Source organism: Anolis sagrei, chromosome 1 (assembly GCF_037176765.1).
Source record: "Anolis sagrei isolate rAnoSag1 chromosome 1, rAnoSag1.mat, whole genome shotgun sequence".
In the NCBI taxonomy this organism is placed as follows: domain Eukaryota; kingdom Metazoa; phylum Chordata; class Lepidosauria; order Squamata; family Dactyloidae; genus Anolis; species Anolis sagrei.
Window position 1 is genome coordinate 130,380,690 of NC_090021.1, and position 60,948 is coordinate 130,441,637.

Here is a 60,948-nt window from a genome sequence, read left to right on the forward strand (position 1 = left end):
ATTCCACCTTAATATTAGGAAGAACTTCCCAACTGTAAGAGTTGTTCAGCGGTGGAACTCTCTGCCTTGAAGTGTGGTGGAAGCTCTTCCCTTGTAACAGTGCTTCTCAACTTGTGGGTCACCAGATGTTTTGGCTTTCAACTCTCAGAAATCCTAACACCTGGTAAACTGGCTGGGATTTCTGGGAGTTGTAGATAAAACACCTGGGGATCCACGGGTTGAGAAGCACTTCCTGAGAGGCTGGATGGCCATCTGTCAAGGGTGGTCTTGATTGAGCTTTTCCTGCAGAGCAGTGGGTTGGACTAGATGGCCCATGCGGTCTCTTCCAACTCTGTTATTCTATGATTCTATGACTCTAGGTTCAAAATTATCTCCTCACCATTCACTACTATCAGTCAACCATTTGGGTTACTGACTAGCAGATCAGCTAGTAAAAGAATCAGCAGACAGCTGGATTCAAACTGCAGGAAAAGAGATTCTAACTGAATATTAGGAAGAACTTCTTGTTCAACAATGGGATACAGTGTTCCCTCACTTATCGCGGGAGTTACGTTCCAGGACCACCTGTGATAAGTGAAAATCCGCGAAGTAGGGATGCTATATTTATTTTAATATTATTTTAATATTTATATATTATTTTAGTAGTTATACACTTTTTAAAGTCTATATAAACTTAAAATAAACCTCCCCACACACTTATACACTATACAACCCTTTTTCTTAGTAACCTTTCCCACACTCTACTGTACAGTACATGTACTGTACCTGTTTCTTTTAAAACACTCCTGTATCTTCGGCATAGAAGAAAGGAGAGGGGTAGCTGTGCACGAGGTTTCTGTTTTACCGAGTAGTCCTCTTCCTCCTCCTCTTCCTCCTCCTCTCCCCCCCCCCCCCCATCTCCTCCCACCTGCCTTCCTGTCAGTGTGGTGGCTGTGAAGGACGGAAGGAAAAGATGCAAGCCCTCCTCGCCTTTCCCTTCGCCAGGTGAAGAGGGAGAGAGCAAAGGAAAGGAAGGAAAGGAGGCCCTTCAATGTTGTAGGGAGGGAGGACTGAGGAGGGAAAGTGCCTTGGAGAGCAGTGGTGGCAAAAACCCGCAAAACAGCAAAAATACCGCAATATATATTTTAAATTAATATTTATTGAAAAAACGCAAAATAGTGAGTCCGCTAAAAGTGAACCGCGAAGTAGCGAGGGAACACTGTATGCTGTTTTGGTGGAGTTGCCTTATTTAGAGGTTTGTAAACAGAGGCTGGATGGCCATCTGTCAGGAGTGCCTTGATTGTGTGTTCCTGTATAGCAGAATGGGATGCAACTGGGTGGTCCTTGAGGTCTCTTCATTCTATGACTGTTTACAATTATATGTTTGGTAATTTGTTTTAAAAAGAGATGAGGGAAAATACTTTTTTGGACTACCTCTGCATGGTCGGTGTCTGATAGTGGTGGTACAAAAAGAAACTTTTCCAAGTTTTATTAAAACTGATGAACATTCAAAATGCACTGCAGAGCATCTGAAAGCGATAGCTTTATTTTACTGTAAACACCCAGAAGAAACTTTCTCAACAGTAAATCAATACAGTATGAACTGAAGAATAAATCTATCTGGCTTATGAGCCTATTTCTTTGCAATGGCCAAGCAAGTATTGAATGGGGAGTCATTACAAAGGAAACCATTCCTTGCCGGTCTCTAGTCATAGTCAGAGATTTATTATTTATAATAACAGGAGTTAGACTTTAAACTTAGCTCAGTAACTATTGCTGGTCCTTTAATCCTTGTGTGATTATGCATAAAGATATGCTCACGCACATTCACAAGCAGATGTCATCACAATGAGTAGCTTGCATTTATTATGTACTTTGTCCTTTTTTCTCTTTTTGTCTGTCTTGAAGCGATTTAACATTTTTAGTGGATCACTCTGTATTTGTACATTTTTGAGTGAGAATGAATTATCATCATCATCGCTCTGCACACTACCCCCATACATATGAAGAAGTCTTAGATAGGGGTGTGGGGTAACCTTTGCTAACTTTTTAGAAATTGACATTGTTGTTATTTGTCATCAAATCAACTTTGGCTTATGACAACACTCTGAAGGGGAGAACTCCAAATGCCCCATCTATCAACTCCCCAGGCCTTCTAATGGTGTGCTGTTCTGCTGATTTTTATTTTTGTGTTTTAATCAAATTGTTTTAAGGGGGGCTATATTTTATGTCTTATTCAGTTGTATTGAACAGTAACATTTTATGGCTGGCATCCTATTTGTGAATTGTGATGTACAATTGGAACTTGCGCCTATATGGGGTATTGTTTTGAGCACCGAACTATGATCAGGGATCAAATACCCACTCAGCTATGGAAGCCCACTGGATGACCTTGAGCAAATCATAATTTCCCAACCTCAGAATAAGACTATGGCAATTCTGAACAAGTATTGTCAAGAAAACTATGCGATCAATTCACCAGAGAGTCATCATATGTTGGAAAAGACACACAGCACTCTGGAAAGACGCCATTATTGTTGTTGTTATTGTTATTCTGACACAAAAACACAGTATGACAGTGAACGAGATATATATGCTGGATTTCGTATCCCAAAATCACAAGTCGAACACTTCCCAAGCGTTTAGGACTGTGTGATGTATTTTGGAATGATGCGCGCAGATCCAAGTAAGGTGGCCTTTTGCAGTTGACAGATCACAATTTTGCCAATGTTTATTGTTTTCAAATACCAACAGAGATCTTTTGGCATGGCGCCCAGTGTGTCGATTACCACTGGAGAGAGGGAGGCTAACCTAACCTCTCTAGAGAGGGCATTCCAAAGTCCAGAGGCCTCCACCAAGAAGGGCCTCTCTCTCTCGTCCCTACCAATGGTGGTAGGACCAAGAGAAGGGCCTCCCCAGCAAATCTCAGAGCCTGTATCGACTCATATGATATGCGGTCTCAAAAATAGTTTGGACCCGAAGCGTATCATCACCATTCTCTCTCACTTTTGTTTGTTTGTCTTTGCAGATGTTCTTTTCCAATAACAGCACAACTTAAGTCCACCCCCATACCTACCATGCATATATGTGGCAGTACAGCCACATATATCCAATGTGGCCTTTTTGTTGTTGTTGGAGAGCAGGGGGATAAACAGGGATGTCTTCAGCTGTTTCCTTGAAGCTGGATGAACTGTGTGAACATTGTCTGCAGAGGGCTTGTAAGAATCCATAGAGATCTCTGTTGACGCCCAGCTACAAAAAAACAATTCGACACATCCCCAGTTGTCCACCACCCCATCCCGCTTCCTAACAATTACCTGGCTATGTTTTAGGAAGAAACACTGGCCAAAAGGGGTGCAGGACCCCCATGGAAATTGAACAATTATGGATTGCATCTCTGTAGTTCCCCATATTATATTCAATGTATAATCAAATTGAACAATTACAGATTTTTAAAATGTTATTTTTATTTATTTATTTACCATATTTGTATACCGCCTTTTTCAGCCCAAAGGCGATTCAAGGTGGTTTACAGTTGGAAACAATTTGATGCCCCCAATACCATAAAATACAATTAAAAACATATAATATAAAAACCATACAAAACCAAATATATATATATATCAACAATGTCTCCTTATTAAAATCATGTACTCACGAAAACACTTTTCTGGGAATCTCTAGGTCCACCAGCATGGCACTATTATAATGTGGAGGGCTGACTGCAAGTTTTTTGGGGGGGAGGGGGGGTTGCATCTCTGTGGTTCCCCATATTATATTCAATGTATAATCAGAACTCTTCGGAGTCTTGACAAGAACACACAAAAGTGACCCTGCATATAACACTATTCAAGTTCTTGATTTTTTTTATTATTATTATTTTCGGAACAGCCTGACTGACACATAGCTATTGAGACTCATTACTTTGAGAACCCTGCACTGAAATTGCCTGAAAGCTTATCATTCTTGCTGGCAGTTCTTTTCAAGGCTGGGAAGTCTTGCTCCTGTTTTCCTGCTGACATGAAAGCAGTCAGCTGTGATGCAAAGAAGGGTACGGTCACATCGAAGCCATTCCTTTGAAGCTTAAGAAGAGAGTCCTTCTCACATCGCCTCCGATATAGGAGTATATGGAGACCCAGGAAAGGGCAACAACTACCCTCACACTGACACACCCTTTCTCCTGTAGACAGGAGATAGACAGAAGTTTCGAAGAGAAATGGTTTGAGAGACATTGCTTCTCTGCATGTTTTGTTTCTTTTATCCCAGCTCTTGCCTCTGGTAAACCCAATTTTGTTAGTTTTGAAACAAAAAAAAATGTGAAGTCTACTCAAAAAGAAATGATGAGTATAAACATGCATCATGGCAGCACCATCTCTTCAAAAGTGCTTCCTCTCCAAAGAAAAGTTATCTTTTGTCCACAACCTAATTTGTCCTTCACGCAGCTCATGCTTCAGTGAAGGAATTCATGAGCACAAGACGCTACCAGCTTGGATGACAAACTCATGAAATATAAGGCTCCCAATAGCCACTAGTTATAATGGCTCCTGTCTCATAAGCAAAATGGGAAACATGATCCGGAAAGCATCCATAGGCATCTGGCTGGCCACCAGCCCAAATTAATCATTTACTTGAATGCGGAAGAGGAAGAAGTGGGTAGAAAGTGGGTAGAAAGTGGAGCTGCTCACATTCCCTTGAACATTATTAGAATGTCCCACATGATTAGGGATTCTGGTATGTGTTGCTACTAGGGGTTTACCACAGGCTTTTCCTAAGTAACAAGGAGGATCAGAACCTTTTCTGTTACAGCTGCCACAAGTTAATAGGGTGTGTTATTTGTTTTAGCATATAACAAGACTCTAGGTTTGCAAGCTTTGAGCTCTGCATTTTGGCTTAGCTTGAAGGCTCGTTTTGAGTTGAAGAAACCTTTGGCTGTTGCTGGGAGCGGTTACGCAGCATTCTGAAGCTGAGGACTGAAGCAGTTTGGGGTGCCAAGGAAAACTGCTAGTTTGTGGCAAGACAAGGACATTCTACTGATAACTAAGTAGAGAGACTGTATTATTTTGCTATATGTTTGCATATCATCGTGTAAAGAAGAAGACTCACTGGAGATATTGTTTGTTGTATATTGTGAGCACAATTCTGTTTTGCTTTGTGTTTTTGCTCTACAGTGAATAGAACTATATTTTATCTACTTAAAGCAACAGATTCATGTGTATTTTTTTAGTTTTTTATCACACTGAGAGTAAAAGGGGCTGAGACTGCTAATGCTCCTCTGACAATATGGAGCTCCCAATTTACATACTTTTAAGTGCACATGAATAGACCATCCTTTCAGACCTTCCTGTTAATGTGGGAAAGCTGTCAGAGACTGCAGTGAGTGGGATGTAAGGATATGGTGGTCCCTGAAATAGACTAACTCAATAATGGTTCTTTTGCTATGCTCTTATCATCTCCTGTGAAAATGGATGGTTTTCTAAGCAGAGTCCTGACAATCCCATAAAAGTACTCTCTCTCTCTTACATACACACATACACCGATAATGAAAGAAACATAAGACCATGGCTTGAGTCTTACTAGGTAATCCTAACTAAAGTAGTGTCATAACTCATATCGAGGATTCATTCCTGGAGACATTCCTGGGCTAGTACAGGCAGAAATATCTGATGCAGATACATTGCAGCTAGAAGAAATGGGCACGGGGAGAAACCAAAAAGATTGCAAGACAATCCAAATTGCAAAAAGAGCCAACATCTCTTGAAAATGCCCAGCAGTTAGCTACCTGGTGTATCAAGGTCAGGCAGCTATATGGAGGGCTACATGTTGCAAACCAAACCAGTATGTGTTTTTATGCATTTTATCCAATTACTTGGATTCCTGACCCCTGGACTGAGTTTACGTTCCACACCTCTTTATTTTCTCCCTTTAGTTTTGTATATTATGACTGCTGGTCACTTGTGGTAAATTTTGCAACAATTCAGACTTTGCTGCCACATCTCCACTCATATTTGGAGGACTTTCCAGATTGCATGTGTATGACTTTGACTGGCTTCATTTACCTGCTTTTCTGTCTTACACTTTGAATATTCCAGCACTTACCACAGGACAAGAAGATCCATTGAATCAATTCTTTGAATGCTGAGCCAATATGGAATGTAAAATCCCATTGATTCAATGGGTTTACTCTAGTTTAGACCAACAACAGGGTTTAGGAAAGGGACATTCTTTTTACAATTCCACTTGTAGAAGGAAAAAACAGTAATTTGCCCAAATAAGTGAGCTGCTATCCATCTTGTCCTTGGTCAGCCCCTCTTCCTTTTTCCTTCCTTTTTCCCCAGCATCATTGTCTTCTCTAAGCTTTCTTTCTTCTCATGATGTGACCAAAGTACTTCATCCTTGCCTTTAATATCCTTCCCTCCAATGAGCGGTCGGGCTTTATTTCCTGGAGTATGGACTGGTTGGATCTTCTCACAGTCCAAGGCACTTCCAGAATTTTCCTCCAACATCACAGTTCAAAAGCATCTATCTTCCTTCACTCAGTCTTCCTTATGTTCTAGCTCTCACATCCATAGGTGACTATGGGGAATACCATTGCTTTAACTATGCGGATCTTCGTTGCCAGTGTGATGTCTCTACTCTTCAATATTTTATCAAGACTGGCCTTTGATCTCCTCCCAAGAAGTAAGCATCTCCTGATTTCCTGGCTGCAGTCTGCATCTGCAGTAATCTTTGCACCTAGAAATACAAAGTCTGTCACTGCATCCAAGTTTTCTCCCTCTGTTTGCCAGTTATCAATCAGTCTTGTTGCCATAAAATTTATACTCTTGTGACTCCTTTGAAGTCATGATACCATTCCCAAAATATACTTTCATGTAAGGAATACAGAGGAACCACGAAAGTCCCCAAAACCTTACACATCAGCCAGCAACCACTGCAATTGCCATGAGTCTGGTCCCCTGTCATCCAGGAAGGGGGGGACTTCATCAAGAATATCCCTCTGGGCAGCAAAATCAGGCAATTCTAACTGGATGGCCTCCCACGAAGGTCTTCCTCCAGGAGCAAAGCAAGAATGGGCAACTTGGAAGTCCCTGAACAGACTAGGAAGTGGAGTGGGCAGATCAAAAGGCAACCTGGCAAAATGGCATTACTTAAAAGAATCCCACACCTTGTGTGACTGTGAAGCAGAACAAACAACTCTGCATCTGTATGCTTGCCCACAGTACCCTGCCTCATGCACAGAGGAAGGACTGTTTAAAGCTACAGATAATGCGGTCACTCCTGCCCATTTTTGGTCTAAAATTATTTAGCTGCTTGTGCTCCCCTTATTTTATCAGTTTTATTTCTATTTATTTATGCAATGCTTTTGACACAAAATAAATAAATAAATCAAGGGCCCTGTTTCTACCTCTTGCAGTTTAGATCACTCGTCTGAGACAGTGGGAACATTAGTCAGCCACTTCTTGGTGAGGAGAGCAGACTGCCATTAATAGTAGAGGCAGCTGACCAGTTAGCAGACATTTGGGAGGTTCAGACCATGATTCAGTACATAATTACATAACTACCCCAATTATGCATAGTGCATAGAGGTTCCAAGCCATTATCACTTGATATGGAACTAACATGGAATTGTAATAAGCAAATCTTGGGGTATACATTTATTCCTGTCATAGATATAGCTAATACTTGCATATGTGTGGCTGCCTATTTGATTCAATGATTCTTTACTTCTTGCCCCCCCCCCCCACTCCATTGTCACCTTCTCCTCCCCATGGCTTTCCAATAGAGCACTCTATTTAACTTTGTGAGAGGTTTACAACTACAGTCCTCTCTTTCCTGGTGTACACTTAATTGGTGTGCTTGTTACGATAAAATACATACTTTGAGGAACATAGGTTAAAAGGTGACTCTTTCAGACAGCTGAAAAGGTCTTCTATTCTGCAATGTCAAACCAGCACATCCCTGAAAGTTTGGGATCTACTTTCATGAGGAGCTGCTATGATACATTCAGGGCCAAACCAGTTAATATACTTAACATGTTTATAGAAGTGTTCTCCTAAGCCAGCGCTTCTCAACCTGGGGGTCTGGACCCCTGGGAAGGGGTAGCAAGGGGATTTCAGAGGGGTCTCCAAAAACCATAAAAAGGCATATATCTCTGATGGTCTTAGGAACCCCTTTGACAGAGAAGGCTGAAGATCTCTCCTCCTGTCATCTTCCTTTTTGGAAACACATGGCAAATCCTTCCACCAAAAGCCCTCCTCCACTGTGATTGGCCGGCCTCTCAGCCAAGGGGAGGGCTGTTTCTGAGATTCCAAGCGGGGGATGGGAAAGCAGGCGTGCTCACTGCATGGCAGTATGGTGCACATGTGCAGGCAAAGAAGAGTGTGTGAGGCTGGGGGGAGGCTCGTGCCAGCCTTTGGGGAGATGGAAACAGGGTACAAAAATAAAGTTGTTGTTATTATTATTATTATTATTATTATTATTAATTTCCAGCCTGTATAACTATGTTCCAGAAGCATTCTTTTCTGGCATTTCGCCCACATCTAAGGCAGGCATCCTCAGAGATAATGAGGTCTGTTGGAAACTAGGCGAGTGTGGTTAATATATCTGAACACAGAAAAGCCATTGAAATCCACAAGCATGTGAACAATCTCAACAGAAAGGTGAAAACCATGAACATAAACAAAATGTGGCTAACAGTATTTTTTTAAAAACCTGTAAAATCAGGACAGTAAATAAAGAAGAACACACAAACAGCAGGGAAATGAAACAATCAAGACCAGCTAACACTTCCCAACAAAGGATTCCCCAGGCAGCAACCAGCCAGGTTTTGAAGCTGCAAGGCCATTCAATGCTAATCAAGGTGGCCAATTGCAACAATCACACTTGCCTCAAACAGACAAGAGTTCTTTCTTCCACCCTGGACATTCCACAGATATATAAACTCCACTTGCCTAGTTTCCAACAGACCTCACAACATCTGAGGATGCCTACCATAGATGTGGGCAAAACGTCAGGAGTTGTCTGTACTACCCAGACAACTCACAGCAACCCAATTCAAACAACAGCCCAGCTGCCTCCTTTGCAAGGAATAGGAAGGGCCATCATCGTCCTTGCCTCAGTTAGTGAAATATTGTGAGGCTTCCCATGTCATCAGAAGCAATGAAATAGTGAGGCCACACTAAGGACTGATTTGCATACATTGATTTATATGCAGGCATAACTATATACTTCATCTCTCAGTGACTGAGTCATTCGCATTTAATGACTTGCATGAAAGGGCTGTTTCTGCTGCAAAGGATTCTATTCTATTTCAGCTTACATTGTGCAGTCATATAATAGTTCTGCTGAGAGTGGAGCATAATGGGAACTTCAATGAACCAGGTCTTCGTCTTTGTATTTCAAATTCGATTTCACCCACCTCAAGCGCTTGGGCTAAGGAGCAGGTCAATATGATTAAACCAATTACCTAATCGATGCATATAAAAAGATGGACTCTTTATATGGTCATCCACTTCAGCTTAAATCCAGGTTGTATAATAAAACCCAAGGTTTTCCTAAACTAACAAAGAAAAAAGTCATGGACTCACCCCATCTCCAATACTCGTGTCTCCACGACACACAGGGATTTCCAGTAAGTATCCCAGGTTTTCTGTTCTTAACCTAACATTACCAACTTCAGGCAAAGTCGGGGGATATTCTGAAATCTAAAGGATACTCTTGGGGCTTCTCAGAAAGCTGAACAACTGAATTGGGTCCAGCTTAGCCTGATCAACTATCCAGAAAGACACTGGCTAGACTTCCTTCTTCTTGTTGATCATGCAGGTGCTCCATTCTAATATCAGGCATAGATGCGATGGGCAGTTATTTTTGGAAAAAGCAAAACCTTTTGGAAAAGCATGACCTATTTAGAGACCATAACCTTTTGAAAAACCAAGAATTTCCATAGGAAGCTTGATCTTTTTGGAGCTTAATTGGCATTCACACTATTTGGAATAATCATAACCTTTTTGTTAAGTATGATCTTCCTGAGAAGATTGCTTGATTCAACTTCCTCCTTAGTGGTAAATATCCACTAGTATTCATGCAACAGGTTTCTCAACTGTTAGGCTGACATACCTAGTTATCTCTTTGAACTGTTACGAACAAAGATGTGCCAGTGTACAAAAACAACAGAGTTTCAGAAGTGTTCTTTTCAGTGCCCAAATATATCTACTCTTCCATAAAATATAGAATCAAAGAATTGGAAGAGACCTCATGGGCCATCCAGTCCAGAATGCAATATTCCTGCCAAGAAGCAGGAATATTGCATTCAAATCACCCCTGACAGATGGCCATCCAGCCTCTGTTTAAAAGCTTCCAAAGAAGGAGCCTCCACCACACCTCCACTACATATATTTGGTTTTAAATCGTGCTCTCAAGAGACAAAAATAAGCAGACTTCATTAAAAAAGAATATGGCTGGTTTACTTAGGAACTTCATGTATTCAGCATACAGGTACACTGCATATCAGTTGAAAGTTTAAACAGTAAATTTTCTAAGGATTATGTTGGAGTCTCTTCTCTGTATAATATCGAATGCATCTCTCTATTCTAGAATGGAGTCTGAGATCTAAATAGTCCCAGATCTGGTCACATGATCTTTAGTCCCTCCCACAACATAGAGTTAAGGAAAACTGCATACCAATATACACATATACACTAAAGTAAGCAATCTGAATTATAGACATGACAAATAACTAGTATAGGTGGTTTGTAGAAGGTTGCTATTTCCAATGAGCATGGAGCTCAATGGCCAGTGGGAAGAAGTGGTGACAACACAGACAATAAGGTGGTGACCCAACAAAGCCAATGGAGTCTCAGTCTAGCTGAACCAATTGGATGCTGATGCAGCGCCATCGTGGATTTGACTGGGCACATCTCGCTGCCATCATGGTCATTCCAGGACCAATCCAGAGCATAATGCTGAGGACTGGCCCTGGCTTAGGTGACCAATGTAGATGTGGCCCCAGAAAAGTCTTTTGTAAGGTATCTCAAAATTTTGAATTCTGGGTATTAATTAATCTCTTTCTAAAGGAAAAATATGAGAAGAGTCCTTCTGAATCAGAGTAAAGGACTATCAGTTTGAGCATCCTATTTTCCACAGTGGCCAGATAAATGCCTTTTGGAAAGATCACATGGCAAGAGTACTCTCCAGCCATAATTCCCCAGTGACTATCATCTGGAGACATGCTATTTATGAAGAAACATACAGTCATCTTGACAAGCAGCCTCTGATATTTCTTCTGACCAAATTCTTGTGAATGTAGTCTTGGCACTACATTGCCAGTTGTGTCACACCTAAGCACACAACTTTGTGTGTTGTTTTCCTCAGACCTTAGCCTCGTGCTTCTTCAGTATCCACAGTTACTCTGCCCTCCATCCATCCTGTCTTTTCCTTAAATATCCCCTCATACTGACTTCTCTCTCTCTTCCCTCATTGGCTCATAGCTCAACCTACAGGGCCTTCGTTCCTCCTCTCATGTTGTTTGCTTCTTGGACCCACTTCCAGGTGACTCTTCACCCCACTGTCCACACCTCACCGTCTTTGGAGGAGATTGCAGGTTCATAGTATGGTTTGGACATCTGCGTAGCCCTTGAGATGCTGGCATGACACTCAAAGTCAATGATTCCAAACAAGAAGGCCTTTGAGGACGTTGAGAGAGACTTTTAATTAAGTGCTTCACAGAGCTGTCCTTTTCACTCACTCGTTCCCTCTCTCACATAGACACATGTGTGCTGAGTTAAATCTGATATTGCAATGCCACAATTTCTTGCACGGCAGGCAAGCAATCATTTGCCTTGTTTAATTGTATTTATTGAATGACACCAGCCGATCCTCCCCGCTGTTTAGAAACTGATGTACACCATTTTGCTCAGCACAGCAGCATCGGCAATTTTTATAAATGGATGGTGCATCGCTCATTAGCATTTCCGGAAGCATTAGCACCAGTATAAACATATCCAAAACCTCTTATTATCCTCCTTTTACACTTGTAATAACACAAAGGTTGAAATTGACTTCCACCTTGTCATTGAGCTTTTACTTCAATACTTCATTTTTACAAAAGCGACATTAACAAATAAACAAAACTAGAAAGTCAGCCTGTAGGATAAGAACACAGACATGCACAGGCAAAGCTTTGAAAATGAAAAAAAAGTGTCCTTTGGCTCAATGACTTTATAGAAGTCCTTGCAAGGATACAGTTTGAACTACTAAACCCAATTAGATGCTGATGTGTGTTTCCTTCCCTTCCACATCCAATCATGGAAAGTATTTGCAGGAGTTTTCCTGCAGTTCTCCATTTTTTTTCTAAGGTGCCTGAGGTTGGTATCCAGTGATGAATACAACCTTCTATAGTCTATAGTCTATATATGGACCACCAGACGCAGCATTGCCCAAACATGAATCAAGGAACATGAAAGGCACTGCAGACTACTTCAACCAGAGGACTACAAACTACAAGAACTTCAAACTACAAGAGAGAAGAGAGGAGATTCCATTTGAACACGAGGAAGAACTTCCTGTGAGAGCCGTTCAGCAGTGGAACTCTCTGCCCTGGAGCGTGGTGGAGGCTCTTTCTTTGGAAGCTTTTAAACAGAGGCAGGATGGCCATCTGTCAGGGGTGATTTGAATGCAATATTCCTGCTTCTTGGCAGGGGGTTGGACTGGATGGCCCATGAGGTCTCTTCCAACTCTATGATTCTATGATTCTATATTTTATGGAAGAGTAGATATTTTGGGGCACTGAAAAGAACACTTCTGAAACTCTGTTGTTTTTGTACATTGGCATATCTTTGTTCGTAACAGTTCAAAGAGATAACCAGGTATGTCAGTCTAACAGCCATAAGAAGTCAGCCATAGCAGAGCACCTGATGAACCAACCTGGACACAACATACTATTTGAGAACATAGAAATCCTGGACCAGTCTAACAACTACATAGATAAACCACTGAAATCCACAAGCATGTAGACAATTTCAACAGAAAGGAGGAAACCATGAAAATGAACAAAATCTGGCTACCAGTATTTTTTTAAAAAAACTCTGAAATCAGAACAATAAAGAAATAACAACACTCAAAAAGGGCATTCCAGACAAGAAACAATCAGGGCCAGCTAATCAGCTTCCAACAAAAGATTCCCCCTGGCAGGAAGCAGCCAAACCTTGAAGCTACAAGGCTTTTCAATGCTAATCAAGCTGATCAATTGCAGCATTCACACTTGCCTCAAAAAGACAAGAATTCTTTCTCCCACGCAGGACCTTCCACAGATATATAAACGTCACTTGCCTAGTTTCCAACAAACCTCACAACCTCCGAGAATACCTGCCATAGATGTGGGTGAAACGTCAGGAGAGAATGCTTCTGGAATATGGCCATACAGCCCAAAGAAGCCACCCAATCTACCATATCTTTAAAACACAATGACCTAAATTATATAGTTATTCCTAACTAAGGAGACCCGTTGAACCAAATGACATTGATCTGTGTGGTGGCTCACTATTCTAATCATTCATTCAACAGATCTGTTGGAGGTGAAAGTAACCAGGACAATTCTGGCTAGTAAAATCTTCAGGATAAGAGAGGCAATTAAGAATACTTGAATGCCTTCTTCCCCTATATAACTACCAACGTGTTAAGAGGATTGGTACAGATCTTTCTCCGAGTTCACCTTCTCTTTAGCATCTACTTGAAAAAAAGAAGTCTGTCATCTTTATACTGACCATCAAGATCACCATGAAGCTAACAATCGTGTCCTCTCTACTTCACATTTTGTAATATCTTGCTTGATGAGCAAATACACTCAGCCTTCCATATCCAAGGCTCTACATCCATAAATTCAACCATTCTCTATTACGTTTTTTAAAGTCCAAAAAGCAAAACTTAATTTAGTCATTATTTCTAAGGAATGTCATTTTACTATGCCATTATATATAATGGGATTTGAGTATACATTGATTTCCATATCCATGGTTGTGGGTCGTGGAACCAAACCCAAGCAGATACAAAGGTGCAGAGATATTAAAATCTTTTAAAATCTATTTTTTATCAAATCAGAAGCAAATTGAGAACATACTGCAAGTCGCTTCTGGTATGAGAGAATTGGCCACCTACAGAGATGTTGCCCAGGGACATCCAGATTTGTTACCATCCTGTGAGAGGCTTCTCTCATGTCCCCACATGGGAAGCTGGGGCTGACAGAAGGGAGCTCACCCTGTCTCACGGATTCGAACCTCCGACCTTCAGGTCAGCAGTTCACCCAATATAAGAATTTAACCTATTGCACTGCCGCAGCTCCTTTTAAATAAAAGTATTACACTAATATGGACATAGGGCTTTTACAGTTAATATTGTGTCACACAATCAGAGCTATGCTTGAAGAAACATAAAATATATTTATTTCAGTGTCAAACCCTGGGAATATTTAGATAGATGAGAAATATTGGTTCTGCTCCAGTAGAATTAATAGCCATACCACTGCAGCGATTTGCTGTCATTCCTTCTCTCTGTACAGCAACAAACAACAGATCTCACAAAAAAAATGAAAATTAAGTATGATTATTTTTTGTAGTTGCACAGAATATGGAAATCCGATGTCACAGAAGTTCTCACACTGATGATTTAAGGGGAGTCATTTTAATTCTAAGCAATGTGGAAGCCCATTCTAGTTTACACCACAGTTAATAAGGCACTTGGAAAGAAGCCGCAAAGTTCAACCACAGCCTTTATTTAATAAGTTTCATTTTGAATAGTATTCTATAAAGATATTTTTCCATCCTATTTTGGAAGCTTCGCCTTCTGGTGCTAAGAAGGGTGAAAGCAACGCACATCTCTGATTAATTTAAAATATTATAATGTCTTTCTCCTAAGCACAATCAGATTTGTCTACTCAATATTAAGCCCTGCTGAAACCAATGAGACTCACTCCAAGAATTAAAACAGTTGTTTGTAAAGAAGAAATAAATTAAAAATACAATTCATTGAGTTGTCTAACCAATTAAGTCTTACACCTAATGTTGGCATATTATTATTGTAGGATATATTTCATTGAAGCACTTGTAAGAGGTTGTCTGTATGCAAAAAAAAAAAAAAAAAAAAAAAAGAGGTTGTCTGTATGCAACTGAAAGACAGCATGCACTACATACAGCATAGGATGAGTCTGGGCTCGTAAATTACTAAGGATGTGATGAATGAGCTCTTGAGATATTGGAATCTCCAGTTTTTTGTGTGGCTACTGGTCTAGCTACACCAGCATGTTGTAGTAGTTTGAGCACTGGACTACAGAAGTTTGTCACATAATGCTGCCATCCTACAGATCAGGGATAGTGGCATGGTGCCCCTTGGTATCACAAAGCTTGCAGTGTCACACAACTGCATTGCTTCTGTAATGTGACATCCTGCAACTGCCCTGATAACTCCACCGTCCTGCTCTTCCGCTTCTCTCTCTCTCTTTTTGTTGAAGAAACTTCACAATTCCCACAAAGTGAAAGTTTAAAAAAAGTATGAATAAATCTTTTTTTTATTGTGGGAGGAAAGTGGGACGAGGATAATCCTACTGCCCGTTGTCAGAAATCTTAAAAATTAACTAGGTATTTTTAATTACAAAAATGTGAGTCAAGCACTGAAAAGGTTAAATGGGTGAAATGACTCAGCAAAAGCTGTAATTCAATAGAAGCAGCTGTGCCTGTAGCTTAGTAGGCCTCAGTGTTAAATTGCCTCCGTCTGAGAGAATTCTCAGTCTGAGAAAGTCCTCAGTGTGAGGTAGGCCTCAGTTTTAGTAGGCCTCAATATGAGGGAAGCCTCAGTGTGAGAGAAGCCCCACATTGAAGGCCTCATGTGTGAAGCTTCAGTGTGAAGAATGCTGTGTAGGTTTGGTGTGTGAAGAGGCTTTTTATCTGCATAATAAAGAAGCCCAGAGTGGAAGCAGAGAAGGAAGTATAAAGAACTTTATTTCTGTTATGGAAATCTTGTTCATGTAAATAGTGCAACCATATTATTTTACTACAAAGAAAAGCCTCCTATGGAAAAGATAACATTGGTCTGTGTGTTTCTGTTCTTTTTATCACTTTTGGCTCCTGGTGCTGGGTCATGCTGCTGCTAATAAGTTCCTCTGCTATACATTTATGGGGAGGGTCTTTTGTTAATTAGCCCACTCACCCAACACCCGTCACCACAAGTATGCCAGCACAGAAGCAGCTGGAATCCTTGCACCAGATAGATTGAGGCACTGTGGCATGATCAGGGTTCAATAGGAGGCAACAGGTTCGTCATAGCTGTAAGTGGTACATGGCAACCCATTGGTGACATTCTTGCTTCTGTGCCAGTTTGTGTGTTCCTCCTCCTTAATAGTGTTTGCCATCTTGACCACAATAGCTTGTATGACAACCACAACTGTCCCAGTTGTCATCTGTGAAATGTTGGAGGGTATGGGGTGCAGCAGGACAGGCTCAGAAAAATATGAGTGCTTATCCTCCAATTACTGCTCGTTACTTACTATGTATTTATTACTGTGGCTGGTGACGAATTATCTCTGCAAAACAGGTGCCAGTACTTTAATATTATTTTCAATTGCAAGCATTCAGAAAAAGTGAGTGTCTGAACATAGACCAAGCGTATCAGTCTACATGTATATTTGTTGACCCCCCACCCCCCACCCCATGGAGCTATGGTTGCCCTACCACAATTTTATTCACCAAAATCTAGGACTCTTTTGTCCCAAAGGAAAAAATAATGTATCTCAAATAAACCATGTCAGTATAAGTAAGGGTTATTTTGTTCAAATCAATTTCTTTAAAAACTATAGACAGTTGGGGAATCAACGGTGTTACAACAAACAAAGGCAGTACTGGTCCTGAGGCAAAAATCAATGACCCAAAGTCCAGAAAGCTCAAAAAACATTCAAGTTGTGTATGCCAAAGCCTCTCTATGTTCCAGGCTTCAACAGAAACAGTTTGAGCTATCCCCTATATTCCCAGGGTTAGTACAATACGTTGAGATGCTATTCAGACTTGTGTTTTTTTATAAAACGAATAAGTGGTCAACGGGGATCTCATTAACTGCCAGGTATGCCACTACATTGGAAATTGCACAATGAAGCTGTTCCATGTGCCTGCTGGCAACACTTTGGCATTGTGCACATTTATGCAAATTTGATATAAACCATTATGAATGCGGCAATTGTGGTGTGCAGAAAATACCAAAGAAGTGTAACCTTCCATTCTCATTGCATAGGTTTGGTGGTGGACAGGCTGCCTAGAGATTTTTAATCTTCTGGAGTAGCTATGTATGAAGAATGAGGGAAAGGAGGACAAACTTTATTTTTTCTCAAAGCAGTTCAGCAGCCAATGCATTCACAAGTCAGACAACATTACAGTGACCCTGAAAAAATCAGCCTGGAACATATTATGGTTGCTTAGGCAAAGAAGAGGATAATGCTTCCCTCAATCCATCCCAACAGTCCGGCAGCTGGCAATTGAAACCTGTTTGCATCCTGCTGATAGAGAGCCTCCTCCAACTCCTGAGGGCAGCCAGATAGCTGAGATGGCAGAGGACAAAATACATGATGTATACAACTCTATTTGTTTATTTGATTGGTGAAAACCCAACACATTTTTTGGAAAATGGAAATCTCCATAACCTTTTGGAGATTTTATGATCTTAGGAAAGGCATGACCTTGTTAGAAGTCATAACCTTTCGAAAAATGATGCCATGAGTAAAGGTAAAGGTTTCCCCTGACATTGTCCAGTCGTGTCCAACTCAAGGGAGTGGTGCTCATCTCCATTTCTAAGTCGAAGAGCTGGTGTTGTCTGTAGGCACCTCCTAGGCCATGCCAAAAGATCTCAGCCAGCATTTAGAAACAATAAACATTGACAAAATCACAATCTGTCAACTGCAAAAGGCCACCTTACTGCTCACATCATTTCAAAATACATCACACAATCCTAAATACTTGGGAAGTGTTCAACTTGTTATTTTTTGATACGAAATCCAGCATATATATATCTCGTTTGCTGTGCCATATTGTGTTTTTGTGTCAGATAATAATAATAATAAGAAGAAGACAAAGGAGGAGGAGGAGGAGGAGGAGGAGGAGGAGAATTGGCCTGCACTTAAACACAATCAGCGCTACAAGATTACCAGCTGCAAAAGGCCACCTTACTGGGATCTGCACGCATTATTCGCCGATACATCACACAGTCCTAGATGCTTGGGAAGTGTCCGACGTGTGATCCAATACAACAGCCAGTAGAGTGTCTGTTGTGGACTCATCTTGTTGTGTTTCAAATAATAATAACTTTATTTTTGTATCTCACCACCATCTCCCCGAAGGCACTTGGGGCAGCTTACACGGGGTCTAGCCCAATCAAACAGAATTAAAATATAAAAAATAAGATACATATACAGACATCATAACACATAATTAAAAACATAATTCATCATACAACAACTACTAACCGAGCATAATGGATGTTCCCAAGATGAGGGACAAGGGAAGGATCGTGCAATACAACTGTGCCAACAAGAGCTGATGGTAAAGTGAGAGAGGTAGGTGATAAATTAAGGGAAAATAGGCCCAGTTAGATTAATACAGTACAACTCTAGGGCAGGGATAATAGTAAAGTGCAAGAATCGAGAATGGGTTATGGCTAGGAGAATGGGCCAATTTCTAAACTGAAGTTTTCTAAAGAGAACACTTTGCTAGGAATCTCTAAGCTCTTCAATGTGATTCTGTGGTTAACTTCCAGTATGAATTGACCAAAGAGTTGGTCTGGAAAACCAAGAAATTCCACGAGCAGGTTAAACACATTAGCAATGCCTTTATTTGTGGTTTTTCACTTTCTAGGGGTTCCTGTGCCTTTAATGATAGTGAACATGATGGATTGGCTGAAGATCCATTTGGTTGCCTTGGAGGCCAATTCAAAAATGACTTGAAGGTACACAACAACGACAAATTCTCCCATATTTTTTTTCTTTTCAATGTGCCTTGAGGAATTTTTAATTCAGTATAGAACAGTAGGAAGCAGGAATGCAGATATTACCTATAGCCAGTGAAATGCCAATGTGTTAGGAATCAATATGCAGATAAGTTTGCAGCTTCATTTTCCAAATGTTCATTTCTCCCTCATTAAATCATTCGAGATAGAGCAATGCTTTGAATGCCCACATTTGTTATCCAGTGAATTCCTGACCTCCTGGCCAGAGAACAAATGTGGATAGAAAGATTAACTGCATTAAACACATACACAGTATTACTGTGTGACATTTAGACACCTTTACTGAGGAAGCGCATAATTACTGCCCTCATATGCAGCAGATATTTCAATAAATTGGAATTGGGGGGGGGGGGACCACATTTGGCATATATTGTCACAATTTAGCTCATGTGCAGTTTTTTCCAAAGAGACCAGCATCTCATACATCCAAATTACAACCAGGAGACTGGCCTTGTTTTTATTAACAGAGTCTGTCTGGAGATGATACGAGAGCAGGATTCTAGAAATGCTTCATGAATTTAGATTCTCTAGTCTCTCTTTAAGTCATGGTATTAAGGATGAGTCGATGATCAATAAAGATCAGGCTGTTGCTTCTAAGTTCAAATCCAATTTTATTTTCACTTGCTAGTGATTATTATTTTTTTCATTCCTGGTGTTGTTTTGGCTTACTCTAAACCACCTGATTTGTGCAGATTGCAAAACCTTAGCGGCACACATTATTTCCAAGTCTGTGCAATTGGGGTCGTGGCTCCTCTCTGGATTGCGGTAATGTATATTGACAGATGATGACCTACATCTCGAAATCTCTCCATCTGAGCTGGTCATATCTTGCTAATCTGGTAGAGTTTAATTGATGCAAGACATTGCTTAATTGTTTTAATGGTCTTCTGGCAAGAAGATGATGGTTTGAGGGAGAAATGATGCTGCACCCAGGGCGACAAAGTCTCAGCAATTAAGCAAAGCGTTTAATCAACGGACTCCCCAACTTGGTACTGCAAGGGAAACTACTCATGTATGCATTTACATGGATAAGTTGAAGGCAGGTTTTGGGACCAAAAGTATGCATTTTGACATGACCTGTGGATAAGTTGATGGTCATTCTGCAAGGAGAAGAAACCATCCATACTGCCTCAAGGGGACAGCCACAACCATTTCCCTGCCAAGGCATTTAAAACGGCCAAAAGTGGTACCACGCAAAGAGACTAGACAAGGCTGGTACTTTTTTTCAGCTTCTCCCAAGATGTTACTGTGTTATATTTTAAACTATGTTTGACCGGGCTTGTCCCCATGTAAGCCACCCCAAAAATAAAGTAGTAGTAGTAGTAGTTGTTATTATTATTATTATTATTATTATTATTATTATTATTTGAAACACAACAAGATGAGTCCACAGCAAACAAGATCACTCTACTGGCTGTTGTATTGGATCACACGTCACACACTTCCCAAGTGTCTAGGACTGTGTGATGTATCAGCGAATAATACGTGCAGATCCCAGTAGGGTGGCCTTTTGCAGCCGGCTGATATAATTTTGTCAGTGCCAATTGTGTTTAGGTGCAGGCCAAGGTCTTTAGGCACTAAACCCAGTGTGCCGATCACCACTGGGATCACCTTGACTTGCTTGAGCTGCAGTGTGCATCCACACAAAAAACACTTTTTAAAAAAGTCAGGAGAAAGTCTGAAATCAGTGATAAAATGTGTTGCATCTGATGCTGCAGAGCAGAAATCTGGAAGCAGCATGAATAGCTCCTGTGTAAACAGTGCAATTGTTGTCATATTTGGACACAGATCTATTGCTCTTGCTTTTTGTTCCCGCGATGCAGAAGTTCGAGAAAACCAGGGCTTAAAACACAGTTGAAAAAATTGCATGATTATGGCAAAACACAATTATGTGTCCATCTTGTTTTTTGGCAAGAAGGTGCTAAATAGTAGCAGCCACTGGTTTTTTCCAATGGGACAAAACCCTGGTGACAAAGTAATTCACAGGAGGATGTCAATCTATGCTACTTACACAGTTCTCTGTGCAAGACAATAAGAGAAAATTATGCTAATTGACATATTCAAAATGGTGTTGCTTTCTCCCACTGATTCACAGCACAGAGTCCTCATGAGTGGAAAAACAAACTTTTATGAATCTTCATGTTTCCATGCAAGAAATATAGGGCTCATCAACACTGTAAAATGAATACAGTTTGATAAAACTTAAGCTTCCACGGCCCAATCCTATGGAATGAAGACATTGTAAAATTACAATTCCCATGATGTTATAGCATTGAGCCATGGCAGTTAAAATGGTATCAAACTGCATTCATTCTACAGTGTAAATGCATCCTGCAATAACGTTTTGGTCTCCTCCCCCCCCCCCCCCTCTATTTTGAAAAGGCATTATTTTATGTGGCTGTCCTTTAAATCTCTGAATATAGTGCTTGCTTACAGTTCCAAGACCAGAACTTTGGTAGAGAGACAAATAAAAACATGCCCAGGAAACATTTCCTCCGCAGCAGATTTTGCACTTTGGGAGAGGACATCTGTGTGACAGTTTTCTGGTAGTTTTAGAGAGGTATATGACTGCTAGGAAAGGGTAGACAAGATGGGCTGAAGAGATAGGGTATCCAAATATAATTTCAATATTGGTATTTCCAGTCATTGTCAAAGCAGTGTCATCTATATATGTTCCTCATAGCAACAACATTCCAGCTGCCCTCATGTGATATTTAGCCTGAAGAAGAGAAGGCTGAGAGGAGACATGATAGCCATGTATTAATATGTGAGGAGAAGTCATAAGGAGGAGGGAGCAAGCTTGTTTTCTGCTGCCCTGGAGACCTGGACTTAGAACAATGGCTTCAAACTACAGGAAAGGAGATTCCACCTTTCCTGTAGGTGAGACCTCGTTGGCCATCCAGTCCAACACCCTGCCAAGAAGCAGGAAAATCACATTCAAAGCACTACCAACAGTTGGCTATCCAGCCTCTGCCCAAAAGCCTCCAGAAAAGGAACTTCCACCTACCCTACTCCGGGGCAGAGAGTTCCACTGCTGAACAGCTCTCACAAAGTTCTTCTTAATGTGGAATCTCCTTCCCTGTAGTTTGAAGCCATTGTTCTAGCTTCAAATACATGATTTATCAGTTTAAAAGCTGAGTTACCTGTGTGCCATTACATGAATGCTTGTGAACATCATAGAATCGTAGAGTTGGAAGAGACCTCATGGGCCATCCAGTCCAACCCCCTGCCAAGAAACTGGGAAATTGCATTCAAAGCACTTTTTCAAAAAAGTTATGAAAGCCATTTTTCCAAAATCATGAGTCCATTCCATTGAGCCATAGCAGTTAAAGTGGAATCAGATTATATTAAATTGTACAGTGTAGATGTACCTACAGGGATTATGAAGAACTTCCTCTATAATTTTTGGCACACAACCAAGGAAATAAGGGGAAGCTCTGAATCTTTTTGGTCTATAACTCCTGCAATGACAATGGCTGTGCTGGCTTAGGTTGATGGAGTATGCAGGGCAAAATACCTGGAGTTGCACAATTTCCATACCCCTGCTTTAATGGTACCCTGGTTTGGTTTTGGTTTTAATGGCTCATTTTGAAAGGAAGTGAGCAAATGCATGTTTATTGTGTTTCCGTTATCATTTATTAGAGGAGTTGTGTCCTGTAATGTCAGATAAATTTAATCAGGGTGACTTTGACCTCATCCTAACTATAGAATAATGTTAAGAGGGCTTGCTCTGGAAAGCAATTATATGGAGATTGCCTATTTTTATTCAGCATAGAATATTACAATTATACAGCAGACAGCCTCTGGTGCTCTTGGACTTTGTTTGACCTATGAAAGGCAGATATTTGCAAGGTTTGTTTTGCCTTTGACTGCATAAAATATCAGATTCAGATTTCAATCATGCATAGAGTGGACCCGTTAAAGTAAAAAAAAAAGACCTAAGTTTGCGGTGACAAAGTATATTTAAATGAAACAAAAAAGAAATTGTAGCAGACAGAGTTTCCCACCTCTTAAGGACTTTATCTTAGATTGTTTTGGGTCAGAATTTACCCAAAGTCCTAAAATTCAAATATGGGAGAAGGAGAAGCTGACAGATTTGCCTATCCTTATCCACTGTGAAAAACAGGGCTGTGGTGCTGGGGGGAAACCAGACTCAATGGAAATGAAAAGGAAGATAAAATTTCAAAAATTGGAGGATCACTGCTATAGATAGTCCATATTATAGAAAGCATACAGCCTTCTGCTCAACGCTTGGAAAAGGAGAAAGACAAGGAGAAGGAGTAGCAGCAAGATCAAAGAATAGTCCAGGGGTCAGAGAAGATGCCAGAGCCCACTGACAAGGACCACTCAAATCAAAAATTCTTCAGATCCAGAATGAATTACAGTTGATCTCCATTGACCAAATAGATTCCACACCCATGGACTCAACCAACTATTTTGAGTTCAAAAACAATTGGGAAAAATATCTTGATTGTCCTGTGTGCCATGTGTATCCATACCTTGCAGCAGCCTCCCACAATTTCATAGATCCTCAGGCTCTCTCTGGCACTTGTCTGAGTTGTTTGCCGTTTTATATAAAGCAGTGGTTCCTAACCTGTCATTCGCAAAAACTAGAATATGGTCCGCAGTGTCACCATTACTACACCATTGCAACAAGTGATTGGTCTCACAAAACCCTCTTATAGTGCCAAGGTTTCTTAAATATGGTTTTCTGTGGGTGAGTAGATGGCGACTACTGGATGGCAAATGTTCTGTGGTCTATCCAATGCAATTTTCTGAATCAGCACCCCAAGTAACCAAACCAAATCTAAAGTTGACCAAAAACTGATTTGTAACCCTATTGGTATTAATGTTGGAGAATGGTACTTGGTCAAGTGGTCCCTGGTCAAAAAAAGTTTGGGAACCACTGATATAAAGAATTTAATTTTACTACACCACTTGATTGGACTCGAGCATCCACGAATTCCTGGAGCCAAACTGCAGCGTATACTGATGCCCCACTAGAAGCTTTTAGGCATCCTTGGCCACTGGCTCTGCTGGATTGGGGATTCTGGGAATTGCAATTCAAATTGCTTTATACATTGATGTGTGTTGGCTTAGCCTTCTAAATTGCTTTAAGGTTATGCCAGTCCCTGTTGATGGAAATGACAATCCAGGGGACTAGCAAGGGCATTAGAGATGGTACAAACTTCTCAGTGGCTTTTTATTTTGGATGAATGGAAGGTTTGTTTATTGGTTGTTTTTATTTGTTTGGCATTGTTGGTGAAGTTCTGTTCCAGCATTTGGGAAGCTGACCTCAAAACAAAGTATTTATTTATTTACAGTATTTATATTCCGCCTTTATCACCTCAAAGTGGACTCAAGGCGGATCACAGAATACATATATGGCAAACATTCAATGCCGGTTGTACAATGACTAGACAGACAACAGATAGAGGTGTATATTTAGGCTTTCCCATCTTTCGGCATCGTTGGAGGCTGTGCTCGGTTACAGCCACAGTGAAGTAACACGCTACCACTAAATGATGACTTTACCGTACTGGAATTGTATAATGTAGGGGTTTTCAAAGTGTGCTCTGCGGGGCTCTTGGGGCTTCATGAAGCATACTGAGGGGTTGCGTGCTTCCCTGTTCCTCTCATGCCAAGCTTTCCTCTTTCCTGCTCCTTCTTCTCCACCACCTCCTTTGCTGCCAAAAGCCTTTTTCCTCTCCTCCCTTGCTGCCCAGATCCTTTCTCCCTCTCCTTGCTTGCTTCCAAAACCCTATTTCCCTCCCACTGCTAAGGGGGTGCTTTGATTATGTTTTTCCTGCATGAAAAAAGGGGATTGGACTGGATGGCCCCTAGAGTTTCCCCAACCATCTGCTACTGGCCCGGCCTGTCAGTCAATTTTTAAAACGCAACGCATCAAAAATTTGCTCATACTTGCACATATGACACATTATAAATTATACAATATATAACATAACATAATATAATATATAAACATTTCTTGGGGCTCAACGAGAAACCTTTTGCTGAAAAAGTTTGAGAACCCCTGATATACTGTATCTCCTTCCAATGTGTAATTTTTGAAATGCTTCTGAATTCGTTGTGAAAAGAAAAGAGCTGAGAGAATTAGCAAGGGTTAATCTTTCAAATCAAAACAGTTCACGGTCTTGCGACTTTGAAGAAATGAGCATATTTTGAGAGAGACTCGGGATCATTTGCCCTCTGGTGAGAAGTGCTGGTACCACATGTGACAATTCAAGGCCAGATGGACCACCAAGCGCCCAACTATGAATAAACCAAATGCATCTTACAGGGAGACCCTGAAGCAATCTTGCACTGATGATATTTTGACAAGGTCTATTCAAATGTAGGTTGAGTTTCTGAAGGCTGTTAAATTAGTCTTTAAATGCAAATCCCTATCAAAGAACTGTGAAAGAAATCTCAGAGAAATATACCATTAACCACTGCTGTTGGGAAATGTGTAGAATTTTGCATATTTTTTAAACATTGAATATTAATTTAGAGGGGGAAATCAACAAATCATTGTTTAGATGAAATGTTTGTTTCTCTCTCAAGATTAAATCTATCAGTGCATTAATTATATTCTCTATTTTTATAACTCTTGCTACATAGATGCACCTATACTGTGACATGCCCCAAAATTGGGGATTATTCAAAGTTAATACTGACCTAAGCACAAGCCTTGGCTTGAATCCAGCCCGGTTGGTAGGTATGCATTAAGCACTGTACTTACGGTGCTATGCAGTGAATTCTGGCTTCACTCCATCCCCAACTCCATCCTTGCATACAGCCACTGCAACAGCAGGGATCTGTTCCCATGATGTTTGAGAAGCAGCTGGCTGCTATTTCCGTCCACTCCCTTGAGTGATCTCCAGTGTGAACAGCAAGAAACAAGGTTCCTCTTGCAACTGCACCTTGCACAGATGGGAACCAATTAATGCAAGCCCAATTCCATTCTGCCTGACAGGAACACATCATCAAAGCACCCCCAACAGATGGTCATCCGGCTTCTGCTTGAAAACCTCTAGAGAAGACTCTACCACATTCTAAGGCAGCATATTCCACTGTCAAACGGCTCTTACCACCAGGATATTCTTCCTAATGTTTAGATGGAGTCTTTTTTCCTGCAATTTGAATTCATTGCTCTGTCCCAGTCTCCAGAACAGCAGAAAACAAGCTTGCCCTCTCTTAAGTATGACATCCTTTCTAATATTTAAACATGGCTATTATGTCCCCTCTCAGCCTTCACTTTTTCAAGCTGAATATACCCAGCGCCCTAAAATGATCTTCATAGGGCTTGGTGTCTGACCTCTGATCATGTTGGTTATGCATCTTTGGACAAGTTCCTTCTTGTCAATATCCTCCTTGAATTGGGTGCCCAGAACTGAACCTAATAATATTCCAGATGAAGTCAAACCAAAGTGGATTAAAGCGGAGCTATGACTTCCCTCAGTCTTGACATTATATTCCAGTTGATGCAACCTAGAATTGCATTGGCTTTTAAGCTGCTGCATCACTCTGTTGACCCATGTTCAGATGTTATTTCCTAGGACTCCTAGATACCTTTCACATGGACTGTTTTCAAGCCACGTGTTTCCTGTTCTGTATCTGTGCATTTTATTTTTATGCACAAAGTGTAGTACTGTGCATTCCTCCCTGTTGAAATTAATTTTGCTCGCTTTGGCTCAGCTGTCCGATCAGAGGAGTGTAACCCCGTCCAGCACAGGCTGTAACCCTTTACCCTGTTTGGCCTTTCGACTGATCAGGAGAACCTCTGTCTTGTCTGGACTCAGTTTCAATTTGTTCACCCTCATCCAGATGGTCACCTGCCAAACAACGGTTCAGGATCTGGATAGCCTCCATAGCAGTAGGTGGAAAGTAATGATAGAGTTGGACATCATCTGCGTACAGATGGCATGGAACTCCAAAACTCTGTATGATCTCCCCCAGCAGCTTCATGTAGATGTTAAACAAGAGGGACAATACTGAGCCCTGCGGGACCCGACAAGACAAAGGCTACGGGGCCAAGTAGGTGTCACCCAGCAACACCTTCAGAGATTGACCCTCCAGAAGTGGAGCCACTGTAAGTCCCATTCCTGCGAGGCATCTCAGAAGGATACTGTGGTCTATGGTATCGAAGGCCATTGAGAGGTCAAATTGTGAGGAATGCTAGAAATAGCACTCCATCTAGTGTTGGCACTGCTGTAGATCCAGCTGCGAATTGACTCAAGATAAAGCTTGATCACACTTCATTTTATATTTATCTCCAATATAGGATGGTGTCTAGGTGATATTTTGTATAAGGGATCACAAGTCAGTTGAAATTTGAGTTGGGGGCCATCATTCACTACCCCACTTCTAACAATAAATTACTTTAGACCTGGCCTGATTTCAGCTTGTGATAAATGATGTAGGGATATGTGGATAAGCATTAAGTTCAGAGCCAAGGGTTGTTCCATGTCAACACTCATGGAATGAAACCTATATTCAGATTACAAGCAAATCACAGACTTCTCTACAACCTGAATTCAAATGGTCTAAAGTCCACTGGTCTTTCAAAAATGTTCCTAGTTTGTACTCCCATCAAAAACTTTGGGACAGCTGTCCTCAACCTTTGGCCCTCCAGATTGTTGGAAATAGCAACCTCCCAAGCCTTTCACTTTTCATTTGTTAATGCATATATTTGCTAACTGGTATTCTATGTGTATATTGATTTGCCAGGTACTTACCTCTTTGGTGTGGGAATTATAGAAACGTGATTGTACTGAGCATGTTCAGACTCAGGACACCCATTTTGTATTGTTTGCATCAGACCTCAGTGGAGGTGGATGTATGTGTTTGGACTTCAATTGATTCACTATGACTTATGGACTTCAGTACTACTTAAAGCATTTGGGCTATGGAGTATTGAGAAATATTCTGTGTACTGAACACAAGAAACTACATATTATTCTAACTAAACTTTAGTAAGAAATGTGCCTATATAGTAAATTAATACAAGATGTTTGTAAGTAAACAAGATATGTTATTTTAACTAAGAGGTTTCAAGGGAGTGTATCTTTTGAGCAACTGCAAATTCTACTTCAAAGAAACAAACATCTTCTGCTAACCAAGTATGTTTTTATAGTGGCATGTCTTTATCCTTGGCAGTTCAAAGACATGGTTTTTCAGTTTAACAGCTGAGTTACCTGTGTGCCATTACATGAATGCTTATGAATATCCCTTGTTCAAAGAGCTGACTTCTAACAAGGTCATGCTTTTATTGAGTAATGGTTTTCAAAAGGTGGTCTCCACATGTCCATTGAGATTCGCATTCACCAAATGGATGTGACATCATTTTTACCTTTTCAATAAGGCTATGGTGCACTTATTTCCAATAGGTCATGGAATTTCCAATACAGATGTTTTGGACTTTAGCTTGCCGTGCTAGCCTTCTGGGAGGAGAAGTTCAAATAAGTTTTGAGAATCCTTGCAAAATGATTAAAAATTGAGGCAAATTTGGAGTGTGGGAAATAACGTTTTAAGATAAGAAACCAATTCCACAATATTCAGATCCAGGAGTTCGATGTCTGGAGTTTTATTCAAGTTTCACTCTTACATCAAATCTACTCATGCACTTTTTTCAGGAGTCGTACACGTCCAAAAAGATTTTCCAGCACTTCAGCAATTTAATTTACATACAAGAAAAGAAAAATAGTATACTAGGGAAATTAAGGTAAGTTGCAATCTAAAAGAGTTCATTCTAAACTCGCTACTAGCCTTTCTCCGGAATTGAAGGCCAGACCTTTAAAGTGCCACGTTTATGTACAAACTATTAATTAAAATACTGAATAAAAATAAAAAACCCTAATACCTGTCACACAGGATCTGTAGTTTTCCCTACAACCCATACACAAGGACATGAAAAACCACCATTTTCTAGAGAATCCTCATTCTATTTGCTTTGTTGTTACCAAGTAATGGAACGTGCCAGTTCAAAGCTCTGGTACTTCAGAAAATCAGAGTAATTTGTGTATCAATGAAGCATATGTAGCAGTGCTAGAAATCTGTTTTCCCATTTTAGCCACATACACTACCCAAAAGTACCACCACACAGTATAAGAACAGGATTCTTGAGGATAACAAGACAAATCACTAGCATTCCCAAGCCAGCTTTTCTTAAATTCATGTCTGCCTTAGAAATCTGCATCCAAGGTGAAAGAATTGTCTACAGCTTTTGACATCACTCCCATCTTCTGATATTCTCCGACACGCTTTTCAAAGAAATTAGTTTTGCCTTCCAGCGAGATATTCTCCATGAAGTCAAACGGATTCTCAGCTTTGTATATCTGAAAGAAATTAAGTTACCCTTTCAACATCTCAGGTGCACAACCTATTCGTGCCATGGTTACCTAGATCCCAAATCATACTCAACCTTCCCTAATTTGCCATCCCGCAGAACAAATTGGAGATTATAGGATTTAAGAGTGTAACCCTGGTGGCACAGTGGGTTAAATCACTGAGCTGCTGACTGAAAGGTCAGCGGTTTGAATCCAGGGAGCGGGGCGAGCTCTGGCTGCTGGGGGGATTGATTTGGTCATTTGGGAGTTGTGGTTGCTTGGGAGTTGTAGTTGCTGGACCTCCATCCAGAGAGCACTGTGGACTCAAACAATCATGTTCTAAATATTATTTACTAGCCGTCCCCAGCCACGCATTGCTGTGGCCCACATGGGGATTCTGTGTGGGAGGTTCGGCCCAATTCTATCATTGGTGGGGTTCAGAATGCTCTGGTGAGGTTCAGAATGTAGGTGAACTATAAATCCCAGTAACTACAACTCCCAAATTGTATTCTATTTTCCCCAAACTCCACCAGTGTTCACATTTGGGCATATTGAGTATTCTTGTAGAGTTTGGTCTAGATCCATCATTGTTTGAGTCCAGTGATCTCTGGATGTAGGTGAACTACAACTCCAAAACTCAAAATTAATGCCAACCAAACCCTTCCAGTATTTTCTGTTGGTCATGGGAGAACTGTGTGTTCGGTTCAAGTCCATTCGGTTCAAGTTCATCGTTGGTGGGGTTCGGAATGCTCTTTGATTGTAGGTGAACTATAAAACCCAGCAACTACAACTCCCAAATGACAAAATCAATTTTTTTGAGTGAAGGACATACATTGGGTTGTTAGAGGTGTATTGTGTCCAAATTTGGTGTCAATACATCCAGTTGTTTTTTGAGTTCTGTTAATCCCACAAATGAACATTACATTTTTATTTATATAGATCTAGAACATTTATACCCTGTCCTTCTCATCCTCCAAAGCAGGACTCAGGACGGCTTCCAACAGGCAACTATTCAAGGCCGGCACAATATAATAACATAATATAAAATACAATTAGCATACATTAAAAACAGTTATAAATATACATTAAAACAGTTTGCCGGTTCAAATCATCATCCAAATCAGTCCATTGCAGTCCACTAAAACCTTGTCTTCACCAGTAAATCAGTGTATTCTGCAAATGCTTGATCCCACAGCCAGGATTTGAGTTTCTTCTGGAAGATCAGGAGGGATGGGGCAGATCTAATCTCTTAAGGGAGGGAGATCCACAGCCGAGGGGCCAACTTGGCATGAATGGTCAATATGCCCAAATGTAAACACTGATGGAAGTTTGGGGGAAAATAGACCTTGACATTTGGGAGTTGTAGTTGAAGGGATTTATAGTTAACTTACAATCAAAGAGCACTCTGAACCCAGCCCACAATGGATTTGCACCAAACTTGGCACACTACCTACATGGCCAACATTGAATACTGTTGGGGTTGGGGGAGGAGTGTGTACTGTTTTTGAATTCTGGGAGTTGCAGTTTACCAACACCAAAAAGGAAGAGAAGGCAGACGGAGAGATTTTCAGCCTTCTCTGCCCAAAGGGTTCTTAAGACCATCAGAAATATGCGTTTTCTGATGGTCTTTGGTGACCCTGCTAAAAAAAACCCTAGCAACCCCCCCCCCCCCAGTTAAGAAACACTGTCCTAGAAAGTACGTAATACTTTCAACCAAGAGTCTACTACACACAGAAGACCATTCTGTACATTAATGTATTAAACATTAACTCTTGCATTGTACATTTAATATTCAGTAGTGCACACTACGGGAATTGCCTAGGTATGAATAGCCTCTACCAGGTTAGTACAAAGATGAAAGATACAATAGGTATGTGTGCAACAACCATAATCCCTAAATAAATTGTTATTGAATCCAATATGTACAATTCAATATGCCTAGAATTCATTCTGGGGGAAAATACACAGAAATAAGTAAGTCTGTGCTGCTGCGTTACATGTCGCGCTTAATCATGATCTTCCGCTAACAAGCAAAGAAGCGACTGCTTAATGGTGGAAAGCAAGACCAAATGTAAACAAATTTAATGATTAGGCAAACTGCACCCAACTTACCTTGTTAAAACCCAATTCCAGTATCAGTCTGTCTGCCACAAATTCAATATACTGCTTCATTAAAGTGCAATTCATGCCAATTAGGTTTACAGGCAAGGCTTCCGTCAAGAATTCCTGCATTTAAGGAAATAACGTAAAGCTTAGTAGGCAAATACTACACAATTTAATGCCCTGCTAAGTTTTAAAGCATCTCAAGCTTTGATGAAGGGTCTTTTAAGCGCCACCAGAAAGAACCGCCAATTACCTGCTCTATCCTGACAGCGTTTGTAATTATCTCTCTCACTCTTTCCTCTGATGGTTTGTGTACCAAGTGTTTGAACATTAGGCAAGCAAAGTCGCAGTGCAAACCCTGGGAAAAAAACATAATTGGAAAATGTTTCAGAGAACAGCTGGAACAAGCTCTGTGTGTCTTATTATCATCATCATCAGACACGCATAAACCCTAAAAGCAACAGAAATCAATTTCTAATAGGTTTCATACACAGGAATAGCTTCCATAGTTCCTCGCCATTGCACTGATAAAGCAGAAATGAATAATCCACATTCTCAGAAAATGTGGGATTCCCAGTCATTTCCCCATCTGCTGGCATGAAATTTTGGTGGAATCAAGCCATCAAGATGGTATCCAATGGGGTTGATAATGGAAAACATCTCTGCTCACAGGAAAATATCCCATCCCTACATCCCCAAGGATCAGAGGGCGTCAAAAAATAAAGCAACAGCAATAGCTATCACAGGTACCATACGTTAATTTTTTTGTCGTGTTAGAAGCAACTTGAGAAACTGCAAGTTGCTTCTGGTGTGAGAGAATTGGAAGTCTGCAAGGACATTGCCCAGGGGACACCCAGATGTTTCTGATATGTTACCATCCTTGTGGGAGGTTTCTCTCATATCCCTGCATTGGGAGCTGGAGCTGACAGAGGGAGCTCATCCACGCTCTCCCCGAATTTGAACCTGCAACCTGTCAATCTTCAGTCCTGCTGGCACAGGGGTTTAACCCACTGCGCCAATTTAAGTGAAGATAATAAATGAAGACCCCATAGCCATGTTTTTCCACTTTATGGAAACAGAAGTACAGGAAGTCCCAAACTTACAAACATCTGACTTAAAGTCAACTCATAGTTAAGAACGGAGGTGAGACAGCAGAAAGCAAGAGACATCAATTCTCAGAAGAGAAATTCCCTCATGGGGAAAAGGTGTCTCATCTGAAGCTTCCTCACCAATCCTTGTTTCCACAACAAGTCAATATTTTCAAAATCCAATGATCACAGGGACAGAAAGTGAGGTGAAATCTTCTGATCAGGGGCACAGATAGCAAAACAAACCCCACAAAGGTGTTCACCCTTCCCTATGCTAGCCAAAACTAGAAAAATAAACTTGGCTGGAGTTGCAGTTTAAAAGCATACCTGCTTCGACTTATATACAAATTATGCTTAAGAACAAACCTACAGAAGCAATCTTGTCCATAACCCATAAGTAAAGCCCAGCTTTGGAAAAAATAAGCCTTACCTCATCTCTACTGATCAGTTCATTGGAGAAAGTGAGTCCAGGCATCAGGCCTCGCTTTTTCAACCAAAATATAGATGCAAACGAACCGGAAAAGAAGATTCCTTCTACTGCAGCAAAGGCTACGACCCGTTCTCCTGTTGGGAGACAGTTCTTAGTTGAGTTGGTCATTCAGGTGTGTAAAATGTCAGGACAGAAAAGGGGGGAAATGCTCAAGGCACTCACCGTAATTAGCATGTTTATCTCCAATCCACCGCATGGCCCAGTCGGCTTTCCTTTTAACACATGGCAAGGTTTCGATGGCATTGAACAGATATTCCCTAGAATAAGACAATTATTATGCATTATGAAGGAGGCAGTGACATTATTACTTTTGCATCCCTCTTCCTAACCTTTAAGTTAGGTGGAACAAGTCTATATTACTCAAAAGTACTGGAACACATGACACACAGTGTAACTAGAGGGGTTTGACTGGAAAGAGCCCCATAAAAATATACTCTTATGTTCAAACTTTTAATATAACCTATAGCAAGAGAAAAGGGCTTTGAATATTTTTGATTACAACTCCAATTAGCCCTCACACCATGTATTGACTAGGACTGATGGGAGACGTATTATTCGTAATAGTATTATATTTGTCAGAAATAGTAAAAATTAACTAGGTATTTTTAATTACAAAAATGTGAGGCAAGTACTGAAATGGTTAAATGGACGCAATGACTCAGCAAAAGCTGAAGTTCTATATAAGCAGGTGGGCCTGTAGCTTAGTAGCCGTCAGTCTGAGGTAAACCTCAGTGGGAGAAAGGTCTCAGTCTGTGAGAAGGCCTCACAGTGTGAGGTCGGCCTTGGTCTATGAGAGAAGCCTCTGTGTGAGGTAGCATCACAGTGTAAGGTACGCCTTAGTCTATGAGGCAGTCAAATGTGAGAAGGCCTAATGTGAGAAGCTTCGGTGAGAGAAGCCCCAGGTTGAAGGCCTCCTGTGGAAAACTTCAGTGTGAAGGCTGCTATGTGTAAAGCTATTGTGTGAAGCTCCTGTGTAAGTCTGTGAGAAGATGCTCTGTTAGAGTGAAGTTCCTTGTCTGAATGGGGAAGACATCCAGCATGGAAGCAAAGTATAAAGAACTTTAATTGTGGTAAATAGTGCAACCATATTATTTTGCTATAAAGAAAAGCCTTCTATGGAAGAGATAACATTGGCCTGTGTTTTTGTTCTTTGGGCTACCTGTGCTGGATCACACTGCTGCTAATAAGTTACTCTGCTGTGCATTTATGAGGGTCTTTTGTTAATAAGCCCACTTGCCCAACAATTTATACTCCGCTTTCTCTCAACAATGAGACTCAAAACAGCTCACCTTAAAAACATTTCAATACAATTAAAATCTACAAATATACAAAAAATTAATATAGAATTAAATATCACTGATTTTTTTTAAAAGGGGGGCATCTCTGCCTCACAGAAGTACCATTACCCAAATGATTAACTATTTATATGATCCTTTCTGCACATTTTACAATCACAAACTAGGTACCTTTCATACTGCTAGGTACAGGCATGTAGCCGGGGGGGCGCTCGGGGGGCTTCAGCCCCCCCTGAAATTTTCATGGTGGTTCGCAAAAAGGCCTTATTGGTGCATTATTTAAACTGTTATGTTTATTCATATCATGATCTGATCACCATACTCAATATATCCCATATGCATGGGGGTATTGGGGTAATGATACAAAAGGTTTGCTAGCCTAGACCCGCTTTCACTCAGACTCAGCTCCCTCAAACCCCCCCCAAAAAAAATTCAGCCCCCCCCCCCCCCGAAACGAAATCCTGGCTACGGGCCTGGCTAGGTATGTAAAAATCCCACCCTAATCTCTCTGAAAACATGAGCCAGGTTTGAAACCATACATGATCTCAGAAATCCATTGGGGGGGGGGGGGATCAAAGCCTGGAAGCATGTGTGCATTCATCTGAGAAGAAGTACTAACCTCTCTTTGGAGTCTTTGATGTAAGTATCAATAAGTAAACTGTACATTTCTGAATGAATGTTTTCCATGGCAATCTGGAAGCCATAGAAACAGCGAGCTTCAGTGACTTGGACTTCTTGGCTGAATCGCTCCACCTAGAGGACACACAGCATTGTACTTTTAAGTATCTTTCCCACTTTACAGGAAATACATATATAGTAGTCATATAATGCAGATCAATGGAGTTAATCTGCATTTTGGAAATGCATTATATGGCAGTGTAAATCCAGCCTGAGATGGAAGTGCTCCTTTGTAGCTTCTTCAGCAAATTGGGAAACACACCAAGAAAGTGAGTCAACTATGGCTTCTTGTTGCATCTGAACCAAGAAACCATGACCCCTTCCGCACAGCTGAATAAAATCCCACATGATCTGCTTTGAACTGGAATATATGGCAGTGTAGACTCAGATAACGCAGTACAAAGCAGATATTGGGATTCTTCGCCTTGTTATTCTGGAATATAGGGAGGGGCCCCAAATTTATCACATCTGAACAAGATAGGATGTTAAGCAATGGACTAATTATGTAATTTCCTAGATTTTTTTCAGAAGCCATTAACCAAGGAAGAAATAAATGAACTGTTTGCTAGATTGCAAAACCTACTCAGCTTCTTAAAGTGATATATTATTTTAATGTGGTCTTAATACCAATTCTGAAATGACTGAGAACACTAATGTCTAATGTGCATTTTCAATATTGTTACTTGAGAACGAGGGACAATTAGTCCTGGACAAAAGGAAACTCAATAGCCATATCCAGTCGTTGTTTACCTAAAACCCTGGTGTTGAAAGGCAGAGGGCAAACACAATATATCATTTATGCAGGACTTCCAATTTTCATTTGCCAGGCTTCACCAATGTATCCCCCATATGACTGACATGAGGACTCATTGACGAGTGCACTGCATAATGATATTAAATCATTAATTGCCACCAGTAATAATTAGCTTTATTTATTTGATGCATCAGTCCGACACTGCATTTAGTTTCATGGCAGGGACACAAGTTCCAATCATACATTTTTAACCAAGTGGCAGGAAAAGTTCTGAATCATTTGACAGCAAGAAAAGGGATTATCGGTCTAGATGTGTCTCCCCATATGCTCAGGCAATCAAACTCCACTTTAAACAGATGTTCAGTGGGCCTCCTGACAACCTGAATATCTGTGAGAAAAATGTCACACATCCAGTGTAATTACACCAGATCGTTTAGCTGAAAAACTGGAAGTTTCGTGACATTTACAATTCTAAATAAGCCCCCAGATATGTAGATGGCATTGCCAAGGCTGGAATTCACATCTCTGGAGGCACAGAAACAGCAGCAGAGGAAGCTGGCAGCCCATGGAAGGAGGAATGTGCTAAGCAAATACTCCGAGCCAACAGCAGAGAATATGAAATCAACTCATTTAAAGAAATGTACTTTTTCACATTACAGTGGGATTGAAACCTGCTTAGTGCCAAAAAAAAGATAAGATGCTGCTAAATCACATTCCCTTAATCATCGATTCCCAAAAGTTTCCATGAGTCTGAGTTACGTTTCTCTGGTCCCATGTTTCAACTTATGGACCTGAACAATCAAAATAGCTCCCTTCATAAGAACCTGATTAATGTCTTGTCGAATGATTTCATGGCCAAAATCACTGGGTTGCTGTGAGTTTTCTGGGCTGTATGGCCATGTTCCAGAAGCATTCCTTCCTGGTGTTTCGCCCACATCTATGGCAGGCATCCTCAGAGGTTGTGGGGTCTGTTGGAAACTAGGGCAAGTGATGTTTTATATGAGTCCAGGGTGGGAGAAAGAATTCTTGTCTGATTGAGACAAGTGTGAAGTTGCAATTGGCCATCTTGTTTAGCACTGAATAGCCTTGCAGCTTCAAAGCCTAGCTGCTTCCTGCCCGGAGGATACTTAGTAGGGAGGTGTTAGCTGGCCCGGATTATTTCCTGCCTGGAATTCCCATTTTCTGACTTTTGTTCTTTTACTGTCCTGATTTTAGTTTTTTAATACTGGCAGCCAGATTTTGTTCATTTTCATGGTTTCCTCCTTTCTGTTGAAATTATCCACATCCTCGTGTATTTTAATGGCTCTTCTGTGTAGTCTGACACGGTGGTTGTTAAAAGTGGTCCAGCATTTCTGTGTTCTCAAATAATATGCTGTGTCCAGGTTGGTTCATCAAGAAAGGATTCCCCCAGGCAGCAACCAACCAGGTTTTGAAGCTGCAGGGCCATTAAATGCTAATCAAGATGGCCAATTGCAACTTTCACACTTGCCTCCAGCAGACAAGAGTTCTTTCTCCCTCCCTGGACATTCCAGAGATATATAAACCCCACTTGCCTATTTTCCAACAGAACTCACAACCTCTGTGGATGCCTGCCATAGATGTGGGTGAAACATCAGGAAAGAATGCTTCGGGAACATGGCCATACAGCCCAGAAAACTCACAGCAACCCAACATGATTAATTCTTTCCCTTGTTCGAAGTGACCATGAGCAGTTCAAGAAATAAAATCTGTTCTCACAACAGAAGGAGAAAGGATTATTTGCTGCACTATGGGTGAAACATCAGAACCAGTTTCAAATAAACTCTTTCTAATGAGATGCACACTTGTTGGTTATGTGTATATGCCTTCATTACACCTGTCGACTTGTGATGATCTCATAAATTTCAGAGGGTTTTCTTAGGCAAGTACTTGGATCACTTTGCCAGTTTCTTCCTGACTTTAAATGGTTGTGTTCAGGATTTGTGCAGAATGTCGTTTTAAGACCAACCACATGTAAAATGAAAGAAGGTGAGATACATTGCTTCTGTCTTTAATATTACGACTAAACTAAGTTTGGGCTATGAAGAGATCCAGAAGTTAGTCTTCTTACCAAATTTTCGTTGACGATGCCATCACTTGCAGCAAAGAACGCCAAGATGTGTGAAATGAAATACTTCTCATCAGGCTTCAAGGATTCCCAATGCTGGAGATCTTTGGAGAGATCCACCTAAATGTAGAAACCAGCCAATGAGAACAGAGTAATGCATAGATCTGAAGTACATCTTGTTAAATTTCCTTAGTATCATCAAACGTCCACCCAATACACAAGTAAAGGGGGAGGGGCAAGAGCATCCTACCTCTTCTGCCGTCCAAAAGGAAGCTTCTGCTTTCTTGTACATTTGCCAAATGTCGTGGTACTGAATGGGAAAGATCACAAAGCGGTGTGGATTATCCCGAAGAAGTGGTTCGTCCTGCACATTATTTGAAGGAAGCTGCTTCGCTCCTTTCAGTGCATCCTACAGGGGAATAAAAGACAAATTAATAAATTGCCCTGTTGCCAGAAAACTTGCTTATACCATGGGGAAAAAAAATAATTTTTATCACAAGTATGAAATGAAGCAAAGATAAATGATAGGTGCCCCAAATCCTTTGGAAAGAAGCAATAGGAAACAAACCCCACCTGCAGGGTACTATTTTAAATCTTTGCAACCTAAAAAGAAACAAGTCTGACCCAAAAATGACGATTTAACTATTGTGAATGTGATTTAAATGTACTTAAACTTTCCAAACAACATGACAACAGGGAACCAATGTTATTTTGAGACTGTTTATTTTATTTTGTCATTTCGTGTGTTTTTTTGATGCTACTTTGTTTCTTTGAACTTTGTTGTATTGTTATTTTTGGGCTTGGCCTCAAAATAACAATACAAGTCCCCTTTGGGGAGATGATAGCGGGGTATAAATGAAGTTTATTATTGGTTTATAAAGTGCGAGGACAGAAGTGGCATCATTTCGAACAATGTTAAAAAGCAATGACCTAAAAGAACTAAATGAGAAGAAATAATGCTGGGTTGCTGTAAGTTTTCTGGGCTGTATGGCCATTTTCCAGAAGCATTTTCTCCTGACATTTCACTTGCACCTATGGCAGGTATCCTCAGAGGTTGTGAGGTCTGTTGGAAACTAGGCAAGTGGGAGAAAGAACTGTCTGTTCAAGGCAGGTATGAATGTTGCAGTTGGCCAACCTTAATTAGCATTGAATCGCCTTGCAGCTTCAAAGCCTGGCTGCTTCCTGTTTGGGGGAATCCTTTGCTGGGGGTGGTTAGATGGCCCTGATTGTTTCATGTCTGGAATTCCCCCTTTTTTTAGTGTTGCAGTAGAGAAATGATGGGAGACAAAGAAGGGAACTCTGAAAGAGGATTTTTCCTATACTGGCAATCCCCAAGTTACAAATTGCTTCTAGTTAAGAACAGGGGTGAGACAACAGGAAGTGAGAAAGATAATAAAATAAAACTTTATTTCTAGACCGCCCTCTCTGAGGGACTCAGAGCAGTTTACACCTAAAAAGGCAAACATTCAATGCCTCAAAATAGGTGGAAACACATCAAATAATAAAAATAATGAAGAGTTATCTACCCCAGAAAGGGAAATTTACTCCTGAAAGAGTTATCATAGGGAAAAGGTGTCTCCACTGAGGTTTATCACTAATCCTTGTTCTACAAGAACCCATTTTCAAAATCCAATTATCACAGGGACAGAAAATGAGGTGAAATCTTCTGAACAGGGATACAGACAGCAAAATAAACACCACAAGGGTGCTAACCCTTTCCTATACTACCCAAAAATATATATTTGGCTGGAGTTACATTTTTAAATGTACCTGTTTCAATTTAAGTACAAACCTACAGAACCTATCTTGTTCATAACTTGGGGACTGTCTGTATTGCAAACTAATGCGAAAGCAGGGTTTCCTCCTCATACTCATTTGAGAGGACAATACCAGAGTTTAATGCCATTTTTCTTCTTAGCACTACATTGAAATAGAGGATCTTCAGTTTAAACACAGTGGTTCAGTTTAGGACAGTATCATAACTTACAATCAGAAGTTTGCTTATTATGTTTACCCAGAAAGGATTTCAATCATCTGATGGAGGGATGACAGGTATGATTGCAAGAGCAGCACGCTCGCGCAAACACCCTCTCAGGGGCCCAATTTCTAGCACTAAGGTCATGTTCCTCAACCTTTGTTCCCCCAAAGGTTTGGGACTTGCACTCCCAGATGCTCCTGCTAGTTTGGCCAGACAACAAAGATCCTGGGAGAGAAACTCAAGTCATCTGGAGCAGTGGTCTGCAAGAAGTAAAATATGGTCTGTGGCCCCACCGTTACTACTACGGATAATAACAACGGGGAAAAAATTCTTGGTGTCTTCACTTTTAGGCCTGTTCCTGGGGGTATTTGGGGTGCTGATTCAGAATATTGCACTGGATAGACTACATCAGGTCTAGATTATTAAATGTGGTTTTCAGTGGGCGAACAGATGGCAACTACTAAACGGCATGTGTTCTGTATCAGAAACTAGAGCTGATGTGGTCTATCCAATGCAATTTTCTGAATCAGCACCCCAGATAATCAAAAGTTGACCAAAAACAGATGCTTAACCCTTTTGGTACTAATATTAGAGTGTGGTCCCTGGTCAAAAAACATTTGAGAACTACTGATCCGGAGGAACAAATGCTGGGAACCACTGTGTTGAACCACATTAACATGAATTCAGAAATGAAACTGCAGAGACATCCTGCTATCAAATGTGTGGGGAAATGAATGGAGAAGATGAGGGCAAAGTCTTTTGCTCAAGCTTATTCACGTAGCACTAAACTATGGGATTATCCCACTCTTGATGCAAATTCTCTTACAAGTCCTTTTATTAGACAACAAAAGGGCAGGATAAATATGTTTTGAATGGGAAATATAACAAAGTAACATGGTTAATAAAACTTCAGTGTCGGACACCTTTTCTTTCCTTGGAGCTGCACCAGGATATTAGGGTCTGAAAACCCAATTAGTGTAAAGACCAGGTGCTGCTTGATTTTGGAAGCTTAGCGTGGTCAGTTAGTATTTGGATGGGAGACAAATAAATGATTATCAGGTAATAGAGGCCATGTTTCTGAGAAACTGGCAAAAGAACCTCTTGAATATTCCTTCTCCAATAAAACCTAGAATCATAGAGTTGGAAGAGACTGCATGGGCCATCCAGTCCAACCCACTGCTCTGAAGGAAAAGCACAATCAGAGCATCCCCAACAGATGGCCATCTAGCCTCTGTTAAAACGCCTCTCAGACAGTGGTTCTCAACCCGTGAGTCCCCAGGTGTTTTGGCCTACAACTTCCAAGAAATCCCAACCAGTTTACCAGTTGTGAGGATTTCTGGGAGTTGAAGGCCAAACATCTGGGGGGACACAGGTTGAGAACCACTGCTCCGGGTCACCACAACTGTCAAATTAAAGGAACATACATATTTCCATAGCAGGGTTGTCCTCTCTAGTGGTCACACCTAAGGGTTGAGAAAAGTCGGATACAAATATGGTCCAGAGTAAAGAGAGAGGGGGACAGAAGATCAGTTCCATCTTGTCTCATGTGTTTTACTAATAATGTAATATAATATATTGAATATACATATAATATTACAATGTAATACAATATAATAGTAATAATACAATATTTTAATTGTATATATTATATTACATGCAATATTACTAATATTACAATATAATGGTATAGTACAATATAGTAATATATAATGCTGATATTGTACTATGCTAATAATATATTGAATATACATATATTTATAATATTATAACATAATACAATATCATACTGATACAATATTATAATTATTTTATATTACATGTAATATTACTAATTATATTACAATATAATATATTGTATGTATATATATTTTGCAAGCCACTCGAGTCCCCTTCGGGGTGAGATGGGTGGCATATAAATGTCATAAATAAACAAACAATATGGTAAATAAATAAATAAAAATTGTTATTCAAACCTAGCTCCAGCTGCAATCCTATTCCACCCACATCCCAATTGAAAAAAATATTAAACTATCCCTGGTAACAAACATTTCAGGTAAGGATTACTTACATAACCTATATATTTAATCCCCCCCCCCCCAAAAAAAAAGCTGTATCACCTGGGAAAGGCCTGTGATTCAATTCACCCTCCAGCCCCAACCCAACTCCTCCCCTCCCTCATTGTTTCCACTTCCCCAGCCTTTCCTTTCAGGGCAGATTTGGCGCCAAACTGGAGGGAAGGGGAGAAAGGAGTCCCTGAAAGAGTTGGAGGAAGAGGCGGGGATTGAATCAGCCACCACTCTGAAGTGACCTGTAAGAACTCACCGCCTCCTGAAAGATCTTCCTTGCGGCCTTGGAAGCCAGGACTCGAGTAGAGCTGAGTGAAGGGGGCTGCAAACAAAACATAAATACATATATGGGTCAGAGAAATGGTGAGCAAAGCTGTGGACCAAACAAATGAGGGTGCATTTAGATGCAAGTACAGCAGGCCTGTGCCAACTTGGGCCTTCTTCCAGCTTAAGCGGCTGAGGGGGAAAAGGAAAGGGCCTGAGGCTGTTCGGAATGGTGGGAGTTAAGAGTCCAAAACACCTGGAAGAAGGCCCAAGTTGGCACAGGCCTGAACTATACTGTAGGATTGTTGTAGTTTGACCCCAACTGCCAGGGCTCAATGTGATGGAATCCTGGGAACTGTAGTTTGATGAGTTCTGGCAGAGAAGACTACACCTCACCACCTCTGAGGATGCTTGCCACAGATGTAGGCGAAACGTCAGGAGAGCATGCTTCTAAAGCATGGCCATACAGCCCGAAAAACCTACAACAACCCAGTGATTCCGGCCATGGAAACCTTCGACATGGTAAAAACTAAATCCCTCATAACATTACAGTTCCCATGATTCCATAGCACTGAGTCATGGCAGTTCAAGTGGAATCCAACTGTGTTAGTTCTATTGTGAAGAGGCACCCTTCCTGCTTCAGATGGGGTGAGGGAACCGCTTTGGGCACACAAGGGTGAGGCTTCAATAAAGGAGAGGCTCCTGAAATAACGTTTTATAATCCGCTTTAATATATGGGACGCCATTTTATAATCACGGATTTGGTGGTCCAAACCCCAGCGCATACCAAGGACCCCCCGTTGCCCTAGATATTACAATATCCTTAAACCGAGGACCTTCAGCTGTTTGGGCCTCCAACTCCCATAAGCCCCAGCCTGTTCAGTAGTCAGGAATTTTGGGAGTTGGAGGCCCAAACAGCTGAAGGGCCGCAGTTTGAGGATGCCTACCCTAGATGCATCTACACTGTAAGATTTATGCGGTCTAACACCACATTATTACCACTAGCTGTAGCCCAGTTTTTATATGTTTTGTGTGTGTATATATGTGGTTTTGCACATGCGTTGTAATGTATTTTTTGGCTTTTTAAGTCCCTTCCACTGTGTTTTTCAGTGTTTTTATGAGTGATGGTCACTCGTTGGCCTGATAGGTGTATTGTGTCCAAATTTCGTGTCAAATCATAGAGTTGAAAGAGACCTCATGGGCCATCCAGTCCACCCCCCCCCCTGCCAAGAAGCAGGCTTTTGAGTTATGTTGACCCCACAAACGAACATTACATTTTTATTTATATAGATTGGCCGTGGAAGTTGTAGTTCGACAACATCTTTAGCTTCCTCTGCCTCTAAACAAATAAATAGTCTCTCACCAAACTCCAGGATTCCAGAGCAATGGGTCTTGGCGGTGAAAGTGGTGCCAAACCGCGATCATTCTACAGTGTAGATTCTCCCCCCCCCCCCCCCAAGTTGCTTTCTTCCTGTACTTACTGTGTTCTCCTTGTCGTTCAAGGTCAGATTTTTCAGAGGCGACAAGCGGGACTTGAGCTGCTGCTCGTTGCGAGCCGAATGCGCATTGCGGGTGGCCAGCATATTTTCAGCGGGAAAATAAAATAGATTGGGAAGACAAGCTGGAGCAATAAGGCTTCCTCTTGATTGTTTAGCGGTAAGAGAAAAGACGACCGGCTCGTTTTGGCGGTTTATATCCCTTTCGAACTTGGCGCCAGAACGCCCCGGCGGGCCAATCAGGCGGGAGGCGCGCTTCCATTGGCGGAGCGAGCGGCCTTGGAAACGCGGGAAAGGCTGCCAGAGTTCCTCCCGCTCTGCGCTGCGATTGGCTGACCGCCCGGACAACAAAAGAGCCCTCAAGGCGGGAACTGCGGGCTACAACAGTCCACCCGCCCCCTTCGCTCCTATTGGCTGAGAAGTCCTTGAAAAATTCTTGGACCTGATTAGCCGCGGGAATGGTCTGTCACTGTTCTGCTTTTCCAATTGGTCAGGGAGAAACTCCCTTGCTGTTTGTTCTTTTTTGGTGTCTTTTCTTTTCTATTGGCAGGTTTTGGGGAAAGGCGGCAACTGAGAATTACTTAAAACTGTATTTTTTTCCCGAAAGAATAGTTGTCTCCTGTGCTAAATTAATAGCATAATATAATGTAATATATTGTATATGCATATAATATTTATATTATAATCTAATGCAATATAATAACAATATATTATAATTATATATTTATATTACATATAATATTACTAATAATATTACAATATAATGGTATAGTACAATATAGTAATATTTAATAATATTACAATATAATGGTATAGTACAATATAGTAATAATAAATATGTATATATTTCAGATTTCAATATTAATCTCAAAAATACGTAGTATGATTTTACATAGGATTTGTGCTACATTCAAACAGTAAAGACAAATATCACTTACGTAAAATAACATTAAATATTAAATAACCAGTAAAATAAAAAGGTGTAAATACTAAACTAATCTGGATTTTGTATTATTGTACTATGCTAGTAATATAATATATTGTGTGTGTGTGTGTATAATCTTGTAAGCCGCTCTGAGTCCCCTTCGGGGTGAGAAGGGTGGCATATAAATGTCGTAAATAAGTAAGTAAATAAATAGTTTATTTCAGTGGCGTTGCTTAGAAATAAATACTAGTTCAGAGAATCACAGAACATGTAAACTGGTGGATATGGGAAATACTAAGGAAATAAACTTCAGGACTTGATCAGTTGTTTGGCATGGAAGCAATTCCCTGATTTATAAATCTACATAGGAGTAAATCTGGCAGAGATCACTGATACTTTTAGATCCCAAGTAAAAGTGTGCAGAGGTAGGATGCACCCAGACTATTACATTAATGTAATTTGGCACCGCTTTAGCTGCTATGGCTCAGTGCTATGGAATCCTGGGAGTTGTAGTTTTACAAGGCCTTCTTTGCCATGATACTGTAGCACTGGACAGATATAGTATCTGTTCTGTAGTAAATGATGCCATTTTATTGAATGGAAAATATATGTGTTTGTGTGTGTGTGAATGGTTTGAATGTTTGAATAAGCGCACCCAGTTTCCACCCAGTGTATTTGAAATCTCCCATCAGAGAGCTCTGGTGCCTCACCAAATTACAAATCCCAAGATACAGCCATATCAGTTGAAAGTGGAATCAAACTGCGGTCACATTGTAGTGGGGATAGAAATCTAAGGCCTCTTTTACACTGCCATATAATCCAGATTATCAAAGCAGATAATCCATATTAACTGGATTATATGAGTCTACACTGCCAGATAATCTGGATTTTAAATGGCAGTGTAGAAGGTGCCTAACACAGGCAGTGTCCTCACTGAAACTCTGGAGACACATTTGCCAAAACAGAAATACCAGAAGGTAATTAGCTTTTCAATTTCACATAACCAACTCTAGTTTCTTACGGCCTAAAATGGTTTGTGTGTGTTGTTTTAGATTTATGTTGCTGTTTTATATGCTTATGTATTGTTTGTTTATATGCGGGGCTTCTGTGAGCCACCCCAAGTTCTTTCGGGGAGATTGTGGCAGCATATACATTATTATTATTATTATTATTATTATTATTATTATTATTATTATTATTAGATACATAACAAGATTAGTACACAGTAAACAAGATCATTTTGCTGGCTTTTGTATTTTGATCACACATCAGACACTTCCCAAGTGTCTGGGACTGTATGATGTATCCGAGAATAATGCAGTAGGGTGGCCTTTTGCAGCTGACAGATGGTAATTTGGTCACCGCCTATTGTTTTTAAGTGAAGGCCAAGGTCTTTAGGCATGGCACCCAGTACCTAAAGTGCATAATAAATAAATAAATATTATTATTATTATTATTATTATTATTATTATTATTATTGTGAAAGGACCAAGGCAGTGACATCTCCGGCCCACCCCCTGTTTGGGTATCAGCCAGCACTTCAACGACTTAAATCTAGAAATAGTTTTCTAAGATCTACAGAGACACTCACTGGAACACCTCAGCAAGCGAGAGTCCAAAAGTGGCAGGCTCAAACCCAGAACCTCCACCAATGGCTGAAACCAAATGAGAGACTCCTTCCTGGGCACACAGAAAACTGGGCAACTTGGAAGGTGCTGAACAGCCTGTGCTCTGGCACCACAAGATGCAGAGCCAACCTTAAGTGGAATCCACGACATGTGAGTGTGGAGAAGAGCAAATCACAGACCACCTGCTGCAATACAACCTGAGCCCTGCCACATGCACAATGGAGGACCTTCTTGCAGCAACACCAGAAGCACTCCAAGTGGCCAGATACTGGTCAAAGGACATTTAATAGAATACCAAGCCTGCAAATTTTGTGGTTTGTTTGTTTGTTTGTTTGTTTTTAATGCAATACAACTGTTTTGGTTCACTCCTGACACGATAAATAAAATAAAATTATTATTATTATTATTATTATTATTGATTTTAGTAATTTCAGATAAAAGAAAGCTAGCAGCCTGTTGAAAACCATTGAAGGAAAAGGCAAGATTGCCAGAGGAGAAGCCAAAAAGCCACCGCAGGCCAAGATAAAGGGCCTTTCCACACAGCCATAAAACTCAGAATATCAAGGCAGATAATCCACAATATCTGCTTTGAACTGGATTATCTGAGTCCACACTGCCATATAATCCAGTTCAATGTGGATTGTATACAGCTGTGTAGACGAGGCCAAAGGCTTGATTTTCTTTTTCTACCAGTTCCCCAATCTCGCTTAGAGCCCTGGACCTCTCTTTTAATACAAAATGAGTCAGGGTATTATGTCATTTCTGGTGGAAACCCACCTCGTCAAGAAGAAATGCTTGCCATCAGCACCTTCTAGTCAGGAAGCAAAAAAGTGCCCTTGGGGCTTGCATTTGCTGGGAATATGTTAGAGTTTGAATGCGCATTGATGGCAATGGAGTCAGAAGACATTGTTGCAGGGCAAGGGTGGGCAACTGTAATAATTCCTTGCCATTCAGCCATGGCAATTAAAGTGGTCTCAATCTGCATTAATCCCACAGTGTCACTACACCTCAGTCTTCTCCTTCCTTCTATAAGTTAAACAGCAAAAGGAGCATCTTGTACTATCTGCACAAATCCATTGGTAATGCTGTACTTGGTGGATTTCAGCTCTCATTTAATGCAGTGCTGTACATGAGTATCATGTTCATCCCAGTGCCCCCAAACCAGGATACCTGTGTTCATTTAGCATGCAGTTATTTCTCTCTGACCCTCTTCATGTCCAGGTTTGACAAGCAGTGGCTCCCTAATTGTTCAACAGCTTGGCTGCTCAGTGAGGAGGAAGGCTGCCAGCGTTCACCATATGTGCATCCTATGATGAAAAGAGAACACTTGTTTCTGAGCATGGCCTTTCCGACACTCGTCTGTTGTCTTTATAGAGCCGAAAGGAACCCAACTGCAAAACAAGATGGGCTCAGGCCTACAAAGAGCACAATCTCATTGAGCAGCCAAGCTGTGTCGAACAATTAGGGAGCTGCCAGTGTGTGTGTATGGAAAAATCACTCTCAACTTCAAAAAATTCCATCAGCATTGCCTTTGAAAAGTCCTGCATATCTCTTTTTGAAGATAGGCAGACAAATGTCAGTGCTCTGGAAGAAGCAAAGATCACAAGCATCAAAGCCATGATTCTCCGCCATCAACTTCGTCGAACCAGCCATGTTTTCCGAATGCCCAATCACCATCGCCCAAAGAGTTCCTTTACTCTTAGCTCAAGAAGGGAAAATGGACCGCTGGATAACAAAAGAGATTTCAAGATGGGGTTGAAGCTAACCTCAAAAAGTGTGGCATAAACTCTGAGAACTGGGAAGCACTGGCCTTGGAGTCTTCTGACTGGAGCTCAGCTGTTTCCAACAATACTGTGGATTTTGAAGAGGCACAAATGGAGGGTGAAAGGGAGAAACATGCCAAGAGGAAGAAGGCGCATCAAGCAAACCCTTGTCATGACCACCTTCAATCTGGAAACCTAGGTCCTCATTGTGAAAGACCGTGTGGATCCAGAATAGGTCTCTAACCACTTAGGGATCCACTGCCAAGACTCTACCCTTGCAAGACCATCATACTTGGCCATAAGTGATAGCTTATGTGATACACACAGAGACATACGATTATGCTTTTAGAGAGAGAGGGATGAAGGGAAACATTTCACACCCACCCACTGGACCTAAACCTAGCTTTTTCCTGTCCTGTCATCTTACACTTTCCCAGAAATACAACATATAGCAGTATTCTATGTATTTTTAATTGGAAAGGAATCCTTCCTTCTAGTCCGTTTTACTGCGTATGTACTTTCTAATCGCGTTGAAGATTGCAGCCTCAGTTTTTAATGCCCGGTATGAAAAGCTCTTCCTATATCAAAGCAGTATACGTAAAGGGTGCAGAAGATGGAAGAGCCATCATATAAATATAATTGCATACTCTTTTGTCCTTTCAGAGGACAAACCTTCAAACAAAAGTCTCCTATTAAGTAAACATTTAAATCTTCAGTTCAGTTTTAGCAATAAAAACACCCTTTCTGTCAAATTTATTGCATACTCTTAACTCTTAAAATATTTTGTCCCGTTTTTAAAAAATATACCAAGTATGCATGTTCAGCCAAATTTGTAAATGCATTTTGAGGGGTGGGATATTTTTTGGGATTTATGTCTGAGGACAAAGTTAATTACGGTAAACACAAGCTTCGCCTAACGCATCAACATGTTTAATTAGCTTTCTTTGCTTTTGTCTTATGCATGCAAATGTTTCCTTAAAACACCTGTATATTTCAAAATAAGTTGGGAGGCAAGGTGAACGTGGCTATTTTGGAGTTCTGGTTGAACGGAAACTGGGGTGTATGTAGTAGTATTTCTATGGAAATTTAAAGCTGTTCACCTTCTTCTGACATCCAACGTAAGCATCCAGTGCCAAAAATCCAAAGAAAGTAAGACAGGGTTATTGGTCTGTTTCCATTTCAAACCTTCATAGGCCTCTCACTGTGGTTATCAACTAATCTTACAATTGACACAACAACTTCAGAACTTGGAAATAAAGTGTTATATGGGTTGCTGTGAGTTTTCTGGGCTGTATGGCCATGTTCCAGAAGCATTCTCTCCTGACGTTTTCCCCACACCTATGGCAGGGATCCTCAGAGATTGTGAGGTCTGTTGGTTTATATACCTGTGGAATAATGTCCAGGGTGGGAGAAAGAACTCTTGTCTGCTTGAGGCAAGTGTGAATGTCAGAAATGGCCACCTTGATTTGGACTGAATGGTCTTCAAAGCCTGGCTGATTGCTGCCTGGGGGCATCCTTTATTGGGAGGTGATTAGCTGGCCCTGATTGTTTCATGTTAGGAATTCCCCTATTTTTTTAGTGTACTGTACTGATTTTAAAGGTTTTTTAAATACTGGTAGCCAGATTTTGTTCATATTCATGATTGCCTCCTTTCTGTTGAAGTTGTCCACACTCTTGTGGATTTCAAAGGCTTCTCTGTGTAGCCTGACATGGTGGTTGTGAGAGTGGTCCAGCATTTCTGTGTTCTCAAATAATATGCTGTTTCCAGGTTGGTTCATCAGGTGCTCTGCTATGGCTGACTTTTCTGCAGTACCTTTCATGTTCCTTGATTTGTGTTTGGACAATGCTTCATTTGGTGGTCCCTTTGTAGCTGTATAGTATCCGGTAGACTCCTGCAGAGGTGAGAGGTTACCTCTTGTCCTTTGCTGAATGCTGCATTTGTTGGATGTTCTTAGTGGGTCTGTAGATAGTTTGTAGGTTGTGCTTCTTCATCAGCTTCCCTATGCAGTCAGTGGTTCCCTTGATGTATGGCAAGAACACTTTTCCTCTGGGTGGATCATGGTTTGTTCTTGGTCTTGCAGCTGTAGGAAAAAAAGTATTATAAGTTATTCTGGAAGCTGCAGCTGTAGAAAAAAACTGTTATTTTTTGTTTTACTTATTTCTGTTTAAAATATGCATTTTGAGCATTACACGGGGGAGATCTGGGCCCATATTTCAAAACATTTTCATAAATAAGGATAGAGAGTGCAAAACTACAACTCCCAGTCCCAGGATTCCATAGCATTGACCCATGGCAATTAATTTTACACTGTAGATGCACTCCTGGCTAAGAACCCCTATGATTCATGGTTCATGGATTCACCACAAGTAAACAAGCAACACAGAATCATACAGTTGGAAGAGACCACAAAGTATACAGCTCGTTTTCAATGTTTTTCCGTAGTGAATTCTATTTGGGATTCAAAACACATTCCTTAGTCGGTTCCTCCTCAGCCCGACTCTTCTCTCCAAAAGCAATCCTCCTGTATCTTGAAGATAAGAGAACTACCCTTCCATTTATTTTCGGATTGTACATCTCAGTGCCTTCAAGATTATCAGTTTTAGTGGCGCTGTCAAAATGCCATATTCTGCAGAAGGTCACCAGATGTTTTTATTTGGCCCAGCTAGCCTTGACTTGCCTAATAGCTCTGAACCACATGAAAGCACTTGAATGGTTCACTGAGTTCTGCCTCATGCGTGGCTCTTCCTTCCCTCCTCGGTCATTCATGACCACTGCAGGACTTCACGCGTAGAGGCTGAATGTCCAGCCAGAGGACACCTTGGCTGAACGTACAGCATAATTAAAAGTTATTATGTGGGACTGCCATATAGATACATATCCTTTGTAAGGGTCTCGTCACATTATGTTTGTTAAGATTTTCAGCATATGTCAAAAAGTGTCATTACAAACGATCCAACCTGCATATCATACAGATACATTCATCTGGTAGTGAGGACCGCTTGTAACTTCCTGTGTTGTTCACCCACAGGCCCCTTCCACACTGCTGAATAAAACCCCACATTGTCTGATTTGAACTGGAATATATGGCAGTGTGGGCTCAGATAACTCAGTGGCAGATCAGGACTGACTTGGTAGTGAGTGAAATATATAAGGAAGCTTATCAAGGTAATTGACAATAGTGAAATATTCCATTCTAGGAGCTGTAATTGATATAAATTATCATTACTGTTACTGTTGCCGTTATGATGTTATTGTTATTATTATGATTATAACTATTGCTCATCTTACCTGCCGCTTCCTATAGATTGAAGCAAGAAACAACAAATTAAAATATAATACAACAGAGATAGGTAAAGATATAGGTTTCCCCTTGACATTAAGTCTAGTCATATCCGACTCCAGAGGTTGGTGCTCTCCATTTCTAAGCCGAAAAGCCTGTGTTGTTCGTACACACCTCCAAAGTCATGTGGCCAGCATGACTGCATGGAGTGCTGTTACCTTCCTGCCAAAGTGGTACCTATTGATCTACTCACATTTGCATGTTTTCGAACTGCTAGGTTGGCAGAAGCTGGGGCTAACAGCGGGAGCTCACCCCGTTCCCTGGATTCGAACTGCGACCTTTCGGTCACCAAGTTCAGCAGCTCAGCAGTTAATCTGCTGCTCCACAACAGAAATATCAGATAAAATAACAGAAAACCAGTTAAAAGCGCATAACATCAGTTTAAAAAGCTTTATATATTAAAATAACAAAATTGTAATTTTAAAAATGATCTGGATAAGTCTGTTTGAAGAGACTAGACTATAGTACTGCTATAAACTAACCAGCTGTTGAATCTCTTCCTGAAAACCACCCCACAACTTGGGTTCGGCTGAAGAACCCAAATTGTGGGGTGGTTTTCGGTTTTTGGGAAGTTCTCTAGGTAACAGTTATCCGTCTAAATTTGACTGATTGAATTAAATGCTGATTTTTATTGTTCTATGTCTCTTGTTTTGATGTAATTTGCTATTATGTCTCTTTATTGGCACTGCATGGGGTGGATTACACAGAAAAAGGCCAACCTGGACCCAAACCACATTGGGTTTTAAAGGTAACAACAAACATTTTGTTTGCTCTTTGTCCAGAAGCTAATTGACAGCCAATAGAGTGGTTTTAATACAGGTGATGTTCTAGATGTACCTGTAACCAATTCTGGTAGAAGGCGATTAATCCCCTTTTTTTCTGATTGCTGTGCTTGGCAAGCCCTGTATCACAGGAGGGATAGGTTTGAGTTAAAATAGAAAACTGGTTTTGCATTTTTCATTCCAGCTGGTTACTCTTTAGCTCGCTGAAGGGGAAGAGGAATGTAACCCAAGGTCACAGGAACCACTAGTCCAACAAACTTACATTGTGGGTTTAGAAATATCCCACAGTCTCTCCAGTTACTTAGGTTACAAACATGTTCATATTTCAAGGACCCAAACGCCTAGCCCTGCTTGCCTGGTAACTTGTGTGTCCTGCTGAAGTTACCAAAGAACCTTTGAAGAGAATTGGTTTTGAGCAATTACTACATGCCGCTATCCGCCAATCTAGATTGAATCAGAAAAAAAAGCTTGTGAATGCCAGAAACAGAAGTTCCTTTTCACTTGGCACCAGTCTTTTACTTAAATCATGATGATAAATGGCTTTCTTCTTGAAAACATAGGTTAATACTATGGAGGTGGGTTAAGAAACAGGCTCTGCTTAATGAAGAATGACAGCACTCAAGTCATTCAATAACAGGAAAGGTTTTTTTCCCTCCTTCTCTTTGGCACTCTGCTTAGTAGTGTGAAACATGAGACATGCTTGTGCATGTTTTAAACCCAAAATGTCACCAACCAACCTGCAGGTAACTTCTGCCAAGGTAGGCTTTGAAAAGCCTTAATGATGGGGAATTAGAAATGCTGGCAAATGGTAAGTGAAAAATTCCTTCTTCTAATCTTCTTCTATATAAATAAAATGCAATGTTCATTTGTGGGATTAACATAGCTCAAAAACCACTGGACAAATTGACACCAAATTTGGACACAATACACCTATCATTCCAACAAGTGACCATCACTCATAAAAACACTGAAAAACATAGCAGAAGGGACTTAAAAAGCCAAAACAAATTTAAAAATACATTACAACACGTGCACAAACCCACATATATACACATATACACATACATACATGCACAAAACACATATACACAGACTGAGCCACAGCAATGCATGGCAGGGGATGGCTAGTACCTGTAATAAGAGCTTTAAAAATACTGTCTTTTGGACAACAGATCCCACAACCCTGGCCCAAAACGATGACCTTTCCAAATGCTGTTGAAATGTGGATCCTGTTGCATCTGACTCAGGGCCCTTCCAGACAGGCCTTATATCCCAGGATCTGATCCCAGATTTTCTGTTTATCCCAGATTATCTGGTACTGCAGACTCATATAATCTAGTCTAAAGCAGAAAACCTGGGTGGCCTATAGCCAGCACCAATATAGGGTCTTGGCATCTTCGCTTCAGATTCTGCTATCTGTGCCTTGGATCTCACTATCCGCAGCTGTTTTAAATTGCTCTGTTTCATGGCTATCGGACACCCATTAGTACCTGTGAAAGGTACTCCTTAGGAAAGATTGCTTGATGCCTGTCTCACTGATTCTGTGACTACTAGGAAATGACTTTCTCAAATTTACTCAACCCTTGAATGTGATCTGATTTTGTCTTGGAATCTGAGTCACTGGACTGGAAGGGATTGCAAAGAGCCATGCCGTCCACTCTTTTGTCATGTGGGAATAGACAGCTAAAGCATTCCCAGGTGATATCCACAAAAGGTTGGCTGAACGACCTCCAAATCAGGGAAGTCCAAGGCAGTGCGTTCTATTGCTGACTGCTCTTCCTAATGTTTATGAAAAGATATTTTCTAGCTATTTGAAACCATTGGTTCATATTATCTAGCCCACTGCTTCTCAGACTATGGGTCCGATGCCAAATGGGACCTTCTTAGTTCGATGTTGGGGTCATGAAAAATTTGGCAATAGTAAAAGGTTTCTGAATGCCATCTAGACATTTCCACTAATTTGCTGTGTAGTGTTGACCGTGGATTCTCCTTTCCATAAAAAGGAAAATTAGCCTGTTTAGCAAGCCTTGCAAATGTTCATTTGTTGTCAGTAAATGCCTGATTTTTATACCTATTCTATAGACTTATGTATCTGGGGTCACGTAAAAATTTCCTGGGCCAAAAGGGATCCTGAGTGGAAAAGTTTAAGCAACCTGATCCAGTGTAATAAGCGAGTCTGCCATGTTTATATTCACACAAGTGTTCAAGACTTTCAGTTAATTTTACATCTTATAAATATAAGATACATATTAATGTTAATACAAATTAATATTTCCTGGGAATTTTACTTTTTTGTGTCAGGAGCGACTTGAGAAACTGTAAGTCACTTCTGGTGTGAGAATTGGCCGTCTGCAAGGACGTTGCCCAGGGGACGCCCGGACGTTTCAATGTTTTACCATCCTTGTGGGAGGCTTCTCTCATGTCCCTGCATGGGGAGCTGGAGCTGACAGAGGGAGCTCCTCCCCATTCTTCCAGAATTTGAACCTGCGACATGTTGGTCTTCAGTCCTGCCGGCACAAGGGTTTAACCCATTGTACCACCAGAGGCCACTGAATCCAGTCCTTCAAATTCATCAAAATTTGGGACCTATAGGCCTAAATTGAATTGCTAGTCCAAAGTAGATCCACAGGATAAGTGAGATATTTACATCAATTTTGACTTATAACCCAGTGGTTGATTCACTGCATGTATCCCCTTCTACACTGCCATATAGTCCAGATTATCAAGGCAGATAATTCACATAATCTGCTGTGAACTGGATTATATAGCAGTGTAGACTCATATAATCTGGTTCAGAGCAGATAATGTTGATTCTCTACTTTGATATTCTGGATTGTATGGCAGTGTAGAAAGGGCCTTGGCATTGAACTTGCAAGAAGTTTAGGAAGAAAAATAGCTACTACCAGTCTCCCAGCAGTTGGTTTTAGTGTCAGTTCCTATTTGTTTTGAGCCTGTGTGCACATTCCAGAGAGAATTCGTGGGTAACTGCAACAGCCTAAGCTTTATATGGAATCGAAGCTGATTTTGCTGACTTTTTTATTGCTGTAGAGAATGGAAGATTGTGCAACTGATCTACAGATGCTGTGCCCAGAAGAATGTGGCCAGTAAAGAAATAGCTCTCTCAAATTCGGAGGTACCTAAGTAACCTCCACACTGGGAAAGAAATTTGAGAGCTTGCTTGAGAGAGCAAGAACAGGCTGAATCAAGAAAGTTCAGTACCTCACAAAATGCAATATATGAGGCATCTAATACCCTTTCTGCATTGCCATATAATCAAATCAGGTAATCCATATTATCTGCTTTCAACTGGATTATATGAGCCTACACTGCCATATAATCTAAAGTAGATAATCTGGATTTTATATGACAGTGTAGAAAGGGTCTCAAGTTGCATTAGCTTTTCAAAAATATACGTGCCATTGCAGAAAGTCCTTGTGAATTAATTCTTCATGGGTTTTTAAAGGAATGTGTAAGGCACACAAAAATCAGCAATGCATAGATTGTGGAGCTTCCTGTCCTTGCTAGGATGTTTTCCTTGCAACTAGACTCACTTCTGAATAAACATGTTGAGGAGCAAGCTATTAACCACAATTCACCTTGGCTGGCCCAAAGTCAATATGTTTTGCTGATGAGAAACTAGGGTTGTCACTTAGACAATTTGACCCCAAAGTAGAAACACATTACCACAGAAAGGGAACAGATTTAGAATTGCTAATTCATACATGGAAAAATGTAGAAATGATAGCTATAATTTGAATAGGAATATCATGATGCCCCAAGACCAGGGACTTTGGTGACCCAGAAGCCAGTGAACCTATCCAGATAATTGGTTTTCCCTGGAACAATGAAGATGCGCATGACAAGAATGTGGAAACATGTTTCCAGAATCCTTTTAGATATGTTTGTGGGTGCATCTACACTGCAGACATAATACAGTTTAAATCCACGTTAACCCTCATGGCTAAGTGAGTTATAGTTTTATGGAGGGCCCTTCCACACAGACCTATATCCCAGAATATCAAGGCAGGAAATCCCACTTTATCTGAATGTGGAGTCAGATATATATATTTGTCGTGTCAGGGCAACCAGTCAAACATATTACATTTCCAACAGAACAAAGCAAACAAACAGACAAAATACAAAATTTGTGAAGTTTGGTAGTTGATTAAGTGTCCTTTGACCAGTATCTGGCCACTTGGAGTGCTTCTGTTGTTGCTGCAAGAAGGTCCTCCATTGTGCATGTGGCAGGGCTCAGGTTGCATTGCAGCAGGTGGTCAGTGGTTTGCTCCTCTCCACACTCGCATGTCAAGGATTCCACTTTGTAGTCCCATTTCTGAAGGTTGGCTCTGCATCTCGTGGTGCCAGAGCGCGGTCTGTTCAGCGCCTTCCAAGTCGCCCAGTCCTCTGTGTGCCCAGGGGGGAGTCTCTCATTTGGTATCAGCCATTGGTAGAGGTTCTGGGTTTGAGCCTGCCACTTTTGGACTCTCATTTGCTGAGGTGTTCCAGCGAGTGTTTCTGTAGATCTTAAAAAACTATTTCTAGATTTAAGTCGTTGACGTGCTGGCTGATACCCAAACAGGGGATGAGCTGGAGATGTCTCTGCCTTGGTCCTTTCACTATTGGCTGCTACTTCCCGGCGGATGTCAGGTGGTGCAATGCTAAGCAGTGTAATTTCTCCAGTGGTGTAGGGTGCAGACACCCCATGATAATGCGGCATGTCTCATTCAGAGCCACATCCACTGTTTTAGTGTGGTGAGATGTGGAGTCAGATAAACCAGTTCAAGGCAGATATTGTGGGATTTTCTGCCTTGATATCCTGGTATATAGGGCAGTGAGGAAGGACCCAAGGTCTTTAGCCTTTTCTGCCAAATAGTGCAGGTACTTCACCAAACAACAACTCCCATGATTCTATAGCATTGTGTCAGGCCAGTTAAAGACTGGGGGCCCTTCCAGACAGGCCATATATACCAGGATCTGATCCCAGGTTTTCTGTTTAAACTGGATTATATGAGTCCACACTGCCAGATAATCTGGGATAAACAGAAAACCTGGGATCAGATCCTGGGATATAGGGCCTGCCTGAAAAGACCCTGGATCTACACTCTGCTATATCCCAGGATCTGATCTCAGATAATCTCCTTATCCAGGCATGTAGCTGAAAGCCATGACCCCTTAATATAGTTCCTCCTGTTGTGGTGACACCTAACCATAACATTATTTTTGTTGCTACTTCATAACTGTAATTTTGCTACTCTTATGAATCGTAATGTAAATATCTGATATGCAGGATTTACTTTCATTCACTGGACCAAATTTGGCACAAATACCCAATATGTCCAAATTTGAATACTGGTGGTGGTGGGGGGGGGGGGGGGGATTGATTTTATCATTTGAGAGTTCTAGTTGCTGGGATTTATAGTTCACCTACAATCAAAGAACATTCCAAACCTCACCAATGATAGAATTGTGCCAAACTTCCCACACAGAACTCCCCTGACAAACGGAAAATACTGGGAGGGTTTGGTGGGCATTGACGTTGGGTTTTGGAGTTGTAGTTCACCTATCTCCAGAGAACACTGTGGACTCAAACAATGATAGATCTGAACCAAACTTGGCAGAGATATTCAGCATGCCCAAATGTGAACACTGATGGGGTTTGAGGAAAATAGACCTTGACATTTGGGAGTTGTTGTTGCTAGGATTTATAGTTCACCTACAATCAAAGAGCACCCTGAACCACCAACAATAGAATTGGGCCAAACTTCCCATACAGTACCCCCATGACCAACAGAAAATACTGTGTTTTCTGATGGTCTTTGGTGACCCCTTTGACACCCCCTCATGACTCCCCCAGGAGTCCTGACCCCCAGGTTGAGAAACACTGATATAAAGGTTCGTGGAAAACAAAACACACAGAAATACTTCTAGACCACAAATCTGAAATTTAAAACTGCAAAACTTCAATCCCCATGCTGCTCTCCCACCTGCATGTCTTATACTTAGTGGATTAAATAAACAATACAAAATTTAAAGAAAGTGATCTAATCATCTCTTGATAAAGCAAAGTGATCTAATCATCTCTTGATAAAGAATTGCAAATGTTAGCCTTAACGTGCATTTTCCCTTGAGACGCTGCATTTTCCCTTGAGACACAACTTCTTCGCTTCTTTTTCTTTGGGACAATTTCTACTCTCTTCTTTAAAAACCAAGAATACAAGTTAACTATAAATGCACTAGCAGTCAGAATTGACACCAAATTTGGACACAATACACCTATCAGGCCAATGAGTGACCATCACTCGTAAAAACACTGAAAAACACAGAAGATATTTTAAAAGTCAAAAAAGTGAAGACCTGGCTGTTTGAACAAGCATTTGATTAAACAGTGTAACTGAACATAGGAATATGGAATAATGGATGATGAGACTGGATTCTGATTTTACTGTTGAGGCGCTAATGATTGTTATACTGATGTTTAATGATTTATGTTACAATTGTTTTTAATTGCCCTATACTTGTCTCATGATGTTTTATATCGATGTTGTTCAACGCTTTAAGTCGCCTGAGAGCTGAGAAAAGCGGTATATAAATAAAGTAAACAAACAAATAAATAAATAAAAAACAAAAAAAACAACACATGCACAAAACCACACACACACACACACATATTTATGTGTGTGTGTGTGTGTGTGTGTGTGTGCAAACACACATATACACAAATATATACACAAAACACATATACGCAGACTGTGCCACAGGGGACAGCAAGTAACCACATAAATACACATATACACAAATATATGTACATACATATACACAGACTGGGCCACGGCAACGCATGGCAGGAGACAGCGAGTGGAAAATTGAATCTGTGCATTCAAGAGCTGAGCAAAACTTGTTCACATAACCTCAGCTCTGAGAACTAGATTGAAGGATGCAGCTCTTGTATTTAGCACCTTCAAACACAACAAGGAATCCTTGAACTGGGCAACTGTGGGAGGTTAGAGATTGTATTGACCTTCCAGAAGACCTTGGAAGGCAGTACCGCCAGTTCTCCCACTTCTGCAAAAATATATTTTAAATACACCAAATGTTTGTGTTGCCAAGCACAGTCTAGGGCACTGGGATATTTCCACAAAGTTTGGAGGACTTCCTAGACCATTTGGAGCCCCAGATAGGCCTTTTTCTTACTTCCTTTTTGTTAAAAAAGGGTATCTCTCAATGCTACATTGGTTAAGGAAAGTTTAAAATGTGGTGGAAATGGCCTAGAGCAGAGCTTTCCAAGCTGTGTGTTGCAACAGATTCGTATATTGGCCGCTATGTTGCACGGACATAACAAGAAATGACAAAAAACTTGAACATGTATGTTATTTATTTTTTAGAAACACACAGATTTTTAAATATATATACATTAAAGTTTTCCATGAGGTATGATGTGTCCCCCTGCTACCTCATTGCTGAGGTCCCTAAACTATTAAACTGCCAACCCATTGGAAGAACTGTGTGTTCTGCGTGTTCAGTACCAGGTAAACAACTATGTTGCCATCCAGGATGTCAGAAGATGCCACAGTGTTGTGTTTGTTGATCCAACTTGCAACCTTGTTGCATTTCCGTGGTAGCTGACAGTAAGGCCAAGTCAAGCTGAAGGACTCACACAAATAAGTGTGCCCTAGACATGCTTACTAAGACACCAATTCCACTGGGATGCATAGTACTTTCAACTCAATGTGCACGGACTTATGGCTAGTCCACAACCAAACCTCACAGTGTGCATCTACACTATAGAATGAATGCAGTCAGACACCACTTTCGCCGCTGTGGTTCTCGACTATGGAATCTAGGGGTTTATAGGACACCAGCCCTTTTTGGCAGAAGAGGCTAAAGACCTTGTAAAACTATAACTTCTGTGATTCTGTAACACCGAGCCATTGCAGCAGGGCCAAACAGCATTGATTCTGCAATGTATATGTTTGTTTGCGACATTTATATGCTGCCCTTCTCGCCCCGAAGGGGACTCAGAGCAGCTTAAAAGATATATATATATACATACAATACATTATATTATTAGCATATTACATTATCAGTATTATATTTTACTATAATGTACTATACCATTATATTGCAAGATTAGTAGTAATGTTATATGTAATATAAAATATATAATTATAATATATTATTAGTATTAATATTATATTGTATTACATTATAATATTATAAATATTATATTTATATACAATATATTATATTACATATACATAGATGCATTAATCCTTCTAAATATTATTATTACCAGCTTGGCAACCTTTGAAAGACATTAAATGTCTGGGTTAGTCGGCTAGTCGGCTGCTTTAGAACAGCGTTTCCCAACCTGGGGGTTGGGACCCCTGGAGGGGGTCACGAGGGGGTTTCAGAGGGGTTGCCAAAGACCATACGAAACATATATTTCTGATGGTCTTGGGAACCCCTTTGACAGAGAAGGCTGAAGATCTCTCGGCCTGTCCTTCTCTTCCTTTTTGTAAACAGACAGCTAATCCTCCCACCAAAAGCCCTCCTCTGCTATGACTCAGGCAATGGGACGGCTGTTTCTGAGACTCCAAGAAGAGAGGGGAGAGCAGGCGTGCTTGGCAAGTGGCAGTGTGGTGCGCATGTGTGGGCGTGGGAGAGCGCATGAGGCTGGGGGAGGCTCATGTCAGCGAGTCCCTTCAAGGCATGGGGTTTCTGTATGGGAAGTTTGGCCCAATTCTATCGCTGGTGGGGTTCAGAATGCTTTTTGATTGTAGGCGAACTATAAATCCCAGCAACTACAACTCTCAAATGTCAAGGTCTATATTTCCCAAACTCCACCAGTGTTCACATTTGGGCATATTGAGTATTT

General features: G+C 40.8%; 1 protein-coding gene and 1 pseudogene across 1 annotated transcript; both read right to left on the bottom strand.

The window, feature by feature from the left end:
* Nucleotides 1-28,564: 28,564 nt before the first annotated feature.
* LOC132782774 (ribonucleoside-diphosphate reductase subunit M2) lies at nucleotides 28,565-38,234 on the bottom strand. Its single transcript, XM_067468576.1, has 8 exons — nucleotides 38,081-38,234; nucleotides 37,834-37,950; nucleotides 34,932-35,065; nucleotides 33,180-33,274; nucleotides 32,958-33,091; nucleotides 31,693-31,797; nucleotides 31,449-31,562; nucleotides 28,565-29,345 (listed from the first exon to the last, which is right to left on the bottom strand). The coding sequence occupies exons 1-8, from the start codon at nucleotides 38,120-38,122 to the stop codon at nucleotides 29,193-29,195; spliced, it is 894 nt and encodes a 297-aa protein (XP_067324677.1). The 5' UTR covers nucleotides 38,123-38,234; the 3' UTR covers nucleotides 28,565-29,192.
* A 3,031-nt stretch (nucleotides 38,235-41,265) lies between these two features.
* On the bottom strand, nucleotides 41,266-47,864 carry LOC137095844 (uncharacterized; annotated as a pseudogene).
* Nucleotides 47,865-60,948: the final 13,084 nt, after the last annotated feature.

Coding starts and splice junctions, on each gene's coding strand:
- LOC132782774 (XM_067468576.1), bottom strand. CDS start 38,122: ATGTACAAGAAAGCAGAAGCTTCCTTTTGGACGGCAGAAGAG. Junction 31,798..32,957: donor AACTGATCAGTAGAGATGAG/GTAAGGCTTATT, acceptor TTTTTTTCCCAG/GGTTTGCACTGCGACTTTGC. Junction 31,563..31,692: donor ACGCTGTCAGGATAGAGCAG/GTAATTGGCGGT, acceptor CCTTAAATGCAG/GAATTCTTGACGGAAGCCTT.